At 47.5% G+C, this 71732-nt stretch overlaps 2 protein-coding genes across 2 annotated transcripts; both read left to right on the forward strand.

The window, feature by feature from the left end:
- Window positions 1-23834: 23834 nt before the first annotated feature.
- On the forward strand, window positions 23835-24782 carry LOC138436026 (keratin-associated protein 10-8-like). The gene has a single exon (XM_069581474.1). The coding sequence runs from the start codon at window positions 23873-23875 to the stop codon at window positions 24758-24760; it is 888 nt and encodes a 295-aa protein (XP_069437575.1). The 5' UTR covers window positions 23835-23872; the 3' UTR covers window positions 24761-24782.
- A 9906-nt stretch (window positions 24783-34688) lies between these two features.
- Window positions 34689-35063, forward strand: LOC138444715 (keratin-associated protein 12-2-like). The gene is made up of 2 exons (XM_069598084.1): window positions 34689-34714; window positions 34802-35063. Exons 1-2 carry the CDS (start codon window positions 34689-34691, stop codon window positions 35061-35063), a joined length of 288 nt encoding a protein of 95 aa, XP_069454185.1.
- The last annotated feature ends 36669 nt before the right edge of the window (window positions 35064-71732 follow it).

The raw sequence follows: 71732 nt of genomic DNA on the forward strand, positions 1-71732 counted from the left end.
ATTTTCTATGTATGGTATCCTGTCATCTACAAACAGTGACAGTTTTATTTCTTCTTTTCCTATTTGGATTTCTTTTTTTTCTTCTCTGTGGTGACTAGGACTTCCAATACTATATTGAATAAAAGAAATGAGAGTGGGCATTCTTGTCTTATTCCCTGATTTTAGAAGAAATGCTTCCAGTTTTTCATCATCAGGTATGATGCTAGCTGTGGGCTTGTCATATATGTCTTATTATGTTGAAGTATGTTCTCTTTCTGCCCACTTTGTTCACTTTTTTACTATAAGTAAATATTTAATTTTGTCAAAAACTTTTTCCACATTTATTAAAATGATCATATGATGTTTATTCTTTATTGTTAGCACATGGCATCACTTTGGTTGATTTCTAGATATTGACCCATCCTTGCATCTTTAGGGTAAATCTCTTCTTTAATCATGGTGTATGATTCTTTTGATGTATTGCTGAATTCAGTTTGCTATGAAGTTCTTTTTTGTTTGTTTGCTATGATTAGGGAGTAGAACTCATGTGATGGTTCCTGTATGTGAAATGAGCTTGTGTGGCTTGAATCTCTTGCTAGTGTCAAAGGCGGGAGCAGGAGCCCAGACTTTCTCATCAGGAGACCAGACGTGGGACAGAAAGAGAAGAGAGAGGCATGAGGCTTGAGAGCTGTCAGTAGTCAAATATCAAAATATAAAATGTTTAGAATCTGTTACACACACCAAACTATAGCAGCACACTGTTCCACTCTATGTACATTAGAACTGTATACTCTATGTTCTGTTTAAAAGCAAAAGCAGTGGGTGGAAAACATAGATAGTGACTGCCAACTTGACTGACAGGTGCTCTTTAAAAAATAGCAATGAAACTCAGAAGAAAATGCAAGAATATCTTCAAAGTACTGAGAACATAGCTGTCAACCTATTTTATACCTGGTAAAAATGGGCTTCCTGAGTGGCTCAGTGGTAAAGAATCTGCTTACAATGCAGGAGATGCAGAAGATGTGGGTTTGATCCCAGGGTTAGGAAGATCCCCTGGAGGAGAGCATGGCAACCCACTCCAGTATTCTTGCCTGGAGAATCCCACTGACAGAGGACCTTGGTGGGTTATAGTCCATAAGGTCGAAAAGAGTCAGATTCAACTGAACAACTGAGCCCACATGCCCAATGAGCAAACACTGAGAGAATTTACCATGAACAGATCTCGTGATTCAAATTGCCAACATCCATTGGTTCATAGAAAAAGCAAGAGAATTCCAGAAAAACATCTACTGCTTTGTCAACTACGCCAAAGCCTTTGACAGTGTGAATCACAACAAACTGTGGAAAATTCTTCAAGAGATGGGAACACCAGACCACCTGACCTGCCTCCTGAGAAATCTGTATGCAGGTCAGGAAGCAACAGTTAGAACCGGACATGAAACAATGGACTAGTTACAAATCGGGAAAGGAATACGCCAAGGATGTATATTGTCATCCTGCTTATTTAACGTATTTGCAGAGTACATCATGCAAAATGCTGGGCTGGATGAAGCACAAGCTGGAATCAAGTTTGCCATGAGAAATATCAGTAATCTCAGAGATGCAGATGACACCACCCTTATGGCAGAAAGCAAAGAACTAAAGAGCCTCTTGATGAAAGTGAAAGAGGAGAGTGAAAAAGCTGGCTTAAAACTCAAATTCAAAAAACGAAGATCATGGCATCCAGTCCTATCACCTCATGGCAAATAGATGGGGAAACAATGGAAACAGTGACAGACTTAATTTTCTTGGGCTCCAAAATCACTGCAGATGGTGACTGCAGCCATGAAATTAAAAGACACTTGCTCCTTGGGAGAAAAGCTATGACCAACCTAGACAGCATATTTAAAAAGCAGAGACATTACTTTGCCAACAAAGATCCATCTAGTCAAAGCTATGATTTTCCCAGTGGTCATGTATGGACGTGAGAGTTGGACTATAAAGAAAGCTGAGCACCAAAGAATTGAAGCTTTTGAACTGTGGTGTCAAAGAAGACTCTTGAGAGTCCCTTGGACTACAAAGAGATCAAATCGTCCCAAAGGAAATCTGTCCTGAATATTCATTGGAAGGACTGATGCTGAAGCTGAAACTCCAATCCTTTGGCCACCTGATGAGAAGAACTGACTCATTAGAAAAGACTCTGATGCTGGGAAAGACTGAAGGCAGGAAGAGAAGGGGACGACAGAGGATGAGATGGTTGGATGGCATCACCGACTCGATATGCATGAGTTTGAGCAAACTCTGGGAGTTGGTGATGGACAGGGAGGCCTGGCATGCTGCAGTCCATGGGGTCACAAAGTGTTGGACACAACTGAGTGACTGAACTGAATTGATTCCATGAAGGAAATTTAAAGTATATTCTTCAAGAAGAAGAATGGTTGGAAATGGAAGAAGTAATGGTGAACCAAGATAGTGTTAAGTGTATGGGTAAATCCCACAGAATATTTACTGTGTAAATCATTATAAATCAAGTCTGATTTGTAGAGCTCTTAGACAGAAAGATAAGACTCAATATCGTGCAATAATAACAGTTTGGGGCAGAATGATGGAATGAAAGTGTTCTGAATATTTTGTGTCATTTGAGAAAAAGTAAAGATGTTGATCAGTCTTAGAATGTGGTGGTGGATTACATACAGAAATGATGCCAATTCTTTGCCCACTTGTATCTACACCCTTTGCAAGTTGGTTTTGTTGCTCTTGCCTGTTAAGCAGTGGAGTCTTATTTCTCCACCCCTGGAATCTGGGTGCATGCTGGGACTTGCTCTGGACATTAATAGAACATGGCCTAGGCCTCCAGAGGCCTTCGGTCCTTCCACTTGCTCTCTTGGAAGTCACCCCAGCTGCCCAGAGACTGAGCACAGACTAGCCTGCTTGGTGATGACAGTACTCAGTCCAGTGCTCCAGTCAACAGTCAGCCAACCTCCAGGAGCTGAATCATCTAGCTGGCCTGTAGTGGACCCCAGACCTGCAAGGGCCCTGTAGGGAACAGTAGAACCATATGGATGATCCAGCTTAACTTGTGACCTGCAGAATCTTAAACTGAATGAACGATTGTTTTAAGGTACTAAGAACTGGAGATGGTTGTTATGTATGAATAACTAACTGATGCACTTGTATTAGAGCTTCTCAGGTGGAGCTAGTGGTGAAGAATCCGCCTGCCAATTCAGGACACTCAGGAGATGTAGTTTCAATCTCGGTCGAATAGATTCCCCGGAGGAGGAAATGGCAACCCACTCCAATATTCTTGCCTGGAGAATCCCATGGACAGAGGAGCCTGCCTGTCTATAGTCCATGGGGTCACAAAGAGTCAGACACAGCTGAAGAGACTTAGCATGCATGTATGCATTTGTGTTAAGTAAACATGTTAAAATATGTGCGGGGGGCGCTCCGCAGAAAGAGACAGGCAGTGGAACTTCCCTCAGCAAAGCCGAGGGGTCCGGAGGAGAGCTGAGCCTGCTGTCCGCCAACCCAGCCCCTCGGCAAGCGATACAATCAGATGCGACAGGGGTTCCCTCTAAGCAGTTCCACTTTATTGCTACAAACTCTTGGTTTACAATAGGCAAGCAGGGGGGTTTTGCGAGGGACTTTCTATAGTTGCACCAGTCACGTTAAAGGTCAAATCGGCACATGCCATAGTTGCACCAATCACGTTAAAGGTCAAATCGTCATGTGCCTTCATTGTAACAGGAGTCTATAGTGATCACGCACTGTCCACGTGCACGGAAATCGAAAGCCAATCAAAAACTAACATAGACCACGCCCCTATCTCTTCCGCCAGGCACCATCTTAGTTTCCGACCGCAAAGCTAACCCATTTTTAAGGTTTCCCATTTAGGGCCCCACAAATATGTTTCTGCTGACTCCTTATTAGCTGCAACAGTAAATATTTCCCTTACATGTATTTTTTCCCCAAGTTTACACGCTCCATTTCTCCAAATGCATGGTGTAGCATATGTAATTAGAAAAATCTGTATGTGTGTGGTCGGACTTACATTCAAGTCTTGGTCCTATCATGAATTGCCTGAGAAGGACATGCTAAAATTTGTGGGCTCACGGTCAAAGTACAAATGGAGGCATGGGTTGCAGGCTGGCTCCTCCACTTTCTAACCAGTTCCATCCTCCCCAAAGAGTCCTGTCCCCTAGCGGGAGGGTGCTCAGCTGCATCAACAGCCCTGAAGCTGTGAGTTGACATTTCAGGGGGAGGCTGTGTCTGTGACTTCTGGAGAATCCATTTAGCAGCTGCTTGGTAGGACAAAGCTATAAGAGAGGCCATGATTCCAAGGGTTTTTTTTTTTTTTTTAATCTAGAATCTGGGGCCCTGGAGAGATGGAGAAACTAGAACAAGATTGCAAGATTTCCATTAAGTTTATGGGTCTTTGGTGCTTGAGTCAAAGCAAGTCTAAACAAACAAGAAGGCAGTGAGGATGGAGACGGCAGACCCCCAGGAGAAGATGGAGGATGTGATCAGTAAGACTCTTTCCCAACAACTCTGGCTAACCACCTGCTCTTTGCTCAGCTTCTGGACTCCATGGCATGGTGGCTGTGGGGAAGGGCTTAGAGAAAAGCAGTGGTGCTCACAGCTGGAGCAGGGGTGAGACTGGGCGAAGGGTGACGGGGTTGGTGGGAGGTAGGGGGAGTGTCGGGCAGGAGACTTTGGGTAGCTACTGAGAGATAGGAGGGGGATTTGAATCAGTCTTTCCACATGATGTGGAATAAGTCATGCTGTGTATAGAGAACTCATAAAGGATTAAAAAAAGGATTTTCCTTCTTTTCTTTTCAGTTTTAGTCACCTGGCTGGCGTTGTCTGAATACCACACCTTACAAAGGTGAGCTGTGCAAGAGGAGCAGGAAGGTTCCAATTTGGAAACTTCACATTATCCTAAAGCCCCTGGATGCCACACAAGGATGAAGCAGTGGGTGTTTTGTAAGAGTTTGATCACGGTGGCGGAGAAACTGTATAGAAAGGGTCAAGGTCAGTGTAGGGAAGGAAACTAAAAGTTCATCAGATAGAGAACAGATTTGTGGTTACCAGTGGAGAGGAGGGAGGCAGAGGGAAGGAATGGGAGTTCGTCATTAGCAGCTTCTAACTATTATATGTTGGATGGGAAACAATAAGGTCCTGCTATATCACACAGGGAACTATATTCAATATTCTGTCTGTCTGTCTGTATGTGTAACCGTCACTTTGCTATACAGAAGAAATAAACACAACATTGTAAATCAACTATATTTCAATACAATATTTTTAATTAATAAAAAGAATTGTAAAAAGTTCATCATGATAGTCTGGGGAAGAAGAGGTGATGACTTGGATCAGGGCTGGAGCAGGATGAACGGAGAGAAGGGGAAGGATCTGAGGTCTGGAGGGAGCAACATGGGCATCTGATGGTTGCTGGGTTGCAGAAGTGAGAGACACAGGAGTCAAGGATGGTGCTGAGGTTTCACTGGAGCAGGTGGCGCCTCATTCACTACAATGACAGGGAAGAGGAAGGCGTTTCAGGGGGCCTGGAGCCCTATTCTGGACACGGGGGATCTGCCTTGATGCCCAGGAGCAGACCGGGGCCCCAGGAGAGATACTGGCCCCAGCTGTGGATACAGAGTTTTCAGCAGACACAGAAACCCCCAGTCACCAGGGAGAAGTCCACGTGTTTCCTAGTGACCACCTCCCCTGCATTCACCTTGCCCAGAGCCAGCCAAGAAAATGAGCCCAGAGCCAGCCAAGCAGCACAGGAACCTGTGCCACCCTAATTCCCCTTACGGGAGTCGAGCATGAGGTGCAGAGCCCTGCCGTTCCTCCAAGTCATCTACATCTACTGACGGAACTGGTAACAGTACTGATTGCAATCTCCTTTCCTTCAGAGAAAATGTCTACAGCATATACGTTTTAATCGCTTATGTTACCGTGGTCCTCAAAACCCTAAAAATCTGTTCACTCCTTATGGTAAAGTCACTAATTCTTCTTTTTTTTTTTGAGTGCTAAGACACATATTAATTAAATTAAAAGACGCTTGCTCCTTAGAAGCTATGACCAACCTAGACAGCATATTAAAAAGCAGAGACATTACTTTGCCAGCAAAGGTCTGTCTTCCAGTAGTCATGTATGGATGTGAGACTTGGACCACAAAAAAAGCTAAGCCCCAGAGAACTGATACTTTTGAACTGTGGTGCTGGAGAAGACTCTTAAGAGTCCCTTGGACTGCAAGGAGATCCAACCAGTCAATCCTAAAGGAAATCTGTCCTGAATATTCATTGGAAGAACTGATGCTGAAGCTGAAGCTCCAATATTTTGGCCACCTGATGTGAAGAATTGACTCATTAGAAAAGACCCTGATTCTGGGAAAGACTGAGGGCAGGAGGACAAGTGGACGACAGAGGATGGCATCGCCGACTTGATGGACGTGAGTCTGAGCAAACTCTGGGAGTTGGTGATGGACAGGGAAGCCTGGCATGCTGCAGTCCATGGGGTCGCAGTGACGGACGCAACCGAGCGACTGGACTGATTGAAAACACATCTGCTCTCCTGAGGTCCCCTTTGGGCTCCAAGTTCTTGGCCACCTTCTTGTCTAGGAACGAGGCCTGCCATGTGGTTTGCAAAATCAATGAACGGAGGCCAGTGTTACATTCATCATATCTGTTCACAAAGGGTCCCTTCAGGGGCAGGAGAAGTGGAAGCAGTTGGGGTGGGGTCTGGAGTGACTGCCAGCCACTCTGCTTTTTCCTGAGGACAAGATTCCAGATAACATGCTGGGTCTTGGCTTTCCATATCAGCACGATTCTGCCCACAAAACCCACCAAACTCAGTGATGAAACCCCAGGAGAGGGGGATGGGGGTTAAGTTTCCTTCCTTGCGTCGGGGTGGTGCTGTGCTTAGTCACTTAGTCTGTCCAACTCTGCGACCCCATGTACTGTAGTCTGCCAGGCCCCTTTGTCCGTGGGCTTCTCCCACCTGGGAAATCCACTCCAATAGCTCAGGGCCCCCTGGGTTTGCCCCCAAAGGTGCTCGGGTCTCTGGGTTCTCTTACAGTAGACCCACACGCTGTTGGGCAGTTCCCAGGCTTTGAAGACAGACGCCAGCCTTGAAGGGGATAATTGATAGAGGCCACGTGGGAGGATGTGGAAGGGGACGAGGAGTCTGGGGCATCCTCCTTCGGGGCCAGGTGGAGGGCAGCAGACGTGAGAAGGGCAGAGAGGAGGCTTCTGTGGACAGGTCAGAGGACAGGCAGGGAGGAGGCTGGCCTGTTTCTTTATCTGTGCAGTGGGCTCCTGACAGCCCTCCTGCCTCCCCGCCATACTGAGGATGACCCAGTTCCCTCTCTTCCTTCAGAGTTCCTGCCCAGTGAGTCACCCAGGTGCAACCAGACACAGAATACCTGGGAAGGACAGAATGATGGGGCCAGTGGTGCAAGTGAGCTCTGCCTCGTGGGTGAGTCAGCGGAGTTGCCGCCAGGATAGCCACCCCAGGACCATTTCCTCCACACCCTGCTTTCTCCAAGCACTGCTCAACTGTGCACCCAGTCAGGGAGCATCCCTCATCCCCCTCTGCTGAGTCATTGTCCTTGGGCGCTGGAAGCATCAGGAAACTGCCCTTGAGTCTACATCGATGCTAGGCAGGATGGACCGGAGCTGGGGCAGCCCCAAAGTGGGCGATGAACAAGGCTGGAGCAGGGCCTCCTGGTCCATCAGGAGAACACTCCAAATGTCTCTATCTCTGTCTTTGTATCCCTGCATCTCTGTCTGTCTGCACTTATAATGGTGACCTGAGGAAGCTCCACTGGAGAACCAGAACACATCCCCAAACCACCCAAACATAAAGCCGTGCTGGGCAGGTTATAGGAGGGCCAGCAGCCTGTGTGTACTTTCTGGGCAGGGAAGAGATCTGCGTGGTGCCTGCCTTTGACCCACTTGGCCTGGCACTGTGGTGACATGCCTGCCTTCCCCAAGCAGGGGACGTGCCCGGGACTTCCCCAAACCCAGGACTGCCTCTGTTTATTACTGACTTATCTTGTTCCAGGGTTTGTAGATGTCCAGTAGCATTTGAAGATACAATCAGAGCTGGAGAAGGGAACAAAGACAGGAAAAGGAGGGAGCAGGGTTGTGGTCGGACCCCAGGCCCCTCTGAGGGGCACCCATCTGCCTGTGAGGATGCACAGACCCAGTGTCCACCCGGTGACAACGGATTCTTCAGCTGAAAGCAGCATTTCCATGTGACCTCAAGTTCCTCTGGCTCAGAGGTGCTTTCCCAGCTCTCCCCATGGGGGTCCCTCATTCCCAGGTGTGGGCCAGTCTTGGGTTTGGAACCCAGATCCTCATAAAGGATGGAGGGCCCAAGAAGCCTGAGGCCAGGGAGCTGGAGGCAGCGCAGTGAGGCTCTGAGCTGGCCCCCAGAGCAGGAACCTGGGGCAGGTTAGGCCTGAGGCAGGAGGGACGGGTACCTGGTCTCAGGGCTGCTCACCACCTGGGGAGGCACAAGCTGACCTAGGCAGGAGACGGCAACACACGCATTCAGATGGGTGGATCCGGGACCAACATGGGAACATGCTGCCAAGTCATCAGCAGGCCCTTCCCAGCTCCCGCCCCTCAGAGGACCCAGGCTCATCCGAGGCAGACACAGATGAACTGTGTATCCTTCCGGGGTGCTTTATCCCGTCACTCATCTCCCATTCTGGGTTCTGTGACTCAGCTTATCGACACCTCGGCTTCCCTGCTACCTCCAGAGACTGAGGTCGAGGCGTAGCCTCACTCTGGTCAATGACCACACACCTGCAGACCACAGTCCTGGGGGGACCCTTGCCACAGGTGGGTCCTGTCTAGGGGAGCATGTGACAGTGTGGCTTGGGGACTCACGGGGTGGCCAGGATCAGTGAGAGCCCCAGTTTCCTCCAGCATGCAGGGCGGGCCATGTCACAGCCATCCATGGCTGATGCGAGTCCCCAGGGTGGTGTCAAGAGTTGCCTCTTTTTGTCGTAAGTTTTCAACAACTGGAATTCTAGTTTACACTTCAGGGATAAAAGTAGGTCAGGGAGACTGTATCCAGAATGAGGTCATGGTGAGGGGTGAGGTCGCCCCACTGTGGTCAAAGCCAGAGTGCCTGGGTTGAAAGCAGCACACAGCAGGGTCAAGCGTTGGGACCTGGGAGTCGGGGGGGGGGGTCCCAGGGGACCCCCGCCCAGCCCGGAGACCCTCATCTGCATCCAGGGAAGCTGCCACGCTGCAGACACCCCACCTCTGCCTTTTGCTCAGTCTCCTGCACCTATCTCTCAGTTCCCAGCATGGGGAATTCTCCAGTCATCCTGGATGGAATCGCATTTTGCCAAATACGCCAGCATCTGACATTGTCGGACCATGCAGCATGTGGAATCTGAATTCCCTGTGTGTTCAGTTGCTCAGTCAGGTCCGACTCTTTGTGACCCCATGGACTGAGGATGCCAGGCTTCTCTATCTCTTGGAGTTTGCTCAGACTATGTCCATTGAGTCGTTGATGCTATCTGACCATCTTATCCTCTCCCACCCCTTTTTCCTTTTGCCTGACCAGGGATCAAACCTGGACCCCTGCTTTGGAAGCTCAGAATCTTAACCACTGGACCACCAGGGACGCCCCATGTCAATTCTTTTAGACTAAACTTCTCTGAACAGTCCTTGAAGAATGAGAGTTTTAGAAGTAAGACCTATAAATTTTCAAAACACAAAGCGTACAGGGCCCAGTGGTGTGTGCAGCCCCTCCTCACAAAAAATTTACTACTTCTCATTGCACAGACCTCCCCACTGGGTGGAAATTCCAGTCTCCTCACTTAGCCACTGGGCAGGCACTGTTCATTGCCAGCCCAATATCCATTTCCCCACATCCTAACCAACAGGATCCCAATTATGCCCAGGCAGGTAACGTGACCAGCTAAAAGTACTGACCTCTTCAGACTCACTTGAAGCTACCGGTGGCCACGTAACACTTCCAGCAAACAAAGCATAGACAGAAATCTGCTGGTGCTTCTGAGAAAGCATTACCTTCTCTGACTCAGGGACCACCCTCCCTTCTCCTGTTCTTTCCTCCTCCTTGAACTACAGGAGCAATGTCTGGAGCTGCTGCAGCCGTCTTGCTATCATGAAGCAATGATCTGGGGATGAAAGACAGTATTAATGGTGGTAGAGCAGAGAGACAGAAGAACTAGAGTCCCTGCTGGTGTTGTTGAGCTTCTTGCCTAAATATGGGGCCTACCATGTGATTTCTTATAATGTGAGACATACACATTATTAAACCTGGATTAGTTGGAGGATCTGTTATCTGTAGCTAAATGTTCCTAGGATGTACCTGGGTTTATAGGGGAGGCTTTGTGATACGATCAGAATTGGTCTGGACTGAAGTCAGGAGGGCATTTTGGCCAGTCACAAGTGTACTGTTGCTCATAAAGACACAGGGGGCAAGCACATACAGGCTTCCTGGGCAAGTGTCCATGGCTGAAGCTGTATGGCCAGGTTCTGGTGTCCCAGAGTCCTGCACAGTGACTGTACACCCTAGGGTGGTAACGGAGTCCTGTGGGGTCTGCTAATGAGTCGGGCAATACTAAGGCAAAAACTCTGTTTCTTGGGAACCTCAGTTTTTGTCTTTTGATTTATTTTCTTTTGTTTTTAGCATAAATTAAATTCCTTTCTAACCTGTCCTTCTCTATGTCTGGCCAAGACTGGCAAGATTGCCAGTAAGAGGAGATGGAAAGGGTAAAGAGAGATTTCACTGGAAAACCTTTTCTGACACTGGTAAGATAACCATGTATTGTTGGAGGTATAGGTTGGGAGGTATTTCCACATCAGTTCAGTTCAATTCAGTCAAACAGTTGTGTCTGATTCTTTGCAACCCCATGGACTACAGCACACCAGGCTTCCCTGTCCATCACCAACTCCTAGAGCTTACTCAAGCTCATGTCCATCGAGCTGGTGATGCCATCCAACTGTCTCATCTTCTGTCATCCGCTTCTCCCCCTGCCTTTAATCTTTCCCAGCATTAGGGTCTTTTCCAATGAGTTGGCCCTTCGCATCAGGTGGCCAAAGTATTGGAGCTTCAGCTTCAGCATCAGTCCTTCCAATGAACACCTAGGACTGATCTCCTTTAGAATGGAGTGGTTGGATCTCCTTGCAGTCCAAGGGACTCTCAAGAGTCTTCTCCAACACCACAGTTCAAAAGCATCAATTCTTTAGCACTCAGCTTTCTTTATAGTCCAACTCTCACATCCATACATGACTACTGGAAAAACCACAGCTTTGACTAGATGGACCTTTGTTGGCAAAGTAACGTCTCTGCTTTTTAATATGTCTAGGTTTGAACTCCCTGATGTTCAAGCTGGTTTTAGAAAAGGCAGAAGAACCAGAGATCAAATTGCCAACATCCACTGGATCATGGAAAAAGCAAGAGAGTTCCAGAAAAACATCTATTTCTGCTTTATTGACTATGCCAAAGCCTTTGACTGTGTGGATCACAAGAAACTGTGGAAAATTCTGAAAGAGATGGGAGTACCAGACCACCTGACCTGCCTCTTGAGAAACCTGTGGGAAGCAACAGTTAGAACTGGATATGGAGCAACAGACTGGTTCCAAATAGGAAAAGGAGTCCGTCAAGGCTGTATATTGTCACCCTGCTTGTTTAACTTATATGCAGAGTACATCATGAGAAATGCTGGACTGGAAGATACACAAGCTGGAATCAAGATTGCCGGGAGAAATATCAATAATCTCAGATATGCAGATGACACTACCCTTATGGCAGAAAGTGAAGAGGAGCTAAAAAGCCTCTTGATGCAAGTGAAAGAGGAGAGCGAAAAAGTTGGCTTAAAGCTCAACATTCAGAAAATGAAGATCATGGCATCCGGTCCCATCACTTCATGGGAAATAGATGGGGAAACAGTGGAAACATTGTCAGACTTTATTATTTTGGGCTCCAGAATCACTGTAGATGGTGACTGCAGCCATGAAATTAAAAGACGCTTACTCCTTGGAAGAAAAGTTATGACCAACCTAGATAGCATATTCAAAAGCAGAGACATTACTTTGCCGACTAAGGTCCGTCTAGTCAAGGCTATGGTTTTTCCTGTGGTCATGTATGGATGTGAGAGTTGGACTGTGAAGAAGGCTGAGCACTGAAGAATTGATGCTTTTGAACTGTGGTGTTGGAGAAGACTCTGGAGAGTCCCTTGAACTGCAAGGAGATCCAACCAGTCCATTTTGAAGGAGATCAGCCCTGGGATTTCTTTGGAAGGAATGATGCTAAAGCTGAAACTCCAGTACTTTGGCCACCTCATGAGAAGAGTTGACTCATTGGAAAAAACTCTCATGCTGCGAGGGATTGGGGGCAGGAGGAGAAGGGGACGACATAGGACGAGATGGCTGGAAGGCATCACGGACTCGATGGATGTGAGTCTGAGTGAACTCTGGGAGATGGTGATGAACAGGAAGGCCTGGCGTGCTGCAATTCATGGGGTCGCAAAGAGTCGGACACGACTGAGCGACTGAACTGAACTGAGGTTTGTCATAGCTTTTCTTCTAGAGAGTAAGCGTCTTTTAATTTCATGGCTGCGGTTACCATCTGCAGTGATTTGGGAGCCCAAAAAATAAAGTCTTTCACTGTTTCTGTTGTTTACACATCTATTTGCCATGAAGTGATAGGACCAGATGCTATGATCTTAGTTTTCTGAATGTTGGGTTTTAAGCCAACTTTTTCACTGTCCTCTTTCACTTTTATCAAGAGGCTCTTTAGTTCTTCGGTTTCTGCCGTAAGGGTGGTGTCGTCTACATATCTGAGGTTATTGATATTTCTCCTGGCAATCTTGATTCCAGCTTGTGCTTCATCCAGCCCAGCATTTTGCATGATGTACTCTGCAAATACGTTAAATAAGTAGAATGACAGTATACATCCTTGGCGTATTCCTTTCCCGATTTGTAACTAGTCCATTGTTCCATGTCTGCTTCTAACTGTTGCTTCCTGACCTGCATACAGATTTATCAGGCAGGGAAGGTGGTCTGGTATTCCCATCTATTGAAGAATTTTCCAGTTTGTTGTGATCCACACAGTCAAAGGCTTTGGCATAGTCAAGAAAGCAGAAATAGATGTTTTCCTGGAACTCTCTTGCTTTTTCCATGATCCAGCGGATGTTGGTAATTTGATCTCTGGTTCTTCTGCCTTTTCTAAATCCAGCTTAAACATCTGGAACTTCATTGTTCACATACTGCTGCAGCCTGACTTGGAGAATTTTGAGCATTACTTTGCTAGCATGTGAAATGAGTACAATTCTGCAGTAGTTTGAACATTGACATTGCCTTTTTTGGGATTGGCATGAAAACTGACCTTTTCCAGTCCTGTGGCCACTACTGAGTTTTCCAAATTTGCTGGCATATTGAGTGCAGCACTTTAGGATTTGAAATAGCTCAACTGGAATTCTATCACCTCCACTAGCTTTATTCATAGTGATGCTTCCTAAGGCCACCTTGACTTCACATTCCACGATGTCTGGCTCTAGGTGAGTGATCACACCATCATGGTTATCTGGGTCATGAAGACTTTTTTTGTATAGTTCTTCTGTGTATTCTTGCCACCTCTTCTTAATATCTTCTGCTTCTGTTAGGTCCATACCATTTCTGTCCTTTATTGAGCCCATCTTTGCATGAAATATTCCCTTGGTATCTCTAATTTTCTTGAAGAGATCTCTAGTCTTTCCCATTCTGTTGTTTTCCCCTATTTCTCTGCATTGATCACTGAGGAAGGCTTTCTTATCTCTCCTTGCTATTCTTTGGAACTCTGCATTCAAATGAGTATATCTTTCCTTTTCTCCTTCGCCTTTCACAGCTTTTCTTTTCCCAGCTATTTGTAAGGCCTCCTCAGACAACTATTTTTCCTTTTTACATTTCTTTTTCTTGGGGTTGGTCTTGATCCCTGTCTCCTGTACAATGTCACGAACCTCTGTCCATAGTACTTCAGGCACTCTGTCTGTCAGATCCAATCCCTTGAATCTATTTGTCATGTCCATTGTGTAATCGTAAGGGATTGGATTTAGGTTATACCTGAATGGTCTAGTGATTTTCCCTGCTTTCTTCTTTCCTATTTCCACACAAGAGCGTTTTTATCAGAGAAGTGTTTTGGTTTTCTTCCTGTTTGACAAGATTGCACACCAAGTATCACTGACGTTGGCATGAACTCAGCATCCTGAACCCAAATATTTACATTCCATGTGAATTAGTCTGCTGAGTCAGCTGAGGTACCACCCTGCACACAGGAAAGGATGCGCTGCCTGATGCAAGGCTCAGGGCCCCTGAGGGCAGGCTGTGAAGCCTTGGCCCTCCATGCCAGGTGAGACTCCTGTTTTGTTCTGTTGCTCAGTTGTGTCTGACTGTTTGCAACCCGATGGACTGCAGCATGCCAGGCTTCTCTGTCCTTCACTGTCTCCCAGAGTTTGCTCAAACTCTTGTCCATTAAGCCAGTGATGCCATCCAACCATCTCATCCTCTGTTACCTTCTCCTCCTGCTTTCAATCTTTCTCAGCATCAGGATCTTTCACACTGAGTTGATTCTTCACACCAGGTGGCCAAGGTATTGGAGTTTCAGCTTCAGCATCAATCCTTCCAATGAATATTCAGGGTTGATTTCCTTTAGGATTGACTGGTTTGAACTCCAACAGATTCTCAAGAGTCTTATCTAACACCAGTGTTTGAAAGCATCAGTCCTTTGATGTTCAGCCTTCTTTGTGTTCAGCTTTCACATCTGTACATGGCTATCGGAAAAACTGTAGCTTTGAGACTCCTGAGAAATCAGTGACTCTGTTGCCTTTGCTCTGCAAATACACAGCCATGGGCCAGACCCAACCTGTCTGCATTCTGTGAGCTGACTGCACAGCAGTACACAGGTCACGAGGCAAGTGGTGAAGCATCCACTGTCTCCTTCAGGAGGAGCTGCTCCCAGCTTCCCAGAGGGCTGGTGGCGCAGAGGAATTCAAACCCCATGGGTTCTGTAAGGCAGGACTCTTGGGCTTCCGAGGAAGATGTCCTTCAGCCGGTTCCCTGCTCTGTCCTTCCCTCCCCACCCCCACCCTGGCATCCCAGATTCAGCAGTGGGGCCGTCTCATCTACCCTGGGTACTTGTCACCTATAGAATTTGTGTTTCTGTTACTTCTGCAGACAAACCTGACTGCTGTTATAGCATCTGGGGGCCAGAGATAGAGGAAAGAGTCTGGGGCTTCTGTCTCTCCAACAGCAGAAACTATGTTCCTGACCCCAGTCCAGGTCAGCCAACCAGGCTGCACACCCCAGGGAAGTCAGGGTCAGGCTGTTAATCTGTATCTCTGGCTTTAGGCATAATGCTCGCATACAGTAGGTGCTCAATGCTTGTTCAATTGAGCCATTCCTCTCCTATTTGAAATAAAGACATCATTCAGCTTTGATGAGAAGGGCATTCTTTGTTGTTGTTTTTTTTGCTTTTGAAACTCAAAAAGAGATCTGTAATGCTCTAATAATTTAAGCATCTTCATTTACCTGGAGGCTTTCAGAGAATTCATGTTGTAAGCTGTTTGATGATGTTCATACTAGGTCCATCTGGGACAAAGTACTAAACAACACACATACACACATCTTAGGCCGTCTTTTCTCAAGATCTTCCGTAGAAGATACTCCATTATTTTATGGAGTCTAAGCAGAAACGGTGGCTTCCAACTAAACTCTGCTATGCCATCATTTGGAAGATGTCTCCCCATTTCAGAGATGTTAAAACTGGCCTTGACTTTCAACAGCTAAGTCAAAGCTGTCTCTTGGTAAATGACACCTTGAACTTGAAAATATGTGGGTTGGTTTCAAATATTTTTTAATATTGATTTCTAAGATAATTCTATAGTGATGAGAGAAATGACTCTGTATGTTTCCAATACAATTAGACCACGAAATTTTTGCACCTTGTTTAATGTCCCTGGATATGTTCTAGTGTTTCTTCATTTATAGTCTATGAGAACTTGAATAGAATTTGTATCCTGCTGTTGTGTGAAAATTACTTAAATCTTAATTACTTTGAATTGGTTCATGGCGCTTTTCAGGTCTATCATATCCTTCTACTTTGCTGGCTATTCATTCTATTAATTTTTGAGAGTTTGATATTGAAATTCCAACCAAAAATCTTCAACTACTTACAAAAATAATTGTAATATATAGTGAAACTATACATAACTTTGTTCTGTATTTTCCAAGTCTCCTGTAAATGTGTTATCATATTTCATAATTTAAAAAATAAAGAAAGAAGAAAAGTCTGGCATTTAGTCAATGAAGTATAGTAGTTATTTATCTTCACTTGATGTGTGCTATGATTTATATACCTGAAATAAATTTAAAAACTGAGATGAGACAGTAATTATGAACCATGAATTATGTGTTTTGGCATAGGTAATGTGGGAATTCAGAGGGGAGAAATGCCAGCTAGTGCTGAGTCATATCAGGGAAGGATTTGAAAAGAAGATGAAGTTATCTGGGCCCCAAAGAGTGAGACTCTAGCTTCAAGGAAACTCCAGGAAGTGGCATCATGGAAAATCCTCAGAGCTTAGGTGTGGGGAGGGGGTCAGGGTGGGAGGCAAGGGAGCCAGTCAGAGCCATCATACCAGTCAGGTATGATGCTGAGGATGCTCACTTGTGCACGGAGCTCTTCACACACATCGTGTTGCAGCCCTGAAGGTGAGGCAGATTCCCCAGGAGCATGCATTATGTACTCAGGAAGTGCTCCCAGGAGAGCCTGGTAAAGGGCTGGGACCACCAGATCTGGGACTGGAAGAAGGTGAAGTCCTCGCCCGATCCCACAAGGGCATTGAGTGCACATCCCATCTTGGAGAAGGAAGCTGGGTGCTCACCTGTCCATCTGGATGGACCTGTCACGTGAGTGTATGTTCCTCGGTTCTTTGTCTTGTCACAACAAAGATTTGGAGCGATGGATATTAAAGCCCCCTCGGCGTGTCACAGCTCTCAGGTCTTGGATAGATTGTGTTATAGCTCTCAGGTCGCGAATGGACCATGTTATAGCTCTTAGACAAATCAGTGTCACAGCTCAGTGTTACAGCTCTATTTTATTTAGAAGATAGCAGGAGAATCCATCTTTGAGGTGTGAGGGCAAGTCAATCCAAAGACGCTAAGAGCGCCCCAGCGCGGGAGAGAGAGAGAGCTAGCTTTGGCTCCTCTTTGATACGTTTTTTCCCCTGGGCCTGTCCTGTGTAAACTGGGCCAGCCAGGAGTGTTGTTTGTTTTACCTGAGGTCCTCACTCCGGTCCTCCGACCTTCCTTTGTTCTATTTTCGCGGGCTTTTCCCTTCTTTGTCTTTTAGCCACCGCCACTTTAGACTCCTTTTCCCTATTCTACCTACCTAAGAGATCCAAATCCTCAGGCACTGCAGGCTAAGATGTGTGGCAGAGTAGCTCCCCCAAGCAGTCCTGCAAGGAGCTCTGCAGGTGAGGACTGCTCTGAGCAAGCCCAAGAGGTGCAGTAGTGTTGGCCCAACAGGCTTAATTACCCCCTTGTACAGATGAAGATGACCATGGTCTCTAAGGTGACACTTCTGGAAGCTAGAAACAGGCTCTCTGACTCTAAATAAAGCACTTCATGCATGGATATTCACTGGTCAATTACTTATTTTTTTCACCTTTTTTTTTTTTTTTTGCTGAAGCTACTGCTGAGAAAAGGCTTTGATTGCACAGTAAAGAAACCTGAATTAAAATGAGAAGGACAGAACCATCAGTGAGCTGTTGAATTTTTCAACTATCTTTAGGTGTCCCTTTGTTCTACATTAAAATAGACATAGATAGATAATTGATAGATAGATGATAGAGAGATAAAAAATAATACCATAAGGAGAGTATAAGACAAAAAGCTAGTTAGGGGACTTCCTGGTGGGCCAGTGTTAAGAATCTGCCTGCAATGCAAGGGACACAGATTCAATCCCTGGTCTGGGGAGATTCCACATGCCTCAGAACATCTAAGCCCATGCACCACAACTGCTGAAGCCTGAGAGCCTAGAACCCACAAGCCGAAACCACTGAGCCCAGGTGCGGCAGCTACTGATGCTGGAATGCTCCAGAGCCTGTGCTCCACAACAAGAGAACCCACAGCGAGGGGAAGCCTGTGCATCACAACCAGAGAGTGCCTTCTGCTCACCACAACTAGAAGAAGCCTGCGTGTAGCCAAAAAAAAAAAAAAAACAATTTAATGTTAGGGAAAAAATACATGTAACTTGTGAAACTCCAATACTTTGACCACCAGATGTGAAGAACTGACTCACTGGAAACCACCCTGATGCTAGGAAAGATTGAAGGCAGGAGGAGAAAGGGACGACAGAGGATGAGATAGTTGCATGGCATCAGCAACTTAACGGACATGAGTTTGAGTAAGTTCCGGGAGTTGGTGATGGACAGGGAGGCCTGGTGTGCTGCAGTCCATGGGGTAGCAAAGAGTCAGACATGACTGAGCGACTGAACTGAACTGAACTTGTACCACAGAAAATGTGCTATTTTGCTAATATTTAAGAGCTGCCAAAATCAGGGGGGAAAAGACCAACACATCAATATTTGAAGTGGGCTGGAGATAATGACATCAACTCACAGAAAATGAAATGCAAATGGGTTTGAACATACAAAAGGATTCTCAAAGTCATATTAAAAGAAAGGTAAATATTTTGAAAACCGCAAGAGATTCTATTTCTTAGCTATCAGAATGACAAAAAGCTTGATGACACACGCAGTTGGAGAAGCTGTATAAAATAGACATTCTCACACGCTACTTACAGGAGTGCAAAAATGGAACAACCCAATACAGAGGGGAACTTGATAGGCTCTACTAAAATTTCATGTTGATCAGGCAGCTGAGGAGTAAAGAGTCCGCCTGCCAATGCAGGAGACACAAGAGACATGGCTTCAATCCCTGAGTTGGGAAGATCCCCTGGAGTAGGAAATGGCGACCCACCCCAGTATTCTTGCCTGTGAAATTCGATGGACAGAGGAGCTTGCCGGGCTACAGTCCATGGGGTCACAAAGTCAGACACTATTGAGCACCACCACCCCCATCCAGTGATAAACAGTAAGCATTAAAATCTAGAATTGCATCCCAAAGATATACTGGCAAAATTAGTACATGAGACCCTGATGCCGGGAAAGATTGAGGGCAGGACGAGAAAGGGGAGACAGAGGATGAGATGACTGGATGGCAATATCGACACAACAGACATGAATTTGAGCAAATTCCAAGAGCTAGAGAAGGACAGGGAAGCCAGGCGTGCAGCAGCCCATGGGGTTGCAAACAGTAGGACACGACTAAGCGACTGAACAGTGACAATCTGTTCACTGCAGTGTTACTCAAAATAGTAAAGTACAGGAAGAAAAATAAGTGTCCATCAGCTAACTACACTGCATTCATACATGAGTGCTGTGCGGCTCTAAGGAGTGAAGGAGGTCTCAGTGCACTGCTCTCGAGTGGGCTCCAGGATATGCGGATGAAGGGAAAAGTAAGGTGCTGACCAGGGTATATATAAGGCCACCGCTTTTGTAAGAAAGGAGAATAAACAAACACAGATTTTTGGTCACATTTGAAAAAAATAATGGAAAGATAAGCCAAAACTTAATAAACTTTTAACCCATAAGGGGAATTAAAAAAACAGGTGGAGGGGACTGTGATGCAAACCAGACCTCTGTGCGTGAATCTTGCAGGGAGTTATTGGAGGTGGTTCTCAAAACACAGATTTCCACGGGGAAAGTGATATACAGCCAGTCAGATTACTGCCAGCAACCTCACTGGAGCCATCTGGAGCTGACTCGTACTAAGTGGCAAGAGTCAAGCATTAACTACTCAGGAATGTCACAAACTGGCTGTTAAACTACTGGTAAGTTGATCAAGGTGTTCTTCTGGACATGATCAAGGTGTTCCTGCCTGAGGAACACTTAGATCCGGCTCGGATCTAGGAGCCGGGAGGGGGATCAAGCTTTCTATTGGGGTGACTCCCTCCCCTTCCCATTCAACCATCTTAGATTTCTGCTATTTTAGGGGGTTGGTTTGGGGGCTGGGTATTTTGTTTTACAGATTTTGAAGAGCATACGAGTGATGGAAACTAGCTTCCCAAAAAAAGATGGTGATTTGCAGTGTTTGCCAATTTTCTTGAAAGTGCTCCCACCTCGGAAGAACCCTGCAGTCAAGAGAAAGGTGCATGAATGAATGCTCAGTCGCTCGTTGTGTCCAGCTCTGTGCAACCCCATGGACTGCAGCCCTCCGGGCTCCTCTGTCCACGGGATTCTCCAAGCAAGAACACTGGAGTGCGTTGTCATTTCCTCCTCTACGGGATCTTCCCAACCCAGGGGTTGAACCTGCATCTCCTGCATTGGCAGGCAGATTCTTTACCACTGAGCCACCTGGGAAGCCCCAAGACATGTTTATGTAGTAAGAATTATCCCAGTTTTTCCCCCACCCCCAGCATTCACCCATGCAACAACACGAGGGAAGAGAAGAACCCCAACATTTCAAGGATGGCTGAGCTCAGAGTTCAGTCCTGAACATCATTATGGGCTCTGCGTCCATAGGACAGAGGGAAGGAACATCTTTATTCAAGTCCAGGCTACATTCAGCTCAGAGAGGGTCCACCAGGCCCACAGACCAACCCAGAGGTCATTCTCACGTCTCTGGATGTATAATTGGAATGGAAGTCCCTGATGTTTAAAACAACCCCACATTCATTCCAAGCTTTGGAAGGAATTCTCATATTAAAAATGATAAGCCTCTGAAACTGCTGCTTCCCCTGTGCCCCAGGTCAGGAGAGTGCTTCAAAACCAGCACTGCAACCTGGGAGCAGAGGCAGAAATTAGTGCTGCTTTAAAGACCTGAAGGATGTGGGGGTGGTTCCCCATAACATCTCCATTCACTAGTCTACAAAAACCAGCTGGATCCTGGGAAATGACAAAGAACTACTGCAAACCCACCAATGAGTAGCTGCTACACCAATTGCAGCTGCTACAACACATGAGCTGTGTTTGCTGGAGCAGCCGAACCCAGCATTCAGTGCATGGTAAGCAGAAAAATCAGATCTCATCAGCATTTTAAAAGTCTATCAAAGGACACTGTCAAGAGAGGGAAAAGACAACCCACAAGATGAGGGGCAATATTTGCAAAAAATAATTCTGATCAAGGGCCTAGTAGTCAGAGTACATAAAGAACGCCTATAACTGGACAACAAGACAAACAACCTAATTCAAAATGGACAAAGTGCTACCATAGACATCGTCCCAAAGGAAATATACAGACAAGCACGAGAAAGGAATGACAATGTCATTGGGCGTTAGGGAAATGCAAGTTAAACACAAGGAGATGCCACTTCACGTCCACTAGGGTGGCTATAATTTAAAATAAACAAATAAATGAATAGAAAATAAGTCCCATGTAAAGAAATTGGGATCCTTGTACATTGCCAGTAGAAATGTAAAATGGCACAGCTGCTATGGAAAATAGTCTAGCGGTTCCTGAAAAGTGTGCCATATAACCCATCAAATCTACTTCTAGGTATACACCCAAAGACTTATTAATAAAAAGAGATATTCAAACAAAAGCTTGTACACAAATATTCATCACACCTTGTTCACTCTAAGAAAATTGTATTGTTGTTGCTCAGTCACTCAGTCCTGTCTGACTTTTTGCAACCCCATGGACTGCAGCACCCCAGCGTTCCCTTGTCCATCACCATCTCCTGGAGCCTGCTCAAACTCAAGTCCATTAAGTCAACAATGTCATCCAACCCTCTTATCCTCTGTAGCCCCCTTCTCCTCCTGCCCTCAATCTTTCCTAGCATCAGGGTCTTTTGCAAAGAGTTAGCTCTTCATATCAGGTGGCCCAAGTATTGGAGCTTCAGCTTCAGTCCTTCCAATGTATATTCAGGGTTGATTTCCTTTAGGATTGACTAGTTTGATCTCCTTTCAGTCCAAGAGACTCTCAAGAGTCTTCTCCAACACCATATTTCAAAAGCATCAATTCTTTGGCACTCAGCCTTCTTTATGGCCCAACTCTCATATCCATACATGACTATACAGACCTTTATGAGCAAAGTGAAGTCTCTGCTGTTTAATATATTGTCTAGGTTTGTCACTCCAGCACTCTGCCCCGGAAAATCCCATGGATGGAGGAGCCTGGTGGGCTACAGTCCATGGGGTCGCGAAGAGTTGGACACGAATGAGCGACTTCACTTCACTAGCTTTGTCATAGCTTCCCTTGCAAGGAGCAAGCATTTTTTAACCAAGAGGTATAAATGGCCCAAATGTTCATCGACTTATGGGTAAATAAAATGTTGTCTCTTTCTATGAGGAATGTTATCCTGTCATAAAAAAGGATCAAGCACACATGTATGCCACATGTATGCCAACTTGGAGTCAGACACAAAAGGCCACCTATTGTGTGATTCCTTTTACATGAAATGAGCAGAACAGCCAAAGCCATAGAGACAGAAAGCAGAGCGGTGCTTGACAGGGACTGGGGAGGGTCTACCCAATACTACAAGATTTCCTTTTGGGAATGTCCCAGGACTAGATAGTGGTCATAGTTGTACAGTGTTGTGACTGTACTAAATGTCCCTGAATCAAACACTTTAAAATGGTTAATTTTATATTATTTGTTACATGTAATAAAAAAAAACGTACCTGTTAAGGATTTCTAACAGGGAGGCCCCTAGAGCTTCCCTGGTGATCCAGTGGTTAACAATCCACTTGCCAATGCAAAGAACATAAATTTAATTCCTGGCCTGGGACTAGCCCACGTGCCACAACTACCAAAGCCCATATGTCCTAAAGCCAGTGCTCCTCAATAAGATAAGCCATTGCCAAGAGCAGCCTGCCCACTGCAACAAAGAGTAAGCCCCGTTTGCCACAACCAGGGAAAGCCTACATGCAGCAACAAAGACCCAGCTCAGCGAAAAGTTAACTAATTTTTAAAGAAGAGTGAGGACCTCAGACTGTGCAGCACTTGGTGTTACCAGTGTTGTAAATCTTGGCTGATCTTGCAGGTGGGATATTTGTGTTTTAATTTAGAAACTTTAATTATCAGTGATATCCAGTAGCTTTTCAAATGTTGATTGGAAATTTGAATGAGCTGTGTGCTTGTGTTTGATTCTATTGTATCATATCCTGCTTTAGTTGTAAAGACTTTCAAATTTTACATTGCAAATATTTACTAGCAGTTCAATATCTTCACTTTATATGCCAAAAATATTTCTTTTGGGTTCTGATTGAAGTTACATCAGGGATGGATTGATCCAGAAAGAGTGGTAATTCAGTCTATAGCTCTGAGTTTCTTGCTTACACCTCTCGGGTCCCAGTGGATATATGTTGTGTGTGTTCTTTGATCAAGTTTTCTATTTTGCTCGCAACTTATCTTCTTAGTAATGCTCTTAGGTATAGTTTGGGCTGCGGTAAAGCTAGGCATCTTTCCCTATGTATTCTCACACTGTCGAGGCTGGCGTGAAGTGGGAGCGGCTGCAGTGGCTGGGAACTTGTCTCACGCTCAGCCCCTCCCTCCGTGAACGTGACTTAAGAACCCTGACAGGCATTCAGCAGAAACTTGCGTCTTGCATCCTCCACAAGTTTTCTGGAGCCAAACAAAGAACAGATGGGAAAACAGACTCTTGCAACGTACTCACATGTTTAATGAGTAAAAGCTAATTGTAGAAAACACAGCAGCCCTAATGAGGGTCAGCTCCAAACAGCAACAAGGAAGGGAGAGCGTGGGAGCCTCCAACCAGGGCCACGCGCATACCCAGGGCGGGTATAAAAGCAGACATTCCCCAGCACTTCACTCACACACTCACACACACTTACACCTCCTCCAGCCGTACCACCTCCACCATGGCCTTCTCTAACCTGTCTGCTTGCTCCAGCGACCTGAGCTACAGCAGCCGGATCTGCCTGCCTGGATCCTGTGACTCCTGCACCGGCTCCTCCTGGCAGGTGGATGACTGTCCAGAGAGCTGCTGCGAGCCCCCCTGCTGTGCCCCCAGCTGCTGCACCTCAGCCCCCCGCCTGACCCTCCTCTGCGCCCCAGTGAGTTGTGAGTCCAGCCCCTGCTGCCAGCCAGCCTGCAGCAGCTCCTGCCCAGCCTCGTGTGGCCAGCAGTCCAGCTGCCAGTCCTCCTGCTGCACCTCCTCCCGCTGCCAGCAGGCCTGCTGTGAACCTGTCTGCTGTGAGCCTGTCTGCTGCAGGCCCGTCTGCTGCAGGCCTGTCTGCTGTACACCTGTCTGCTGCACACCTGTCTGCTGCAGGCCTGTCTGCTGTGAGGCCTCCCCCTGCTCAACCTCCTCATGTTGCCAGCAGTCCAGCTGCCAGCCCTCCTGCTGCACCTCCTCCTGCTGCCTGCAGGCCTGCTGTGAGCCCGTCTGCTGCAGGCCTGTCTGCTGCACACCTGTTTGCTGCAGGCCCGTGTGCTGTGAGACCTCCCCCTGCTCAGCCCCCTCATCCTGCTGCAGACCCTCCTCTTCCGTGTCCCTCCTCTGCCGTCCTGTGTGCCGCCCCACCTGCTGTGTGCCCGCCTCCTCTTGCAAGCCCAGCTTCTGCCGCCCGGCCTCCTCTGTGTCCCTCCTCTGCCGCCCTGCGTGCCGCCTCGCCTGCTGTGTGCCCACCTCCTCCTGCCATCCAAGCTGCTGCCGCCCGGCCTCCTCTGTGTCCCTGCTCTGCCGGCCTGCATGCTCCCGCTTGGCCTGCGGCATCCCCACCTCAGCCCCGGAGCTCTGCTGCTGACCGGCCAATCACCCGCCCTCCACAAGCTGCTGTCTCTCTCCCAAGCTCCAGGAGCCCCTCTGCTGGCGCCAGGACCTCCCCTCTCCCAAAGTTGGACACGCAGCTGCTGCCCAGAGAGGATTCGAACTTGGCAGGCATCTCAGAAAGCCCTTGACAGGGTGGACTGTGGGGCCCCAGGAGCCTCCTCTGCAGGACAGGCTGCTTGAATCCCATATGACAAACATCAGCTGCTCTAATGAATAAAGCATTTGTGTCAGGAAATATGGACCCATGTCTGTTTTGGCCTCCTCCCTTGGGCCCCCTCAGCCCCTCCAAATATGGCCTGTAGGTGCTCTGCTGGCAGAAGCCAGGCAGTAAAGACACATTCTCCCATCCGAGTTCAAAGCAGCTGAGAAACAACAGGATCTGAAAGCTGGTGCCATTCACACATTCTATGTCCCTTCGTACCCCAGGCTCACTCTCCCTGCAGTGGACGGCCCTTCAAGGCTGGCATGGAGGCGGGTGTGGGTGCAGAAGGCTCAGATCCTGAGTGGGCCCTGGGTTCCTCCCCCTGCCCATGCAGGTTGAGGGTGACTTGGGGAGCAGCAGAAACCCTCCTGGGTCTGGATCGGAGAGTCCAGGGTAAGTGCTGTTGGAGAGACGTGCCAACACTGAGGAGGAGATTCTGGGGGCTCCAAGGGGGTGCAGTGTCAATTTAGACATCACTCATTCTACTCAAGGTTTCAAAGCCTAACCGAGGAGGGACAGAACAAAAGAGACGCCTTGTGAACAAACCCTCAGGACAGTAGGGGAGAAAGAGCCTGCAGTCTTAGTGGACATTAGCAATAGAGGAAGTGGGCACCAGTCAGCACCAGTCAACTACTTATCCCCCACCAGAAACAGACTGATGAGGCCCATAGGAGCACGAGAACAGTGGAGGCTGGGGCAAGAGGGACCAGGAACTGAAGGCATCTCCCCAGGGGATACTATCCCCACCCCAGCTCAGTTCCATCCAGGAAAGAGGGAATGGAGCAAAACCCTAAGAGGACCGGTAAACAGGTGTCCTGCCTCAACTCGTAAATCTCTTTCCTGAGTTTACTCAAGACAAGTACCATTTTTCTCCTTTGCCTTTAGCTTCTTTTCTTTTCTCACCTATTTGTAAAGTCTCCTCAGATAACCATTTTTGCCTTTTTGCATTTCTTTTGGTTGGGGATGGTCTTAATCACTGTCAAGTGATCAAAGGCAAAGGAGAAAAGGAAAGATATACCCATTTGTATGCAGAGTTCCAAAGAATAAAAGGAGAGATAAGAAAGCCTTCCTCAGTGATCAGTGCAAAGAAAAAGAGGAAAACAATAGAATGAGAAAGACCAGAGGTCTCTTCAAGAAAATTAGAGATACTAAGGGAATATTTCATGCAAAGATGGGCTCAATAAAGGACAGAAATGGTATGGACCTAACAGAAGCAGGAGATATTAAGAAGAGGTGGCAAGAATACACAGATGGACTATGCAAAAAAGGTCTTCAAGACCCAGATAACCACGATGGTGTGATCACTCACCTAGAGCCAGACATCCTGGAATGTGAAGTCAAGTGGGCCTTAGGAAGCATCACTATGAATAAAGCTAGTGGAGGTGATGGAATTCCAGCTGAGCTATTTCAAATCCTAAAGTGCTGCACTCAATATGCCAGCAAATTTGGAAAACTCAGCAGTGGCCACAGGACTGGAAAAGGTCAGTTTTCATGCCAATCCCCAAAACAGCAATGTCAAAGAATGGTCAAACTACCACACAGTTGTACTCATTTCACATGCTAGCAAAATAATGCTCAAAATTCTCCAAGCCAAGCTTCAACAATACGTGAACTGTGAACTTCCAGATGTTCAAACTAGATTTAGAAAAGGCAGAGGAACCAGAGTTCAAATTGCCAACATCCATTGGATCATCAAAAAAGCAAGAGAGTTCCAGAAAAACATCTACTTCTGTTTATTGACTATGCCAAAGCCTTTGACTGTGTAGTCTGCAACAAACTCTGGAAAATTCTTAAAGAGATGGGAATACCAGACCATCTGACCTGCCTCCTGAGGAATCTGTATGCAGGTCAGGAAGCAACAGTTAGAACTGGACATGGAACAACAGACTGGTTCCAAACAGGGAAAGGAGTGTCAAGGCTGTATATTGTCACCCTGCTTATTTAACTTACATGCAGAGTACATCATGCAAAATGACGGGCTGGATGAAGCACAAGCTGGAATCAAGATTGCCAGGAGAAATATCAATAACCTCAGATATGCAGATGACACCACTCTTATGGCAGAAAGTGAAGAACGAAAGAGCCTCTTGATGAAAGTGAAAGAGGAGAGTGAAAAAGCTGGCCTAAAGCTCAACATTCAGAAAACGAAGACCATGGCATCTGGTCCCATCACTTCATGGGAAATAGATGGGGAAACAGGGGAAACAGTGTCAGACTTTATGTTTTTGGGCTCCGAAATCACTGAAGATGGTGATTGCAGCCATGAAATTAAAAGTCGCTTACTCCTTGGAAGGAAAGTTATGACTAAGCTAGATAACATATTAAAAAACAGAGACATTAGTTTGCCAACAAAGGTCCATCCAGTCAAGGCTATGGTTTTTCCAGTGGTCATGTATGGATGTGAGAGTTGGACAGTGACAAGAGCTGAGCCCCGAAGAATTGATGCTTTTGAACTGTGGTGTTGGAGAAGACTCTTGAGTGTCCCTTGGACTTCAAGGAGATCCAACCAGTCCATCCTAAAGGAAATCAGTCCTGAATATTCATTGGAAGGACTGATGCTGAAGCTGAAACTCCAATACTTTGGCGACCTGGTGCAAAGAACTGACTCATTGGAAAAGACTATTGCTGGGAAAGATTGAAGGTGGGAGGAGAAGGGGACAACAGAGGAGAAGGGGACAACAGAGGATAAGATGGTTGAATGTCATCACTGACTCAATAAACATGAGGTTGAGTAAGCTCCAGGAGTTGGTGATGGACAGAGAAGCCTGGTGTGCTGCAGTCCATGGGGTCGCAGAGTCAGACACAACCGAGCAACTGAACTGAACTAAACTGTACCCTTTACCTGTTCATTTCAATTTTAATAAAATAGAACCATCTCCATAGATAAGTGGGCAAAGGCCTTGGTGGACTCTTCATTGCACAGAGAGTTAAGAAGACATAGAGAAGGTTTTACTTCACCTCAACCCAAGAAAAGTGAGCTGCAGCTACACTGACACACTTGGAAAGCAGAATCTACAACCCACACCAAAGCCAGAGTCGTCCGTCGAGATGAGCAGGGCATCTGTGGGGTTCCTGACCGGATAGCGGTGTCGCCATGAACAGCGCAACACAGGCACACATGAAGACCGCATGTGCTAAGCATGACATGACATGACATGACACTAAGCGCCAAAGCAGGCCACTGCTGGTGCCGTGTGTCCCCATGGGTCAGGCCGCAGCGCTGACCTGGGAGGAGAGAGTTGGTGAAAGACGTTTATGGAGTTCACCTTAGTAACAAAGTGACAATTCTAAATGCTCCGAGATTATTCAGGTCTCAGGTGAGCCTCTCTATCACTGTGACGCCCTGATCATCCATGTGACTAAGACAGGGACCATCGCAACCCCAAAGGCATCCTGTGAACCAGAGCAACCTGGGAAGACTTCCTCTCCCACCTGGTGGGCAGCACAGTGGTGCCCTCCTGGGGGTGGTAGGGAGGGCAGCAGAAAGGTGGGACGTGACATCAAATGCCTGGCTTGGGGAAGATAAACAGGCCTGGCGGGAGGTTTGGCTTGAATGGAAGGATACTGAGGCAGTGCCAGGCAGTGGGTGCTCTTAGAGTCCCCTCTTCACATCTTCACAGTCATGTGACATCATAGTGATGGGAGTTTCTGGGTCTGTGCCTTCTGACAGGAAGGATGCCCTGATGGCACTCCTTTTAAGACTCTTCCTTGGTTCCCAAGTGGTTGTCCCTGGAATGCTGGTGTCTCAATGGCTTCCTTCTCTGGGGAGCCCCCACCCCTCCCTAGAATGGCCCCAGTGCACTTTCTCTTCCAGGGCCCACATTCACACCACAGGGGCTGAGTTGCCACTTCCTGGGGCAGCTCTCTGGCTCCAGGGCCAGGCTTCCCCTTCCAGGAATATCACGGGCACCCCACATTTGGGCCTGCACATTCTTCCTATAACTGCCAGGATTCCAGACGGGACGGGATCTTTGTGTACAGTGAGTTCATCAAGTGTCCAGTAGGCAGAATTCTCAAATCTTTCCCAGCATCAGGGTCTTTTCCAATGAGTCAGTTCTTCACATCAGGTGGCCAAATTATTGGAGCTTCAGCACCAGTCCTTCCAATGAATATTCAGGGTTAATTTCCTTTAGGATTGACTGGTTTGATTGTATTGTTCAAGGGACTCTCAAGAGTCTACTCCAGCCCCGCAATTTGAAAGTATTAGCTCTTCGGTGCTCAGACTTCTTTATGGTCCAACTCTCACATCTGTACATAACTACTGGAAAGACCGTAGCTTTGACTATATGGACCTTTGTCAGCAAAGTGATGTCTCTGCTTTTTAATATACTAAGATTGTCATAGCTTTTCTTCCAAGGAGTAAGTTGTGATCTAGTTAAAATGAGGCCAACGGGGTGCGCTTTAATCCAGAGACACACAACTGTGCCCGCATGAACAAAGGAACTCTGGACACACAGGTATCGCAGAGGGAAGATGCTGTGAAGATGACGGCAGAGGTCAGGGTGATGCCTGTGCAAGTCAAGGAACCACAGAGATGTCAGGAACCAGGAGAGAGGATGGATTTTCCCTCATCACCCTGAGAAGGGACCAGCCTGCCCACGCCTTGATTTCTGAGTCTGGCCTCCAGTCCATGAGACCACACATGGTTTTGAACACGGTACCCAGTCTGGGTGCCCTACAGCCACAGGAATCTTCTCCAGACCCTCCCCTGCTCCAGCCCCAGCAGAGGGTGGAGAGGCCAAGAGGGTGCCTGTGCTACAGGCGTCCAGGCATGTGGGGGCCAAGGTCAAGAGCTGCCCCTGGAGAGAGCTGTGCCATGTCCCCCCACCCTCCTGAGGAGGAGGGATGGGCAGGTACGTCCTCTGCAGGCAAGTGAGGGGCTCTCAGGGGGTCACCAGGAGTGTGACAGAGTCCTCCAGGGAGGCGCACCCCTTCCTGGGGCTACGACACTGGACTTTACTGTGGCTGCCCTAACAAGTAACCAGGAGCATACGGCTGAAAGAGCACCAAGGTGTCACCTCTCAGCTGTGGAGGTGGGCTCAGGAGCGAGTCTCACTGGCCACGGTCACAGATGGACTGTCTGACCCAACCCAGGGCCTCGGAGCAGAAACTCTTTCTTATCTCCCTCAGCTTCCTTATCTTCCTTCAGCCACCATATCCTCAGCCCGTGGCCTGGCATCTTGCTTTCCTCTCCCCGTGGCCTCCCTTTCAGTGACCACATCTCCTGTCCCCTCTCCCAAGTCCACCCGTATGACTCAGAACCACCTCCCATTACAAGGCCCTTAATTTATTCTCATCCACAAAGTTGCTGTGCTGTCCATGTAAGGGGATTTATCACAGGTTGTGGGGTCAGATGTGGGCATCTCTGGGGAACGTCCATGGACCTCACAAAGGGAGGGACAGGGGCCATACTTGTCAGAGAAGCATCTGGTTTCCATTTAGACTGGCAGGGGCTGGAAGACTGGGGGATACATATCAGTTGCTGAGCAGAAAACCTTTTTACCTAGAAGGGGTCAGTTCAGGCAGTTAGTGACTCCCCTCAATCTACAGAGCACAATTGCACTCATCTCACACGCTAGTAAAGTAATGCTCAAAATTCTCCAAGCCAGGCTTCAACAATATGTGAACTGTGAATTCCCAGATGTTTAATCTGGATTTAGAAAAGGCAGAGAAACAAGAGATCAAATTGCCAACATCCGCTGGATCATGGAAAAAGCAAGAGAGTTCCAGAAAAACATCTATTTCTTCTGTATTGACTATGCCAAAGACTTCGACTGTGTGGATCACAACAAACTCTGGAAAATTCTTCAAGAGATGGGAATACCAGACCACCTGACTTGCCTCCTGAGGAATCTGTATGCAGGTCAAGAAGCAACAGTTAGAACTGGACATGGAACAATAGATTGGTTCCAAATAGGGAAAGGAGTATGTCAAGGCTGTATATTGTCACCTTGTTTATTTAACTTATATGCAGAGTACATCATGAGAAACGCTGGGCTGGATGAAGTACAAGCTGGAATCAAGATTGCCGTGAGAAATATTGATAACCTCAGATATGCAGATGACATCACCCTCAAGGCAGAAGGTGAAGAAGAAGAGCCGCTTGATGAAAGTGAAAGAGGAGAGTAAAAAAGTTGGCTTGAGGCTCAACATTCAGAAAACCAAGATCATAGCATCTGGTCCCATCACTTCATGGCAAATAGATGGGGAGACAGTGTAAACAGTGGCTGACTATTTTGTGGGGCTCCAAAATCACTGCAGATGGTGACTGTAGCCATGAAATTAAAAGATGCTTACTCATTAGAAGAAACGTTATGACCAACCTAGACAGCATATTAAAAAGCAGAGACATTACTTTGCCAACAAAGGTCCATCTAGTCAAAGCTATGGTTTTTCCAGTAGTCATGTATGGATGTGAGAGTTGGACTATAAAGAAAGTGCCGAAGAATTGATGCTTTTGAACTGTGGTGTTGGAGAAGACTCTTGAGGGCCCCTTGGACTGCAAGGAGTTCCAACCAGTCCATCCTAAAGGAAATCAATCCTGAATATTCATTGGAAGGGCTGATCTGAAGGTGAAACTCCAATACTTTGGCCACCTGATGTGAAGAACTGACTCCTTGAAGGCAGGAGGAGAAGGAGACAGCAGAGGATGAGATGGCTGGATGGCATCACTGACTCAATGGACATGAGTCTGAGTAACCTCCAGGAGTTGGCAATTGACAGGTAGCCCTGGTGTGCTGCAGTCCATGGGGTTGCAAAGAGTCGGACACAACTGAGCGACACTGAACTGAACTGAACACAGAGCAGAGTGAGGACTGACCTCATAAGTTCAGGGGACAGTGTGGTGCCTATGGCTGAGCACTGGGAGCTTGACCCTCAGCCAAGAAATCACCTTTCCGTGCTCGGTCACCAGCATGGCCATCTGTGACCTGGCCTTCTCTGCAGAAGGACTTTGAGGATCTTGGGGAACCACTCCCAGAGGAAGCATTTTAGGGAAAGATACTACAGGAGAGACATCATATGCTCGGTGAGCACTGCACTCTGGTGTTTATTAGGCCTGTGATACTGGAGGCCTCAGAACCTGGACCAACCAGTGTGGGCACCATGGGGATGACCTGGGCAGGGGCTAGGGGACACTGATGGGTGAGCCCCTCAGCCTAGCTGGTTGGGACCAGGCGGCCTTGCTACAACACGGTCTAGTCGGGTCTGGGAGGTGTGAAGACGGCAATGTCTGGGCTGCCTCGTGGGAGGTCAGAGGGCCCACTGCTTCTGACCCTGTACATGAAGCAGGGGTTTTACAGGTCATGGGCTCAGAAGCAGGAAGGGATGCTTCAGGGGACGGGTCTGCAGACCAGGGAAGGGTAGGAGGGCTGGCAGAACCTGGAAGGCTGGCAGGAGGGGATCACATACACGATGCGCTTGTAGCACACGGGGACATACAGGACAGGCTTGCAGCTCAGAGGCACACAGCAAGATGCCTGGCAGGGGCTGGGCACACAGCAGGCTGGCCGGCATAGCAGAGCCACGCGGGAGGCACCACAGGGGTTTCAGCAGCCCAGGGCAGGGCAACAGAGAGCAGGGCAGGCCGGCTGGCAGGAAGTGGGCACACAGCAAATCTCCTGGCAGGAACTGGGCACACAGCAAGTCGGCTGGCAGCTCGCAGGGCAGCTAGTGTCACACATGGTGGTGTGAGGCTGGCAGGGGTCGGGACAGAGGACAGGGCTGGTCTGGAGGCTCCCTCCCCAGGGTGCCTTTTATACCCAGGCTGTGGTGTCCTGGCAACGAGGGACTGGGTATCTTCCTCGTGGCCGCCTGTTGTTTTTCCTCCTCCTCCCCCCAAGGGTCTCTTCCTGGAGCCTCCAGCTGCTGTGACTCAGTTCAGGAAGCTCCCTCAGCTGGAGGCTGATGGTGACCCAGTGGCCCTGGGATTTCTGGAATTGGAGCCTGGGTCGGATGGGAAAGGGCCGTCAGGCCAGGACTGGGCCCCCACATGGTGATTTTCAAGGTCTTCCCCCAATTTAACTACCCTGTCCTCTGTCCACATAAGCACAGTCACACTCACTGCACCTCGTCCAGAAGGTTCTTCCTCGGGGTGGGCTCCTCACTGGGGGCTGTGGCCATGTTATTGCCATAATCATAACAACCGGGTTCCAGTTCATGCCAGGGCTGAGCTAAGCATTTTACATGGACTGTCTCAGAACCAATCAGTCATCAACCCTGCCACCATTCAAGGGGCCAGCAACACAGATATCCAGTCAGAAAGAGCTGGAAGGTCCTGCAATGCATGCAGGTTCCACCCCTGCGAATGGAGAGGCATTGAAGCTCCTCAGTCTCACCCTGCAATCTGTGGTTTTTACATTGTGCCCAGTGGAGTGGGACTTAGGGGCAGTGTATGATTCTTGGATCTGTAAATTGGAATTTTCCTAATCACAATTGGGGAATTTTATCCCTTATTTCTTCAAAATATCCTTAGGCTTCAGTGTCATTCTTTTCTCCTTTTGGGGTTGAAATTACTTGCATGTTAGCTTTTCTGATATGGTCTCAAAGACCCTCTTCATTTTTCTTAACTCTTTGTCCCTCTTCTTCAGATTGGGACATGTCTTAGGACTGACATGTCTTCAAGTTCACCGACTCCTTCTTCTTCCAGAACCCAGGTTGTGCTGTCTGGTCCTCGGGCTCTGTAATCTGAATCTGTCCCCCTACACTGGCTCCCTGGCACCCCACACTGTGGGATTTCCCACTGCTCCTGGAACATGCCCATTTCTGCAGCAGATTCTTTACCCACCCCCAAACTTGCTGCCTCTGCCTGGAGCACCCACTACCCCTGACCCTTTGCTGTACCCACTGCCAGCTCAGCATCACCAGAGTCCCACAGACCACCAACCAGCACCCACTTCTCTGCTGAACTCACTTTCCGTTCTGGGTTTCAGCCCCCTCTGGAGTGATTTCATGCATTGATTTTTCATTCACTCATTTATCCATTGACCTGAACGGCTCATGAGCCTGGATGTCTCTATTGCCAGCACGCAGAATAACCTGCTGCCTCAGCAAATCAGTTCTTGCATGATTACAATAAGACAGAAGCTGACAAATTTTCTGTAAAGGGCAGATAGTAAGCATCTCAGGCTTTGCAGCTACCTGGTCTCACTCACGACGACGCAACATTATAGGGAAAAGTGGCCGTAGACACATTAAATACATGAGCGTGTCTATGCCCCAGAACACTTCATTCACATGCAGGCAGCAGGACAGACTTGCCCCACAGATTGCAGTTTGCAGACTCCTGTTTCAAAGTGCAAATAAAAGCTCAAAATACACCATGGCCTCAAAGTCTTCATTGACGGCATGAGATAAAAAGGAGTAAAAGGATACAATACTCTGAGTTGATTCTGAGGTGCCCCGTGCACAGTGATGACCTGGAGAAACAATGTGAACCCCATGGAAAGGCAAACTAGAACATCCTGTTTACAGAAGGAGGAACTGACCTCAAAGGCAAACGAATTTATAGAGGAAAATAGCATAGGAAAGCGTGTCCCAGGGTAATAAGATGTTGGGGAATCACTGTAGCAACAATCACAAGGAAGTCAACAGTTGTGTTTTTGTTGCTGGGACGCCCACAGCCTGGGTATAAAAGCTGCCGAGGGAGGCAGACTGCAGACATCCCAGCTCTCCTCCAGACACCAGCCAACCCCACACCACCATGTGCCACACCAGCTGCTCCTCAGGCTTCCAGGCTGCCTGCGTGCCCAGCTCCTGCCAGCCATCCTGCAGCACGTCCAGTCCCTGCCACACGTCCTATTTCACGTCCAGCCTCTGCCAACCAATCTGCAGCACGTCCAGCCCCTGCCAGGCGACCTGCGTGCCCGTGAGTTACAGGCCAGCCATATGTCTGCCAGTGACCTACAAGCCCACCCTGTGTGTGACTCCTTCCTGCCAGTCCTCTGTGTGCCTGCCCGTGAGCTACAGGCCGGCTGTGCTGGTGGCCCCCTCCTGTCAGTCCTCCGGGTGCTACCAGCCCTCCCGCCCCACCCTGGTCTATAGACCCATCTCCTGTAGCACCCCTTCCTGCTTGTGATCACGAGCCTCCTCCCAGCTGCTCCCAGTGCAGACGGGGTCACTCCTGCACCCCTCCCAACATGAGTCCTCGGTGGGCCTCCAGGTTCTGCATGCGACAGATGAGAAGCATGATCGACCAACCTCTGAACCCAGGCAAGAACGTGGCAGGATGATCTGGACCCTTCTGTGGACTGGTGCATTCCCCCTACCCACTGCCAGGAAGCTCTGGTTCCCAGGGTCCTTCTCTGTCTCCTGAAGGAAACCACACCCCATGTGAGCCAAATAAACCATGCTATCTCAATGAAGCCTGTCCTGTTTTATCTCCACATATTCTGAAGTTTTCTTCTTGGAGGTGAATACCAACCTTAAGTACAGAGGACCCTCCTCAAAGAGCCCTTTTGATGGCTCAGCTGAAGGTGGAGGGTCCTTGGTGGGTGGTGGGTGGGGGAGGGTGTGTCCCCACCCATGGCTGCCACTCAAGACTCACATTGTGGATGGGGGTGGACTTCCCCTTTCTCTGAGGGAGGTAGGGTGGAAAACAGGTCTGGATTCAGGTCTTAGCTGGGGCCTAAACGATGACCAACAGGGAGGCCAGAGAGACTCACACAAACACACTGCACACAAAAAGGGGAATAAGGCCGTCCCAGCGGGAAAAGGCAGATCTGAGAAAGTCTCACCCCTCAGCCCCAGACACACAGGGCCTTCCAAGGCTGACCCTGGACCCAAACCAGAGAGCCCTCCACCTTCCTGGCTCCAGCCTGGCCAGCACAGCTCCCTGAGAAGCATCAGTCTTCACCAGGGATAGGCAGACAGGTGTAGAGGTCACTTCTGTGTGACAGGAATGCAGGGGAAGCTGAAAATGTAAAACAGAGCAAAAACACTGTCTCCACAGCCCTTCTCCTAAACACAAGGTGCTGACAGCTCCCTACAGGAATCTGAAGTCACTGGTACCCTGAGGTCCTCAGGAATAACAAAACCCAGACCAAGGTCAAGGCAGTGTGATACAAACCACCGCCCAAACACTGATGACCTGAGAGAAGCAGAGCCAAGGCATACCCATTGCCAGAAGGAAACACTGCTTCTGTCCATTTAAAACCTAGACAGCGTATTAACAATCAGAGACGTCACTTTGCCAACAAAGGTCTGTCTAGTCATAGCTATGGTTTTTCCAGTAGTCAGGTACAGATGTGAGAGTTGGGCCATAAAAAGGCTGAGCACCAAAGAATCGATGCTTTTGAACTGTGGTGTTGAAAAAGACTCTTGAGAGTGCTTTGGATAGCAAGGAGATCAAATCAGTCAATCCTAAAAGAAATCAACCCTGAATATTCATTGGAAGGACTGATGCTGAAGCTGAAGCTCCAATACTTTGGCCACCTGATATGAAGAGCCGACTCATTGAAAGAGACTGTGATGCTGGGAAAGATTGAGGGCAGGAAGAGAAGGGAGCTACAGAGGATGAGATGGTTGGATGTCATCATCAACTCAATGGACATGAACTTGAGCAAACTCCAGAAGACAGTGAAGGACGGGAAAGTCTGGGGTGCTGCAGTCCATAGGGTCACAAAGAGTCAGACATGACTTAAGAGCTGAACATCAGCAACAACAAATTAACACATGCTATCTGGTATTCAAAGGCTTCCCTGCTGGCTCAGCAGTAGAGAACCTGCCCACCCGTGCAGGAGACTTCAGTTCGATCACTGGGTCAGAAAGATCCCCTAAAGAAGAAAATAGCTGCCCATCCCAGTATTCTTGCCTGGGAAATCCCATGGACAGAGGAATCTGGTGGGCTACAGTCCATGATATCCCAGAGAATCAGACTTGTCTGAGCAATGGAGCATGCATACATCTGATATTCAACAAAACTTGGAAGACATTCAAAAAAGCAGGGGAAAAATATGAATTCATTGTCAACAGATAAAGCAATCAACACAACTAGACTCAAAGTGACCCAGATATTGGAGCCATCAGACTGAAAGCTTAAAATAACTATGAGCAGTGAAATAAATCAGAGAAAGAAATTCTGTATAATCACTTATATGTGGAATCTAAGAGTAAAAAAATCTCATAGATGCAAAGAGATTGGTGGTTTCCAGAGGTGGGAAGAGGTGTAGGCAAAATGGGTTAAGGGGATCAAAAGGTATAAAGTTCTTCTTATACAACAATAAGTCCTCGGGATGCAATGTACAGCATGTTATAAGAGAAAAAAACATTTATTTTTAATTATTTGCTTGTATTTAGAGAAATAAAACAGAATTATGAAAATATGTAACCAGCCAGGAACCTATGGGGCATTCCCAGAACAAGACACACACCCACCATGTGTGCACATGCCTTTTGTTTGTAGAAAAACTTCAAAGTATAAATTTAATCAGAGCATAACTTTGTCAAAGTATAAAGAAGTGAGAAAATGGAGAAACAAAGGAAAGCAGTCAAGTAAGACAAAATAATAATAGTTTAGCCAATAAACAAAGTCAAGGACCTTTAGTTCCTCCTAAGGGCTATAGATAATATTCTGAGCCATGTCCTTTGAGCTGTTTTGCTGATTCTGAAACCCCCAGTAGGTGGGAAAAGTTAACTGTGTGCTTCCCACAAGCATGGAGACCCCAGATCAGTTAGATCCAGAAGGCTGATGATGTTGACTCCTGATTACCTCACCACCACCATTTCTCAGAAGGTCATCCATGAGCTGATCACACCCCCAACAACCCTCTTCCCTCACCTTGTTTTTAAAAATATATTTTCCTCAAAGCTTTTGGGGGAATTGGGATCTTTTAAGCACTAGCTACCTGGACTGCTTGCTTGGCACCTGCCATAAACGCTGGACTTTCCTTCACCACAACCTGGTGTTGGTAGACTGGTCTTGCTGTACACAGGGTGAGCAGACCTGAGTTAGGTTCAGTAACAAACAGAGTGAATGTCTTTCAAAATAGAGAAAGGAACAGGCTTTGGGAAAACAAATAGCACTTCTAGAAACAAAAGATCAAGTAGTAGAAATTAAAAACTCATTCAAACAGAATATTAGACACCGTTGAAGAGAGAATTAGAAAAATTAGAAGACAGTTGAAGTCACCTGTCATCCCTTTCTGGGAGTTGCCTCAGTTGAAGATGATTTTCTTGACCAAGGTCAGACCCCCTTCTCAGGACAACTCACATCTAAAGCTTTTATTTTTATTACTTACTTATTTGGCTGCACCAGGTCTTAGCTGCAACATGCAGAATCTTTAGTTGAGGCATGCGGAATCTAATTCCCTGACCAGGGATTGAATCTGGGCCCCCTGCATTGGGAGAATGAAGTTTTAGCCACTGGACCACAAGGGAAGTCCCAAAGCTCACATCTAATTCCTGATCCAGGGCAATAAAGGCCTGTTCTGGGTCTGCAACACAGGACGGCACTGAAAGACCCTCCCAGCTGGAGAGCTGCCTCTGGAGTCATTGACTGCATCATAGGCTAACTTTTCCTGAGTCCAGTCCTCTCCCTCTCCCTCAACAACTGTTGATCCCAAGAGAGCTCCCTAGGAAACCTAGGATCTGGGCACCTCCATCTGCAGCAAAAGACCTGGAAGCAATGGCATCCTTGTAGCCTTATTGTTCAGTGGCTCAGTCATGTCTGACTCTTTGTGACCCCATGGACTGCAGCACACCAGTCTTCCCTTTCTTTCATCAACTCCCAGAAGTTGCTCAAACTCATGTCCATTGAGTCAGTGATGACATCCAACTATCTCACCCTCTGTTGTCCCCTTCTACTCCCACCTTCAATCTTTCCCAGCATCAGGGTCTTTTTGAAAGAGTCGACTCTTCACATCAGGCGGTGAAAGTATTGGAGCTTCAGCTTCAGCATCACTCCTTCCAATGAATATTCAGGACTGATTTCCTTTAGGATGGACTGGTTAGATCTCTTTGCAGTCCAAGGGACTCTCAAGAGTCTTCTCCAACACCACAGTTCAAAAGCATCAGTTCTTCGGTGCTCAGCCTTCTTTATGGTCCAGCTCTCACATCTGTACATGACTAATGGAAAACCCATAGCTTTGACTAGACAGACCTTTGTTGGCAAAGTAATATCTCTGCTTTTTAATATGCTGTGGAGGTTTGTCATAGCTTTTCTTCCAAGGAGCAGGTGTCTTTTAATTACATGGGTGCAGTCACTATCTGCTCTGATTTTGGAGCCCAAGAAAATAAAGCCTGTCACTGTTTCCATTTTTTCCCATCTATTTGCCATGAAGTGATGTGACCAGATGCCATGATTTTCATTTTTTGAATGTTGAGTTTTAAGCCAACTTTTTCACCCTCCTCTTTCACTTTCATCAAGAGACTCTTTAGTTCTTCACTTTCTGCCATAAGGTTTGTGTCATCTGCATATCTGAGGTTATTGATATTTCTCCCAGCAATCTTGATTCTAACTTGTGCTTCATCCAGCCCAACATTTCTCATGATGGACTCTGCATGTAAGTTAAATAAGCAGGGTGACAATATACAGCCTTGACGTACTCTTTTCCCTATTTGGAACCAGTCTGTTGTTCCATGTCCAGTTCTAACTGTTGCTTCTTGACCTGCATACAGATTCCTCAGGAGGCATGTCAGGTGGTCTAGTATTCCCATCTCTTGAAGAATTTTCCACAGTTTGTTGTGATCCACACAGTCAAAGACTTTAGAGTAACCAGTTAAGCAGAAGTAGATGTGTTTTTTTTTAATTCTCTTGCTTTTTCAATGATCCAACAGATGTCGGCAATTTGATCTCTGGTTTCTCTGCCTTTTCTGAATCCAGCTTGAACATCTGGGATGTGATTGCTAAGTCTCATTTCCCACTGAAAAAAAACAGGTGCTGCCTGGATCAGTGGTTGGGTGCTGGGGTTGGGGGAAAGCTCAGTGAGTCTGGGACACCTTGAGCCCCAAAGCAAGGAAGCTATCAAAGACTCTTGAGACTATATGAAAGGGACACAGGAGCCAACCTGAAGGGGCTCACACTGATGCCTGCTGAAGAAAGAGTAGCTTCATTCTGCTAAAGAATAGCTCCTGTATAGAGTGAAACACACCAATTATATAAAAATCCAGAAAAATGCATAAGATACACTGAATTTTATGTGTATAGATATATGTGTATGCTGTATGCTTAATCACTCAATCGTGTCCAACTCTTTATGACCCTTTGGACTGTAGCCCACAAGGCTCCTCTGTCCATGGGATTTTTCAGGCAAGAATACTGGAGTGTGTTGCCATGCCCTCCTCCAGGGGATCTTTCCAAACAAGGGATTGAACTTGTCTCCTGCATTGCAGGTGGATTCTTTACCTGCTGAGCCATCAGGGAAGCCCATATGGATATCTCTTCAGTTCAGTTCAGTTCAGTCTCTCAGTCGTGTCCAACTTTTTGCAACCCCATTGTACCTGTCCATCACCAACTCTGGGAGCTTGCTCAAACTCATGTCCATCAAGTTAGTGATGCCATCCAAGCATCTCATCCTTGTTGTCCCCTTCTCCTCCTGCCTTCAATCTTTCCTGGCATCAGAGTCTTTTCCAGTGAGTCAGTTCTCCACACCAGGTGGCCAAAGTATAGATATATACACGTATAAATATACACAAGAACATATATATATATATATATATATATATATATATATATATACACATTTATAAGCATGTGTGTGTATAGTTAGAGATCTGTAGAAGTTACTAGGAAACCAAAAAATAATTCTGGAAATTGATTAAAAGGACAGAATAAATCATATATCTGGGCTTCTCTGTAAAAAGAGCATTTTGGGGTAACAAAACAGGCATCGAAGGACAGTCCTTTATAGAAGAATTCCAGGTTAAAAATGTAGATGAGTTGATAAGCTTAGCCAGTCGCCACCTTCCAATGCCCGGTGATGTAACAGATCTAAGACCAGACTTTCAGTGGTAACTGAAACTGAGCTGAAAGGCTGATGGGAACAGGTTGACAACAGTCCCCAGGGATGAGCCCTGACATCTCCCCACCATGATGCACTTGGGAGCACACAACTCCTGTGAAGTGTTCTCACCACAGGAGTTGAAGCTGCATTTTAGCCTTTCCACAGGTCTCCCATTTTACAAGAAATATAGGGGATGGAGGATTATTTTAAAGAACAATGCAGAAAACTCTCCAGGACAATAACTGAGTTTCTTTAGTGATTGCATGCTATAAGAACTGCTACAAACCAGAAGGGACTTTTAAAACATGTCTTTATTTTTCTTGTGCTGGGTCTTCACTGTTGCACACAGGCCTTCTCTAATTCTGGGCGGCAGAGGCTACTCTCTAATCGCAATGCGCAGGCTTCTCATTGTGGCGGCTTCTCTTGTCGCAGAGCTGTGAGGGGTTCAGCAGTTGCAACTCTTGGGCTCCAAACTGTGGGCTCAGTAGTTGTTGCCCCATGTCATGTGGAATCTTCCTGGATCAGGGATCGAACATGTGTACTCTGCTTAGGAAGGTGGATTCTTTACCATTGGACCACCAGGGAAGTCCCAAAAGGGTCTTAAGGGCAGCATCACCCTTGTGCCTTATGCAAGCCTTGTTTGGATTCTGATCTGACAAATAAATACTTTAAATGTCTTGTTTTAGACAATCGGAGTAAACTATAGGTATTAGTTAGCCACCACCTTTTATAGCTCAGTATTTCACACTTGTATGATTGCTCATAGTATATACATTGTTGCTGTTGTTCAGTCCCTAAGTTGTGTCCGACTCTTTGCAACCCCGGGGACTGCAGCACTCTGAGCTTCCCTGTCCTTCACTGTTTCCTGGAGTTTGCTCAAATTCATCTCCATTGAGTCGCTGATGCTGTCCAACCATTTCATCCTCTGCTGCCCTCTTTTTCTTCTGCCCTCAATATCTCCTAGCATCACTGTCTTTTCCAATGAGTTGGCTCTTTGCATCAGGTGGCCCAAGAATTGGAGCTTCAGCTTCAGCATCAGTCCTTCCAGTGACTATTCAGGGTTGATTCCCTTTAATATTGACTGGTTAGTATAATAGTGTCAACTGGAAAAAATGCACAACCTGAAAGTTGAGAATTATGCTTTATTCAATGGACATTCTGCAAACTTCAAGCCCAGGACCCAGCATCTCAGATCACTCTGACTACTCCAAAGAGGCCAGGCAGGGAGCCAGGATATGTAGGAGCTTTGCGACAAAGACCAGGTGGTTGGAACATCAAAAGATGACTGCTGATTAAAGAAAACCAGATGTCTCAGGTTAAGCAATTTAGCACTTTTCTATGTATGGGAGGATACAGGAGTCTGGGCTCCGTGAAATCATTCCTTTGATGGGAAACCTCAGCTATCTGAGGCCAGTATCCTGCTTTTCTCCATCTGAATCCCCTCAGCATCTGCAGTTGGGAGAGGGGGTGCTGCAGTGGCTGAGGGCTTGGCAGTGGGCAGACCATTTGTCTCCATCCTGAGTCCCCTCAGGGCTCACTGTCGGGGCAGCTGTAATGAGATGATTTGACGGCTGTAACTTCCTTTGTTTACTGATATGGAAGGCAACATTTTTCATTCACAACAGACACATGTCTATCCATACACACATAGATCTTTTTCTTATTATGTATTTTTAATTGAAGGATAATTATAATATTGTGTTGATTTCTGCCATACATCAACATGAATCAACCATAGGTATACATATGTCCCCTCCTTCTTGAGTCTCCCTCCCACCTCCCACACCATCCCACCCCTCTAAGTTGTCACGGAGCCCTGGTTTGAGTTCCCTGAGTCATACAGCAAACTCCCACTGGCTATCTATTTACTGGCTATCTATGTTAATGTATATGTTTCCATGCTATTCTCTCCATTAGTCCCATCCTGTCCTTCCTACCCCTGACCCTATGTCTGTAAGTCTGTTCTCTATGTCTGTGTCTTCATTGTGTGCCAAGTCACTTCAGTCGTGTCTCACTCTTTGTGACCCTATGGACTGTGTAGCCTGCCAAGCTCCTCTATCCATGGGATTCTCCAGGCAAGAATATGAGAGTAGGTTACCATTTCCTCCTCCAGGGGATCTTCCCAACCCAGGGATTGAACCCGTGTCTCTTACATCTCCTGCCTGGGTAGGTGGGTTCTTTACCACTAGTACCACCTGGGAAGTCCTAGGCGTCTCCATTCTGCTGCTGCTAAGTCTCTTCAGTCGTGTCCGACTCTGTGTGACCCCATAGACAGAAGCCCACCGGGCTCCCCCATCCCCGGGATTCTCCAGGCAAGAACACTGGAGTGGGTTGCCATTTCCTTCTCCAATGCATGGACGTGAAAAGTGAAAAAAGTGAAGTCGCTCAATCGTGTCCGACTCTTAGCGACCCCATGAACTGCAGCCTACCAGGCTTCTCCATCCATGGGATTTTCCAGGCAAGAGTACTGGAGTGGGGTGCCATTGCCTTCTCCAGGCGTCTCCATTGCTGCCCTGCAAATAGGCTCATCAGTACCATCTTTCTAGATTCCATATATATGTGTTAATACACGATATTTGTTTTTCTATTTCTGACTTGTTTCAGAGTGTATAATAGGATCTAAGTTCATCCACCTCATTAGCACTGACTCAAATGTGTTCATTTTTATGACTGAGTAACATTCCATTTTGGTATATGTACCACAGTTTCTATATCCATTCATTTGTCGATGGACATCTGTGTTGCTTCCATGTCCTAACCACTGTAAAAAATGCTGCAGTGAATATTGGGGTACATGTGTCCTTTTGAATTTTGGTCTTCTCAGGATATATGCTCAGTAGTGGGACTGTTGGGTAGACACATAGGGTTTTTCAATGTACTTAAAATTAATCTGCTCCCCTTGGTAAAATATTAAGGGCTCCTTTCCCATGTTGACAAACATAGATATATCTTGTTCTTAATGCTTGAGTCGTATTTCATTACGCAAGACATGCAGAGAAACAACATTCCTCTCCCTGGTGACTCAGAAGGTAAAGAATCCGCCTGCAATGCAGGATACCCAGGTTTGATCCCTTGTTTGAGAAGATTCCCTGGAGAAGGAAATGGCAAGCCACCCCAGTATTCTTACCTGGAGCATCCCATGGAGAGAGGAGCCAGGAAGGCTACAGTCCATGGGGTCAAAAAGAATTGGACATGACTGAACTGTGGTGTCGGAGAAGACTCTTGAGAGTCCCTTGGACTACAAGGTGATCCAACCAGTCCCTTCTAAAGGAGATCAGTCCTGGGTGTTGATTGGAGGGACTGATGCTAAAGCTGAAACTCCAATACTTTGGCCACCTCATGCGAAGAGTTGACTCATTGGAAAAGACCCTGATGCTGGGAGGGATTGGGGGCAGGAGGAGAAGGGGACGACAGAGGATGAGATGGCTGGATGGCGTCACTGACTCGATGGACTTGAGTCTGAGTGAACTCCAGGAGTTGGTGATGGACAGGGAGGCCTGGCATTCTGCGATTCATGGGGTCGCAAAGAGTCGGACACGACTGAGCGACTGAACTGAACTGAGCTGAGTGACAAACATTTTCACTTTCACTTTTGTTAACCATTTTCATCTGGCCTCCTTTTCTGCTGTTGTTATTGGTACAGTGTGGTCACAAACACCCTCATGTATATTTCTGTGCAAGCATGTCTGTTGGGCTGTTTCCTAGGCAAAAATATCCACTTTTTAAAGAAAGGTGAAATGGCCTGGAATGACCCCAGCCCCAGGCTGCAGTCACTACATACATAGCAGAGCTGGATGGAATCCAAATCCTGGTCTGTCTGTCCAAAAGCTGATCACATCTTCTGCCTCCTGCCCTGCCTCCGGCTCTGGGGACTCTTTCAGATGGTGTGGTGAACTGACTGTGAAAGCCTCAAGAAGGGGTTTCAGTGGCAGCCCACCAGGCTGACGGTCACTGCAAATGTCTAAAACTTGCAATCAGTGAATCTGGGGATCAAGAGCCACCCCCCCTAACCCCCCAGGGTTGAGTGACATTTCTCAATCAGAATCCAGTAAACCAAAGGAGCCCATGGCTGCCCACACGGGTCATCCTGGCAGTAACCAGGGGATGGCAGAGGATGAGACTGCGGATGTGGTGGGATTCCTCTAGGGCTTACACTTGGTAACACACACCTGCCGCACCCAGGGACTTCAAGGTCTCTTCCATTGAATTGAGGACTTTGGATGAAAAAGGACAATGATGCCTCTTGAGTGGGTGGCCCCAAGAGAGGCTCCCCTGTCTTGTCCCCTTCCAGGGGGCAATGGGGCCGACCTGGAATCAGAAGGCTTCTTTTCTGGTATCTCTCCCAACCTGTTTTATCCATCTCTGCAAAAGAGGCATTGCCTAGCAACCAGAGAGGTGCAATGACGTCCTTGGACTATTCCATTCCACTCCTTTAACACTTAACTCTGGTTGATTATTAGCACCTGCAGTGGGAAGGTGGCAACCAGCTTTAAAGATAAACAAATTCTGTCAAGTCACCAGAGGGCAGAAAGGGCACGTCTAGCCTGACTTTGGGAAGATGTCTGGCCAGTATGAGATTTTTCAGTTCTCAGAAAGAATCTTTCTAAACCTGCAAGATTCCCTGGGCAAGAAGACAATAGACGCTAAGAAAACTCTTTGAAATATGAGCCCTTCCATTTGCTTTCTAATCTGCAAAGCTGTGAGGCAAATTTGATCTTTGCTTGCCCGCCTCTCTTGACACTCATAGCCTTTACATGTTGTAAGTAAATTGAGCAACTGGAAAATAATATGGTGTAGGTAACTGTGAGATACCATTAATGGGCTTTCTGTGTCTTTCTCTATAAGAATGTGTTAATAATTTACATTTTAACTCAGAGTCACTGTTGACACAGTGGTAGAGAGACTTTTCAAAGAGTCATTTCTATCACCAGGTAAATAACCCTAGATAAGCTTTGCTTACCCCAAGAATTGGATCTTGGAAACTTTAAGGTATGCCTTTGGGAAAGTCCATTTGGCTGAGGTCCTACCATAGCAGACTGGCACCAAAAAAAATAAAAAATCCACCCACACGCTCACACAGAGAAGATATCTGGCACTTTTGCATAATGCAAGTTTCTAGGCTTGTGGACAAAGAATGTCCCCTACCCTTCTGGTAAACGGAGGATGCTGTGGCTATCAAGCCAGCAGCCACTGCAGCCATCCTGCCTGTGCCTCCCGAGGGGACTCAGGATGGAGAAAAGCAGGATGCTGGCCCTAGAATAAGTGCTTGTGCGTGCTGAGTCTCTGAGTCACGTCCGACTCTGCAACCCCATGGACTGTAGCCCGCCAGGCTGGCAAGAACACTAGAGTGGATTGCCATTTCCTCCTCCAGGGGATTGTCCCAACCCAGGGATCAAATCTGGGGCTCCTTTGGCTCCTGCACTGGCAGGCGGATTCTTTACCACTGAGCCACCTGGGAAGCCCAATGATTGTTAAGGGGCACATCAAAGGAGTGGTTTCAGTGAGCCCAGACTCTCACATCTTCCCATACAGAGAAAAGCACTAAGATCATGAACCTGAGATGTCTGGTTTTCTTTAATTAATCTTTTGATATTCCAACTATATAGCTCTTTTTTAAAAAAAGATTTTTTTTCTTTGATGTGGACCATTTTTTTTTAGTCTTTATTGAATTCGTTACAATATTGTTTCTGTTTTATGTTCTGGTTTTTTGGCCCCCAGCTATCTTAGTTTCCAGACTAGGAATTGAACTTGCACCCCGTGCACCGGAAGGCAAATTCTTAATCACTGGACAGGCAGGGATGTCCGCCAACTATATAGGAGTTCATTGCAAAAACTCCTATGTATCCCGGCTCCTCCTTGACCTCTTTGGAACAGTCTCTCAGAGCGATCTGAGTGGCCGCCTCTTGAGGTAAGCCCTCGGTATGTCCCCCAATAAAATATAATTCTCAACTTTTAGGTTGTGCTTTTTCAGTCGACAGACTCAATGAAGGGCAAGAGCCGTGCTTGCCCAGTGCTCAGGACAAGGCTCGAGCATTTCTTCAGCCTTGCAAGTCACAGTTCCTATTAAAAGGAGGGAAAAGAGCTTACTCCACATTGTTGCTTCCTGGAGTGAGAACCACGGTTGAGATTTTGGGGTGTTTTTTAAGAAATCCTTTTTCTGTATTTTGTGTGTATGTGTGCTGCTGGGTATAGCAGGAATCGTTTGCTTTTTATAAAGATGTGGTTATATTGGTGGTAGAACTTTGTTTCCTGCTTCTTTCTCTCTTGTCTTGTTTGTGATGTAGCTCTATTAGCAAAACAAATCGCTATGGTGGCCATCAGCCTCCCGTTTGTGGTCCTTGATGCTGCGTACACAATACTTTGCTATTTATAATAATCTGCTATATGGGAGCACGTGTACAGTCGTTTCGTTGTCTGACTCTTCTGCGACCCCATGGACTGTATCCACTAGGCTGCTCGGTCCACGGAATTTTCCAGCCAAGAATACTGGAGTGGGTAGCCATTTCCTTCTCCAGGGGACCTTCCTGCCCCTGGGATTGAAGCTACGCCTCCTGCATCTCCTGCGTTGGCAGGTGGATTCTTTACCACTGAGCCACTCGAGAAGCCTGTATGGGGAAAGGGGGACCTTAAAAAATAAGGAGTCAAAATTTAGATTCGGAAGACACTGGACCGCCGTGGAAGTCCCCTCAAAGGGGACTTTTATCTCCCACTTTCAGGAGGAAAAGGGAATTCAGAGGGCCTTTCTTCAATCAGCTTCTTGCACCTTCAGCTACATTTGACACTTAGGTCAACAGGGCAGTTCTAGGGTGACCTGTTCTGTCCCCACCAACAGCGGAGAGTCTTTACAAACTTCCTCCTGGTTAATTGAGATGCTCTGTCTCACAGAGGTCACCCCTGTGCTGGACAAGGGCTTGCCTGGCATGTGAAAAGCCTAGCTACCTCCCCTTTGCTCCACCCAGAGTCCTGTGAATGCTTCTGCAAATAAGAGAAGATAACCCTCCCTGGGACATGTCCAGCCAGGCGGCCAGACGAGGGGGGCTGGGTGTGGTCTCCCCAGTGGCTATACCCAGCTTGGTCACGCACTGGCAGCCCAGTCATGGGCCTGGCATCTCTCTGTTAGCTGATCTGATGACTGCCAAGCCCTCAAAGCCTGTACTAAACAGCTGAATGTGAAAGAAAGAACATCCTGGTTTCCACCCCAGCTCAGCCACTAGTCACTCACTAAGGTGTCCTGGGAAATTCCCACTGTTTCTGGGGTGAGTTCCTGCAGCTCTGAGATGAAGAGAGCTAAGCCGTCTCAGTGAGTCTCAAACTCCTCCACTGAGCTCCGCCCACCCCTCAGCACCTCCTGGGGTATCCTTGGTCCTGTGTTGCCTCCTCAAAGTTCACAGTGTCTTCGGAGACTTCTGTTTTATCTTCGAGCCATGAAATATTGTCATTCTGTTACATGGTTGCTTTAAAATAAAAATAAAACCTCAGCCCCATAGATTGCCCCTCTCAGATGTCTGGTCTGACCACCTGATGTTGGGGTACATCTCTGGCCAGCTGGACTATGCCTCAAGGTGGTCCCAGCCCTCTATCCCCCTGCTCACAGAGAGGAGGGGAGGGTCGAGGACTCCCCAGACTTTCCACTTCCATCCCCATGCCAGGCTGATGACTCCCCGCTGAGTTCAAGTCCCAGCTTCATCACCATGGATGTGTGGTGGTTGTTTGTTGTTCAGTCTCCAAGCCATATTTGCCTCATTGAGACCCAAGAACTGCAGCATGCCAGGCTTCCCCGTCCTCCACTATCCCCCAGAGTGTGCTCAAATTCTCCTCTACCTTCAAATTTGTGTCCATTGAGTCCGTAATGCCATCCAACCATCTCATCCTCTGTTACCCCCTTCTCCCCCTGCTCTCCCTATTTCTCAGCATTAGGGTCTCTTCCAATGGGTTGACTCTTCTCATCGGGTGGCCAAAGTATTGGAGCTTCAGCTTCAGCATCAGTCCTTCCAGTGAGGATTCAGGGTTGATTTCCTTTAGGACCAGCTGTGTGACCATAGGCAAGTCACTCAGCCTCTCTGTGCCTCCCTTTGCCAGCACAGAACGTGGAGGTGACAATACCATCGGCAAGGCTGTGGTGAAGGACACTCAGCATGTGGAAATTGCTTCATGTGACAAGTGTCTCAGCCCCTTTCATCTCAAAATCCTCTTCCTTCCAACCCACTCCCCTCTCATCACCTTACCTCTACCTTCAAGCTCAGGTAAATTTCTCTTCCATCTTATTTAACCTTTCCCCGACTTCCCCTTACCTGTGTCTCCCTCTTTTTTATGTTGTTCTAATTGTGACCCGAAGATGACCTCAGGGGCTGGGGCTTGGTATCAAAAGCCTTAAGGTCACGTGCCCTTGACTATTCGTCTTCCGGTGCTGGAATTCATCCTCCTTTAAGCCTGCATCCAGCATGGGTGCGTCAGTGATGCAGATGGTGGCCTCCTTGATGGTGAGTTGCTCAGGAATCCACTTAGTAAGCTCGCAGGGGCTGTGTGTGTTAGCAGACAGAGGTGGCCACGCTGTGCCCTGTCGGGACTACGAGGTCACTCAAGATGCATTCACAGCTCAGAGGCGAACATAAAACAGCATCTTCTAATATTCCAGCACTGAAAATCTTTATTGAACAATTTTAAATATTGCACAAAAGTCTCCAGACCAAAAGCCTAAAGCTGTTCCGCTTGCAGTATGGCAGGGGGAGTGTGAGCGCCAGCCCTTCCAGTGCCCCCGCCCTCCACCGTGGCCCACCTTGGTGTCCCAGCCCCCTTGGTCCGAGCCTGCAAGCATCACTGTGGAGACTGTGTGGTGGGGCTTGGGTGTGCCTGCTGTGCTATCAAATGAGCAAAACAGGACCCAAATCTTACAGTAGATCTTAGGTTTTGAGATCGTGCACACTGACAGCCTCAGTTCATTCAGCAGGTCATAAGCAACAGAGGGCTTCCCTGGTGGTCCAGCGGTTAAGAATCCACCTGTCAATGCAGGGGACACGAGTTCAATTCCTGGTCCAGGAAGATCCCACATGTCGTGGAGCAGCTAGCCCGTGTGCCACAGCTGCTGAAGCCCATGTGCTCCAGACCCATCAGCCACAAGAGAAGCCACTCCCGCAGTAAGCCCTCACTCTGCAACCGGAGAATAGCCCCCACCACCATAGAAAACCCACACAGCAAAAAGACCCAGTTCAGCCAAATATAAATAACTAAATAAAATTGTTTTTTAAAAAAACAAACAACAGACATTCATTTCTCCCAGCTCTGGGGGGTGTAGGGGGGTCAGTGAGAGTCCTCTTCCAGGCTTCACCCTTCTCCCTGCATCCTCACCCGGGGAGGGGACACAATTCTCTCTAGTCTCTTTGACAAGGGCACTGATCCCATTTACGTGGGCTCCACCCCAGGGTTCTCATTTCCTCGCAAAGACCCCAATCCCCCCACTTCCGCCCTGACATCACGTTGGGCCTTAGGAGCTCAGGATTTTAATTTTGAGGGAACACACAACTAAGGCCTAGCACTGACCTGGGCTTCCCTGGTGACTCAACCGGTAAAGAATCCACCTGGAGTGCAGGAGACCCAGCTTCGATCCCTGGGTTGGGAAGATTCCCCTGGAGGAGGGCATGGCATCCCACTCCAGTATTCTTGCCTGGAGAATCCCATGAGAGGAGCCTGGCAGGCTGTAGTCCAGAGGGTCACAAAGAGTGGGATATGACTGAATGACTAAGCACAGCACTTACCTGCAAAAACCACTGAAAGGGCACCAATCTGTTACAGATGATTTTCTCTGGATGGTGAGATTACAAGAGTTTTAAAGCTTTCTTTTTCCTTGGAATTTTGAAAAAAACTTTAGCATAAAAACATGACTTTTATATTAAGGACGAGAGTGAATAAAAGTCTCTCTGGCAGCAGTAGGAGCTGAAATCAATGGCCTTAGTGGAGGGCAGAGGGTGGGGGAGGCAGGACAATGCTGCAGAGCCAGGGACCCAGACCTGGGCCTGAGACTGGACACTATGAACCCCATCTCAGGGCCCCCGGGAGCCAGTGGGGGTTAGGCAGGGAGGATGCACCATCCCATGTGGAGGACACTTGGGGTCTCTTAGAGTAATGGGACAGACAGAAGAGATGGAGCAGTGGATGGGCCCCCAGGGTGCACGGCCAGCTTGCCTTCTGTGTGAAGGCAAGAGCAGCCCTGGTGGGGTGATCACAGTGCCCAGCCCACTCTGCATCCCCCTTTAAGGAGCCAGCAAAGCAAAGCAGATGCAGCATTGACGATCCAGGTTAAAACGCTGCCGGAGGCACCGTCCTTGGGAGTGGCTGCAGCTGCCTCTCCTTCCAGGCTTCCACAGAAAGGTGCAGAGATGGGAAAGAGGAAGAATCCAGAAGCAGGTGGGCGGGCCAGGGTCTGGATTGTGGAGGTGAAGCTGGCTGAGCCGTGCGGGAGAAAGGTGGGACCCTCCTCCCTCTGAGTGGAGGGAGACAGTGGAGACAGGGACGAGGTGGGCTTGGGATGGGAGTAAAGTCGCCGAGGACAGCCCTGAAGGTGGTGTAAATGGGGAGGGGAAGGGTTGGTGGTTGGAGTGATATGGGGAGGGGAGGGAGCAGCAAAGAGATGGGAACAGGTGCTGTGATTAAAGAGGAGCAGAACCCTTCCATCACAGGCCCTGATAGGGTGAATTGTGTCCCCCAAAGATACACTTGAGTCCTACCCCCAGTACCGAAGAAAGTGATCTGATTTGGAAGTGATGGTCTTTGCAGACATAGTCAAGTTCAGATGAGATCAGGCTGCTTTAGGGTGGGCCCTGAGTGGTGACAGGTGTCCCTAGGCAAAGCTGGAGACACACAGAGCCTGGAGGAAGAGGCTGTGTGAAGACAGAGGCAGAGACTGCAGTCATGCAGCCACAAGCAAGGGCTGCCAGCAGCTACCAGAGTCTGGGAGAGACAGGGAAGCTTCTCCCTGGGAACCCCAAGAAAGCAGGGCCCCGAGGACACCTTGGGTTCAACTTCCAGTTGCCAGACTGAGGGCACAGGAGTCTGCTGTTTAAGCCCCCAGGTTGTGATACGTTGGTGCAGCAGCCCCAGGAAGCCCACAATGCCCACCTGGTTCCTGATGGGCACACAACGAGCTAGAACCACCTGGACCCTCAGATAAGCCTTGCTGCAGAGTGCCTGCACCTACCACACACACACACACACACACACACACACACACACACACGCACACACATTCCCAGAGATGGGCATCTGGCAGAGGCATCCGAGCAAAGCAAGACCAACAGGCAAGGTTGAGGGAGGCGGGGTGAGGTCAGGAGACTGAGCCCTTGCAGACAGCCGTCTGACCTCCGATAGCATGCCAGTTCGGTGGAGGATGATGAGAAGCCATCCCCTCCATATGCATCATAGAGATGCACGTGCTCGGGGCAGGGTGTGTCCACATAAGTCTCCAGCCACCCTGCCCCCTGGGTAGCTAAGACCCCCTCCTCTTGCCCACCTCCCCACACCCAGGATGAGCCCCAGGGGCCTGAGGGGACAGAGAGGTCCTGGTTGGAGTGTCGCTGTGCCCTTCCTAGGACAGAGGCCAGCGACCTTTCCTGGGCACGTGAACACCTCTGCTGAAGGAAGTGAAGAAGGCGCTGTGTGCAGAGGTTGCCGTGCTGGGGAAGGGAGGCACAGGGGACCTTGAGCTACTGCCCGGGTCCCAGCCCGTGAGGCCAGCCTGGGCTGGGCAGTCATCCTAGAGGAACCAGGTGCTCCTCACAGAGCAGAAGGGCCAGGGCTGTCCTGGAGACTGGGGTGTCCTCCATAGCAGATATTAAATGAATTCAACAAGGAGGCCATTAGACGGATATGGCTCTAAGGCAGTGACAGCTGTGTAAACAAACCAAAATCCAAGCCTGCAAATACCTCACGGTTCTGAAATCAAACCCTCATGACAACCACTCCTAACAGCCACGGAGGCCTGCCTCCCCGAGTGTAAGTTTCCACCTCCACAGCCCGTGTGGCACTACCTCATTCCCACTGACTTTTGCTCAGATATACTCTTAAAATGTTCACGATGCCTCTGTTTAATTTCTCATGAGGAGACAAGCCCAGCCTGCTGGTGGAGCAGGCACTCGCCCCAGGGAGGGGAGCAGGTAGCCACAGGCCCCTGGAAGGGATCCAGGTTCTTCCATTCAATATGCAAATGAGTAAAACGAGGCCAAGAATAATAAAAGGTACAGCATCATTAGTTGAGAGCCAGGCTCTGGGCGGGCACGCTGTATCGTTTAACCCTCATAGCCCTGTGGAGTTGTTCCTATGGGCCCACTTTGCAGATGAAGCAACTGAGCCAACACAGGGCTGAGGATCCTCCCCAAATTCTTGAGGCTGCAGAGGCAGAGTCAGGCTGGAATCCGAGCTGACACTAGAGGTTGCCTGTTGCCTCCATTTCCCAATCCTCTCCTCTTGCTCCCTCGCCCCCCACCCCACCCCCCCGCCCCCACCCCTCTACCCAGTCCCGAGCAAGGACTCTAACCACAAGGTCCTGATGTCTTTCCCTGGTGGGGAGCCAGGCTGTGGTCAGGCCCAGGCTTTCCCCCAGGACAGGAGAGCAGAGGCCCTCAGGCCAGGCCCTGAGCAGGCGCTGCATCAAGGTCGCCGTGCCATGGGAGAGGCCAGCTCCCGAAGAGGTCCCCCGGGCTTTTGGCTGACCTGGGCACTGTGGCCCCGGCACTTCAGCTAAGAGCCCAGGGACACTGGAAGTCTCAGGCACACACGGCACCGGCAGGAGTTAAAAGTGGCTGAGGTCGTCCTCATGCTCAGGCCTGATACGAGATACCAAGATACCGGAGAAGACACCACCAGCTCCAGGCATTGTTCTTCGGATGCTTTTGATTCAGGATTTCTCACTGTCTCAAGTTAAGGAAGTTTGAGGCGCTGCATTCTTGAGGTTTCACAACTCTTCCCTGGAGGGGGGCTGGGCTCTCCTCACTCCCCGTTCCCTGGGGAACCTCTCTTGTTTTTGCACACGAAACAAGGTGTGCTGATGCTGTGCTCACCTCACTGTGTGCGGGTTTCTCCCTAATTGTGTACCCCCAAAAGCCATGTCCCTCCCTAGCACCTGGGTGCACATTTGGAAATGTTTTTGCATGCACGCTCAGTCCCTTCAGTCATGTCCAACTCTGCGATCCCATGGACTGCAGCCCACCAGTCTCCTCTGCCTCTGCGCTTCTCTAGGCAAGAATACTGGAGTGGGTTGCTATCCCCTCCTCCCTCCTCCAGGGGATCTTCCTGACCCAGGGATCGAACCCGCGTCTCCCCATGTCTCTTGCATTACAGGCAGATTCATTACCTCTGAGCCACCAGGGAAGGCCAGGTATAACCAAACTGAGATGAGTTCAGACTGGAGTCGGGTCCCACAGCCCCTCCTGACCAGGCCTTTCTCGTCTGACCCTGGGCTGTTCCCCACTGCTCCAGTCCACCCCACCTGGCCCTGACTGTAGTCCTGACTGTGATCACTGAGCAGCTCGGCCCAGACCCCCTTATCACCCCACCTGCTGCTACTCCTGTACAAGGGGAAGCCCTGTCCAGACAAAATAATGCTATTCTGCAACTCATGCCCACCCACCCCCGTTAGCCTGCTCTCAAAGTCTGGAAATGCCCATTCATACATTGCCTCCTCCAGGAAGCCTTCTGGAAAACCTCCGTGTTCTGAAGGAGCCCTCAGGCTGGCATTTCCCACACTGTGGGGTTGATCACTGTCCATACGTGTGTCCTCCACTGGACAGTAGCCTCCCTGCAGGCAGGGACTCTGGCCATACTCATGGAGCCCCTGATTAGCACGGGGCTGGTGCTGACAGGGACACCGTAAAAGTCAGGGGAACAGACAGAGAAGGGATTCCACACGGGCAAGGGGTTAATTCACTTCCACTGTCCACGAGCTTCCCATCTGGGGCCCCGAGGCAGCGTCCTCTCCTCGGTCCCAGAGTTCCTGTGCTGTCATTAAGGATGGAGATGGCAAGGACAACCAACGCGCATCCCTGCAGCCAGGTTCTGACACAGAGGCCTGAGGGAAGCAGGCCGGCACCAAGCAGTGCACGGAAGGGGCGAGTCAGGAGGCAAGTGGGTCAGGATCGCTGTCTGGGAACAGGCATGTGGGGGACACACAGAGCGGAGGTGGCGGGGCGCCAGTGGGCCCCGGCGGGGCGTCTCTCCATGCTGTTCTCTGGGCTCCAGTCTCGGGACCCCTCCCCACGGCCGGTTCTTGACAACGTCACCACACGGCGTCCCAAGAATCTAATGTCTCCGTGCAGTGGCTCTAAGCTACCCTCTCTGGCTTGTAAGCGTGGTAAAGTTTCTGTCCTAATTACAACACCAGCAGTACAGGGATCGCAGACAGCTGTGAGGGATCCAGGGCTCCCCTGGAAGCTCAGCCTGCAATGCGGGAGACCCCGGTTCAGTTCCTGCGTCAGGAAGTTCCCACAGAGACGGGATAGGCCACCCATTCCAGAATTCTTGGGCTTCCTTGGTGGCTCAGACAGTAAAGAATCTGCCTGCAATGCAGGAGACGGGCGTTCAATCCCTGGGTTGGGAAGATCCCCTGGAAGGGAATGGCAACCCACTCCAGTATTCTTGCCTGGAGAATCCCATGGACAGAAGAGCCTGGCGGGTTACAGTCCACGGGATCACAGAGTTGACACAACTGAGCGACTTTCATGTTCACATCCGTGTTCACGTGAAGGATCCAAATTCCCCCAAATTGCTTCTTCGACTTGAGGGGAGTTGAGTGAGGACAGAGTCCCTGACCTGCCTCAAGGGGGCACTTTGGCAGGGCCGAAGGGGAGGGCATGTGTCTGTGCTTCCAGCCCTCATGGGAGCTGCTGGCTTCCACCTGCAGGTCCTCCAACACACGGAGCCCTGCACCCGCCAGCCACCCCCAGGTAGAAATTCTCTCAGCTGGTGACTCTAGTCACTGTTCTGCTCTCAAAGGTTAGAAATGAATGGATAAAGAAGATGTGGTATGTGTATGCAATGGAATATTACTCAACCACATTTCATTTGTAGAAATGTGGATGGACCTAGAGCCTGTCATAGAATCAGAAAGAGAAAAATAAACATCGTATATTAACGCATGTATGTGGAATCTAGGAAAATGGTACTGATGAACTTATCTCCAGGGCAGGAATGGAGACAGAGACAGAAAACAGACACGTGGACATAGGGAGGCAGGGAGGGGATGATTTGGGAGATGGGGGTTCATATATACACATACACACACACTGCCATGTGGCTTCCCGGTGGCGCTAGTGGTAAAGAACCTGCCTGTTGATGCTGGAGATGTGAGAGACGTGGTTCGACCCCTGGGTCAGGAAGAGCCTCAGGAGAAGGAAATGGTAACGTATTCCAGTTACTCTTGCCTGGGAAATCCCGTGGACAAAGGAGCCCGGCAGTCTGTAGGGTCTTACAGAGTCAGACGTGGCTGAAGCGACTTAGCAAGCACGCATGGACCATGTGTAAAATAGTTGATGGGAAGCTGCTGTCTAGCACAGAGAGCTCAGCTCAGCACTCTGTGATGACCTGGAGGGGCAGAGTTTTGGGGTGAGGGTGGGAGGGAGGTCCAAGAGGGAGGAAACACATATACATATGACTGCTTCACTTTGTCATGCAGCAGAAACTAACACAACATTGTAGAGGAACTATACCTCAATTTTTAAAAAACAAAAGCTTAGACATGTTGGCTTTTTCCTTCTCCTTTACTATCTTTTAAGAAAATTGTGTGTGCATATGTGTATATAAATATATGTATGCATGTTGCTATGGGTTGCATTGTGTCCCCTCAAAATTTTTATATTCCAGCCCTGCCCCTAGTACCTCGCCATGTGACCTTATTAGGAAATAGGGTCACTGCAGATGTTATTAGTTAAGATGAGGTCATACTGGAGTGGGGTGGGCCCTCTAACCCGATATGACCAGTGTCCTTTTAAGAAGGAGAAATTTGTACACAGACAGGCACACAGATGCTATGTGAAGATGAAGGCAGAGATCAGGGTGATGCTCCTTACAAGCCAAGGAGCAACAGAGACAGTTAACAAAACCCCCAAAACTTGGGGAAAGGCCTCAGAAAGAACTAACCTTCCCGAAACCTCCATCTCCAATTCTGGCCTCCAGAATGAATCATGAGAGAACAGACTTTTGTTGTTTAAGCCACTCAGTTCGTGGCACTTTTTTACAGCAGCCCTAGGAAATTGATTGTTGCTGTTTAGTTGCTTAGATGTGTCCAGCTCTTTGCAACCACATGGACTGTAGCCAGCCAGACTCCTCTGACCAGGGGATTTCTCAGGCAAGAATCCTGGAGTGTGTTGCCATTTCCTCCACCAGGGGATCTTCCCAATCCAGGGATCGAGCTCTCATCTCTGTATTGAAGGTGGATTCTTTACCACTGAGTCACCTGGGAAGCCCAAGAAACTAAAGATGCCTATTGAGCAAATACAGAAAATACAAAAATCATAAAGAAGAAAATAACAACCCTAGTTCTCAGAGATATTAATAGCACACATTTTAGTGGGCATCCTTCCATTTTTTTTTGCCCCATGTGAGTAGGTATAAAGTTGAATTCACACTCTGTACTTTTCCTTTAAAATATGACTGTTTTCCTACATTATTAGTTGTACCTTGAAATGGTTATGTACATCACCAAATAGCTAAGAAATTTTATTTCATTATTTCTAATTGTTTGTAATTTAAAATAAATAGAAATGAACATCCTTGTGTGTAAATCATTTCCTGCATTTCTGAGCATTTTGATGAAACTTACCCAAGCTGCAGAGAAGGCCTCCATTGTTTTAACTCAACTGGGTAAGTTCACCCTCTTCCCTGGTGGCTCAGAGGTTAAAGCATCTGCCTGCAATGCAGGAGACCTGGGCTCGATCCCTGGGTCGGGAAGATCCCCTGGAGAAGGAAATGGCAACCCACTCCAGTATTCTTGCCTGGAGAATCCCATGGACAGAGGAGCCTGGTGGGCTACAGTCCATGGGGTCACAAAGAGTTGGACACGACTGAGCGACTTCACTTCGCCCTCTCAGCCCAGGGATCAGAGTGACCTTGTTTTCAGGTCATGCATATGAGATGGGTTCAGAAATGAAACTGCAGCCTGTCTCCTGCCTTTGAGGCATGAGCGATATCTACCTTCACAGGAGCTGAGGGAGCATGAGGCTCTTGGCTCCTCTAGAAGGCATTCGGGAAACCAGCTGGCTTTTCTCTTGGATGGTGTGATGTGATGCTTGGAACCACCACAGCCTTTTTGTCACCATGAGGGAAACCCCTTAGGGTAGAGCCAAGAGACAGAGGGCAAGCAGGTACTCAATGATATCCATTCCCAGACTTTCCAGAAATGACAGCCAAGGATCTTGTTTTACAGCCAGATTGAGCCAACGCTTGTGTTATAGAGAGCTTTGATGAATGCAACCTCTGACAGCTGCCACAAGTGAGCAGAAAAGCTAATAAAAGCACACTGGCCCATCTGTTCATACTTGGCCCTTCGCACCCACTTTGTCAATAGTTGTCTCACCGTCATGCGGAACTTGAACTTGGTGATATTAATAAAATCACTGGGTAGACACACTTGAACATTAGTTCACCAGCCCAGGTGACAGACTCAGGTTATCATGGGTGTCTACTGAGACCCATTCATGTGGAGGGACCATGGGTTAGTCTGGGTTGCAGAAACCTGGGCAAGTACCAGGAAATAATCTAGAATAAGGCTGTGTAAACAGAAAAACATACAAATGTGGGGCAGTCCAGTCTATTCTGTTTTTCTAGAATGTAGGTGTTCACTGCTATAGTGGATTGAACATTGTCTTGCCCAGAATTCATGTCCATCCAGGACTTTAAAATGCGACCTCATTTGGAAATAAGATCTTTGCAGATGCATAAGAATTGGTTAAGAACCTGGAGATGAGTTAACCATGGATTATCCTGATGGGCCTTGAATCCAGTGCCTGCTGTCCAGGTTAGAAGAGGAATAATCCATGGGAATGGACAGGAATAGGAAGATGCGGGAGAGACCAGAGTAAGGTGTGTACAATCCAAGGGCTGCTGACCACCAGTAGGAAGCTGGGAGGATGACCTGGATCAGACTCTCCTTTGGAGAGAAGGGACCAACCCTGCCCACACACTGATTTCGGAATTCTGGCCTTCAGAGGGTGAGGGGAATAAACTGTTGTTTCAGTCACAGAGTTTGTGGTCCCTTGTTCTGGCAGCCCTAGGAACCTGGCACCTGGGAATTCTAACTCTAAATCAACCCCCATTTCCACTGCCACCCCAGTAAATAACCCCTGTGATCATGAAGCGTTGGCGGGTAGTATGTCTCAAGAACAGGTCCAGCCTCACTCACCCTGTGTCCCATGGCACCTAGCTTCCCTTAAGATAGGAACAGGCGCTCTGAGAGAAAAATGCCAGGTTTCATGTATAACAGAGAAGAGCTAAAATCGGACCCCATGTTGGATCTGTTTATTTCACTTTACCTTTTTCTTTTCATTGCTTTACTATTATAAGCATACACTCCTTGGAAGAAAAGTTATGAGCAACCTAGATAGCATATTCAAAAGCACAGACATTACTTTGCCGACTAAGGTCCATCTACTCAAGGCTATGGTTTTTCCAGTAGTCATGTATGGATGTGAAAGTTGGACTGTGAAGAAGGCTGAGCGCTGAAGAATTGGTGTTTTTGAACTGTGTGGTGTTGGAGAAGACTCTTGAGAGTCCTTTGGACTGCAAGGAGATCCAACCAGTCCATTCTGAAGGAGATCAATCCTGGGATTTCTTTGGAAGGAATGATGCTAAAGCTGAAACTCCAATACTTTGGCCACCTCATGCGAAGAGTTGACTCATTGAAGAAGACTTTGATGCTGGGAGGGATTGGAGGCAGGAGGAGAAGGGGACGACAGAGGATGAGATGGCTGGATGACATCACTGACTCGATGGACGTGAGTCTGAGTGAATTCCGGGAGTTGGTGATGGACAGGGAGGCCTGGCGTGCTGCGATTCATGGGGTCACAAAGAGTCGGACACAACTGAGTGACTGAACTGAACTGAACTGAACTGATGGTCTGTCTCGGAGAACCCCTGTTCCTCTGCCTGAATGTTTAACTAAACATTTATTTAGCTCACAGAGAGACAATCTGACCCAGCCCAGAAAAGAAGAAAGTAACATATCCCCTCGGCAAGACTGGTCATTCCAAGAAATGTTTGCCAGACTGATGTTTCTTTTTTTTACTTCCTCACTGCCCTCCTCCCTCAACCCTGCATCTGTTCTATAAAAGAACCTGGCATCAGACTCTGATAAGATGGTTATTTTGAGAAATTAATCTGCCATCTTCTTAGTTTGCGGGCTTTCCAAATAAAGTCATATTTCTTGCCTCAACATCTCATCCCTCGGGTTTATTGGCTTGTCCTGTGGCAAGCAGAGCAAGCCTGGATTTGGTAATACGTGGAGCTGGGGCCACCTCATGTTGCTCTAAAGCTCCGTGTTGTAGGGACATTCATATTACCGTGTTATCAGCTTGGAGATGCTCTGGAGGAAATAAACAACTTGGAGAATTTTTCCAGGCAGAGTTTCTGTCCATAGAATCTTTTCTTTCATCAAACACTTACAAAGACTTCAAAGAGCCAGGACACACAATGGGCCTTGAGGCCATCCTGCACTGTGATACAGTGTCTTCCTGGTGAGAGAGGGAACACCAGAATGCCTGACAGATCTGAGTTAAATTCATGCACCAAGGAGAGTCACATTTCTTTCTTCAGCACAGAGGTTAGCTGATGCAGTGGCGTGGGAGGTAGATTTGGGGAGAGGGACGTTTCTACCCAGAACACCAGTTCCTCCAGGCCAAGTGGCTGTTACCAGGTCCAAAAGGGAAAACATGGCTCAGCCCCAAGCCATAGATCCAGGGCTGCCTGAGATTCAGCTGATCTGATGTAAAATGCTGAGTCCATATAGCAGGAACACAGTGCAGAGCAAAGAAAGCGAAATGTCTCATCCATGACATTTTATATCATTACATAATGAAATATTACTATTTTAGATATATAGAGTTAAAATACACTGGTGAAATTAATTTTAATATTACATTTTAATTTTTGAAATGTTTTGAAGTGCCTCCCGCTTGCATCTAGAGCTACATTCCCCACCAGACAGAGCAGTGGGAGGGTTCTGGATGTTCTGACCTGCCTCATTGTGGTAGGAGGGGCTTCACCTTGGCCCCTCCCAGGCTTCCCAGGAAGAAAGATTGCAGCTTGCCGGCACTGGGCGGTTGCAATATAGTTCCCAGGGGTTTCTGGAGCTCACACTTGGGGTACAGGGTCTAGATGGGGCCTCATGAGGAGAGGCAGCTCACGAATATCTTTGGTTACGATGGCTCACAGCTGGGGAGCCTTCACTCCGGCCTAGAAACAGAATCCCCATGTTTCTTGTCTTCCCACTTACTGTCCACTGACTCCACCTTCTGGAAGGTGGCCTTCATGGGCCACACATCTTTTGCTGGATGACCTTGTGGACAAACGTGTGCTCAGGTCATTAATTCCCAGCCAGTAGAAGCAGGTCTGCATGCTGGGCTCGATGGGTAGAAGGTGGTGGAGTCCTTGGCGAGTTCCTGGAGGATGCAGGTGGGATCCCGGCTTCTAGGATCTCGTCTGGCCCAGCACAGTGCTGAGCGCATGGTTGGTGGTTTCAAACATCTGTGGACACTGTGAATGAAGACTGTTGCTGCCAGGTCAGTAAACAAAGGATGCCAAACCATCACTTTACAGTCACCCTGAAGGTGCCCCCCAGGAGATTCAGGATGAGAAAAGACAGGACCCCGGCCCCCCATAGAGCAGGTGCTCATCAAAGGAATGACTGCAGTGAGCCCAGACTCCTGCCTCTTCCCATGCATAGGAAAGTGTTAAATTCATTCACTTGAGATGAAATCTGGTTTCCTTTCATTAATCTTTTGATCTTCCGACTACCTATTCTTTGTTACAAAACTCCTATGTATCCTGGCTCCTCCCTGACCTCCTCAGAACAGCCCCTCAGAGAGATTGGAGATGCTGTGTCCCGGGCTTAAATGCACAGAAAGTCCCCCAACTGAAATTCATTAATAATTCTCAACTTTAGTTTGTGCGTTTATTTTTCAGTTGACAACCGAAAGCATGGGTTCGCTGCTTCTCTGCCACTTCCGCTCATAGTTTGTGCAGCTTACTCACCTCCCCAAAAGTGGTGGTGTGGAAGAACTCTCTCTGATTACAGTCTCACCTTCCTTTATGAGTAAAGGACATTCCTTCAGCTGTCCGGGATTGGGGTTGGAGGCAGACCAGTCGCAAGAAGGATAGGGGAGATCTGGTCAGCAGGGGGCAGTGTGGCACCCAGGGCCCTGCTTCTAAGGAAAGGATTGCTCGGCAGTGAGTGTTGATCCCTCATTTGGTTCGACTCTTTGCAACCCCAAGAACCCTCTGTCCATGGGATTCTCCAGGCAAGAATACTGGCGTGGGTTGCCATGCCCTCCTCCAGGGCATCTTCCCGACCCAGGGACTAAACCCGCGTCTCTTATGTCCCCTGCATTGGCAGGTGGGTTCTTTACCATGAGCGCCACCTGGGAAGCCAAAAAATACATAAGCAAATGTAAATAAAAGTACAAAGACAGATCTCAGGGGAGTTTCTGAGAGGTCCTGGCAGCAACCTGCCCTGGCAGAGGAAAGGAGCAGTCCTTGGCATCTCCCCACGGGCCAGCTTCTGCCCACGTGGAATGACGCTTAGGACTTCAGTCCTTGAAGGGGCGCACACACATGACTTATTCATTAAGCTATCATTTCATATAAGCTGTCATTTATTGCACATACATGAATTGTCCCCCTAAAGCGTGAACCTTGCTCTGGGTATTTTCTCATTGGTCCTGGCTGTTGCGTGAGCCTCCGCCAGCAGAGGCATGTCTGGACCCTATGCAGAAGGGGCTTGGGGGGCTCCGTGTGAGGCGGGAGGTGCCACAGTCCATGGGCCAGAGAGGGATGCCCTGGGGCAGCGTGTCACCAGGTGTCGGCCCCTCGGGGGCAGGCAGGCAGTGGGCAGCTGGGGCTTCACCACGTGTGTGCTCCGCATGGACCTGTAGGTTCTCTGCACCAAGAGCTCCTTGCCTCAGACCGGAGACAAGCGTCTCTGTGAGTGCTGTTTGCCGGAACCTGGCTGAACCTGAGCTGGACAGACATCTGGGTCCAGAGCTGCAGTGTCCAGACGAGGGCGCTCTCTCCCTTGCTTTGAAGGGAGCTTCCACCTTCTATGCCTTGTGGAGTAAGGGAGTGGGGACGTGGCCCTCCGCCCGGGGCACCCGGCCTCAAATTCCACAGGCCCAGAAGCACAGGACACTGCAAGGTGGGCAGGAGAAATCCCGAAGCCCTCCGCTCACTCTGTCGCAAACACACGCTCTGTGTTTGGAGAGATGGGGTGGAGGGTCCCTATCATTGTCTTGACACTGAAACTTTTAAAGAGGCAAGAAATATAAAATTTATATTTTTTTTAAAGCAAAATTTGTTGTTGTTCAGTCGCTAATTCATGTCCGATTCTTTGAGACCCCATGGACTGCAACACGCCAGGCTCCCTGTCCTTCACTATCTCCCAGAGTTTGCTCAAATTCATGTCCACTGAGTCAGTGATGCTATCCGACCATCTCATCCTCTGCTGCCCCCTTCTCCTTTTGCCTTCAAACTTAACCAGCATCAGGGTCTTTTCCAACAATTTAGCAAAACTGGTCCCTGCTGAGTGCCTCAAATTCTGTTGCTGGGGTCTGACCCAACCTTCCTGGGGTTTCTGAGGGTGACCAAGCCTGAGCAAAGCAAGGACTATAGACTGAGTTCTCCAGGGACTCTGCATGGGGCAGGGCACGGCGGCGGCGGGGGATGGGGGGAGTCTTTTTTACTGACGTGCACCTCCTTGCCCACACACATTCTAGCCCCCAGCCCCAGTCTCCTGGGCCATCCATCGGGGGGAAGGCTCTGCCTCGTGGAGGGCATCCGTGCAGTGGGTTCAGAACGCATCCTCCTGGTAAGAAAGGCAGAGCCGCCCAGATTCCTCTCCTGCCCCTCTCTGCCAAGACGCCCAGGAATGAAAGTTTGCCGACAGCAACTTTAGCCTCAGGACTTGAACGGAGCTTTGATCTGGATCCTGGAGCCTCGAGTGTGGGAAGCTTGCAGCTCCTTGGGTCTGGGAACAAGCCCGGACAGCTCCACTCCAAGCCTCACCTCTGCCTGGCGCCCTCCCCTGCTCACTCCCCTGCCGAGCTCCACGAAGGGGCCACCCTGGAGGAAGTTCCCAGGAGGAGATCCAGACCTCTGCGTGCAAGCTGCCTTGTACCTCTGGTCTCCATGCTCCACGATACGGTGGACATTTTCATGAGTTTACAGGGTGGAAGCCTCTCCTTTTACCTCTCAGGTCACTTATTTAAACCAGCCCGTGTCTCCTAGTCATTTATTCACTCACTGGGCTTCTCTGATGGCTCAAACAGTAAAGAATATGCCTGCAATGCAGGAGACCTGGGTCCCATCCCTGGGTTGGGAAGATCCCCTGGAGAAGGGAAAGACAATCCACTCCAGAATTCTTGCCTGGAGAACCCCATGGACAAAGAAGCCTGGTGGGCTGTGGTCCGTGGGATTGCAAGAGTCAGACATGACTGAGCAACTAACCCTTTCATTTTACTTTCACTTCATCTCACAAATGTGTCCTGCGTCCCTCCTTCACCCCACTGCTGAGCTTCAGTCTGGGATGGAGGATTTATCCTTCTGAGGCTCTGGCTCAATGGATACTCCGAGCCTGATCCAGAAAACACATGGGAAATGAGGGCCGGAAGAGTGAGAACTTCTGGCCTCTGTAGTTGACAGATGGGAAAGACAAAGCATCCTTAAGAATGTCATTTTTAAAAACAATTTTGCTTGTTTATTTTCGACTGTGCTGAGTTTGCACTGTTGCACGGGTTTTGCTCTAGTTGCTGCGAGTGGGGGCTACTCTGTAGCTGCAGTCTGCACGCTTCTCAAAGCGGTGGCTTCTCTTGCTGCGGAGTAGACTGCGCACCCAGGCTTCAGTAGTTTCAGCACGTAGGCTCAGTAGCTGCAGCTGCCGGGCTCTAGAACAGTCTCAGTAGCTATGGCGCAAGGGCTTCATTGCTTCAAGGCAGGTGGGATCTTCCCAGATCAGGGATCGAACCCATGTCTTCTGCACTGGCAGGAGGATTCCTTACCACTGAGCCACTGGGAAGTCCAGGAGGACAATGTTTTAAGATTTATTTTTTAGAGCAGTTTTAGGTTTACAATAAAACTGAGTCTCACCCAGAGTGCATCATTCCCATTAGGGTTCACTCTCAGTGTTTTATGTCCTGTGGATTTGGACAAATGCATAATGACTTGTGTACATCATTATGAAGCTTCCCAGGTGACTTGGGGATAAAGAACCCTCCTGCCAATGCAGGAGACACCAGTTTGATCCCGGGGTAGGGAAGATCCCCTGGAGGAGGAAATGGCAACCTGCTCCAGTGTTCCTGCCTGGGGAGTCCCATGGACAGAGGAGCCTGGCGGGCTACAGTCCATGGGGTCACTAAGAGTCGGACATTGCTGAGCGACTGAGCGCAAGCACGATGCGTCACTGTAATATCACAGAGGATTTTCACTGCCCCAAGTCCTCTGTGCTCTACCCACTCTCTGACAACCACTGATTTTTTTGTAATTATCTCCATAGTTTTGCCTTCTCCAGCACATCATACAGTTGAAATTACACTGTCCTTTCAGGTTGGCTTCCTTCACTTAGTAGTCACACGCCCTTTGGGCTGAGGAACACTTGTTCACACAGTTCCATAGCTGATCTTATTCTAGCCCTGGACGATGTTCCACCATCCAGATATGCCTCTGTTCATTTGTTCACTTACTGAAGGACATCTTGACTGCTTCCAACTTTCGGCAATTATGAATAAAGCTGCTATAACCATCTATGTGTACGTTTTTATGGGGACATAAGTTTTCAACTCTTTTGGGTAAATCTTAACACCAAGGAGCACAATTGCTGGGTCGTATGATAAGTCTGTTTAGTTTTGTAAGAAACCTACACACTATTTTCCAAAGTGACTGCACCATTTTGCACTCTCTTCAGCAATGAATGAGAGTTCCTGTTGCTCCACAACCTCACCAGCATTTGGTAAAGTCCGTGTTCAGGATTTTGGCCATCTTAAGCTAAGTCACTTCAGTCATGTCCAACTCTGTGCAACCCCATAGACGGCAGCCCACCAGGGTCCCCCGTCCCTGGGATTTTCCAGGCAAGAACACTGGAGTGGGTTGCCATTTCCTTCTCCATGAAAATATTCCATAAATGAATTTCAGTAACTCTTAAACATTCCACAAAATTTCCTAAGAACCTGTGAGAGTATAACCATCTTAATATGTTGTATTTCATCATTGTTGTTGCGTTTCTCTGATGACATACAATGTGGAGGGAAATGGGAATTTGATTAGCAAACCAATTGAGTCTGTGAAAGTCATCAAAAAAGTTATCCCTTCATTGAATACATTTTTGCGGAAAGTCAAGTATTACTCTTGTTGTTCGGTTGCTAAGTCATGTCCAACTCTTTTGAAACCCCATGGACTTTAGCCCGCCAGGCTCCTCTGTCCATGGGATTTTACAGGCAAAGGCACTGGAGTGGGTGCCAGTTCCTTCTCCAGGGGATCTTCCCGACCGGGGATGGAACCCACATTTTCTACTTTGGCAAGTGGATTCTTTACCACTGAGCCACTAGGAAAGCCCCAAGCACTACTCTAGGTTATATTTAAATCATATGTGCACATATGTGAAATAAATAGCCTATTTGACACGCACAAAGTGTATTTTTATAAATGCAAAAATATAAAAGGTCCTACTGTATAGCACAGGGAACTATATTCAGTGCTTTGCAATGGCCTATAGGGGAAAAGAATTTGAAAAAGAAAAAAAAATATATATATAAGTATGACTGAATCACTTTGCTATACACTGAAACTAAAACAACATTATAAATCCACTATACTTCAATTTTTTAAAAAATGAAAAACAACCAGAAAAAAATGGGAATGTAAAAAAAAGAGGAAATCTTAAAAAGAAAATCAAGAATAATCTTGTTTTGTAGTAACTATAAATGGAATCTAACCTTTAAAAATTATGAATCACTATATTATATAGTTGTATATATTAGAAATTATACTTCAATAAAACCCTAAAATCTCATGACCCAGAGATAATCACTGTAAATTTTCATAAACTATTTCCCAGTGAAGGAATGAAAATATTTTAAAAATCTTAAGCATATATTCTATTCTTCAAACATCAAATTTTTATATCTAAAAGTAAAAACAAGAAAAGAAGGTTGTACCACTGCACAAAAAGATCAGAACAGAACTTTGCATTACCCATTTTTCAGTGTGCTTTCAAAAAACTTGGGCCTGGGTATTCCAGAAAATGTTAAGTAAACAAATATTGCAGTCTGAATAGTGCTACACTAAAAAGCAGAAGTAAATATTTATAGAAAGCTTTAAATTCAAAGATATTTCTATGGGAAGATTGGGCTTCCCTGGTGGCTCAGATGGTAAAGCGTCTGCCTGCAATGCGGGAGACCCGGGTTCGATTCCTGGGTCGGGAAGATCCCCTGGAGAAGGATATGGCAATCCACTCCAGCTCTCTTGCCTGGAAAATCCCATGGATGGAGGAGCCTGATAGGCTACAGTTCATGGGGTCGCAAAGAGTCGGACACAACTGAGCGACTTCACTCACTCACTCATGTAGCCATACGAATATGACAGAGTCCAGCAATCCCTGTTGGGCGTCATCCCTTGTATGTAGTCAGCCAACCTTTGCTACTGGTATTTAATGTCTTTTTCTTTCTTTTTTTTTTTTTTTATTTTTTTTTATTTTTATTTTTTAAATTTTAAAATCTTTAATTCTTACATGCATTCCCAAACATGAACCCCCCTCCCACCTCCCTCCCCATAACATCTTTCTGGGTCATCCCCATGCACCAGCCCCAAGCATGCTGCATCCTGCGTCAGACATAGACTGGCGATTCAATTCACATGATAGTATACATGTTAGAATGTCATTCTCCCAAATCATCCCACCCTCTCCCTCTCCCTCTGAGTCCAAAAGTCCGTTATACACATCTGTGTCTCTTTCCCTGTCTTGCATACAGGGTCGTCATTGCCATCTTCCTAAATTCCATATATATGTGTTAGTATACTGTATTGGTGTTTTTCTTTCTGGCTTACTTCACTCTGTATAATCGGCTCCAGTTTCATCCATCTCATCAGAACTGATTCAAATGAATTCTTTTTAACGGCTGAGTAATACTCCATTGTGTATATGTACCACAGCTTTCTTATCCATTCATCTGCTGATGGACATCTAGGTTGTTTCCATGTCCTGGCTATTATAAACAGTGCTGCGATGAACATTGGGGTACATGTGTCTCTTTCAATTCTGGTTTCCTCGGTGTGTATGCCCAGAAGTGGGATTGCTGGGTCATAAGGTAGTTCTATTTGCAATTTTTTAAGGAATCTCCACACTGTTCTCCATAGTGGCTGTACTAGTTTGCATTCCCACCAACAGTGTAGGAGGGTTCCCTTTTCTCCACACCCTCTCCAGCATTTATTGCTTGCAGATTTTTGGGTTGCAGCCATTCTGACTGGTGTGAAGTGGTACCTCATTGTGGTTTTGATTTGCATTTCTCTAATAATGAGTGATGTTGAGCATCTTTTCATGTGTTTGTTAGCCATCCGTATGTCTTCTTTGGAGAAATGTCTATTTAGTTCTTTGGCCCATTTTTTGATTGGGTCGTTTATTTTTCTGGAGTTGAGCTGCATAAGTTGCTTGTATATTTTTGAGATTAGTTGTTTGTCAGTTGCTTCATTTGCTATTATTTTCTCCCATTCAGAAGGCTGTCTTTTCACCTTGCTTATATTTTCCTTTGTTGTGCAGAAGCTTTTAATTTTAATTAGATCCCATTTGTTTATTTTTGCTTTTATTTCCAGCATTCTGGGAGGTGGATCATAGAGGATCCTGCTGTGATTTATGTCTGAGAGTGTTTTGCCTATGTTCTCCTCTAGGAGTTTTATAGTTTCTGATCTTACATTTAGATCTTTAATCCATTTTGAGTTTATTTTTGTGTGCGGTGTTAGAAAGTGATCTAGTTTCATTCTTTTACAAGTGGTTGACCAGTTTTCCCAGCACCACTTGTTAAAGAGATTGTCTTTACTCCATTGTATATTCTTGCCTCCTTTGTCAAAGATAAGGTGTCCATATGTGTGTGGATTTATCTCTGGGCTTTCTATTTTGTTCCATTGATCTATATGTCTGTCTTTGTGCCAGTACCATACTGTCTTGATGACTGTGGCTTTGTAGTAGAGCCTGAAGTCAGGCAAGTTGATTCCTCCAGTTCCATTCTTCTTTCTCAAGATTGCTTTGGCTATTCGAGGTTTTTTGTATTTCCATACAAATCTTGAAATTATTTGTTCTAGTTCTGTGAAAAATGTGGCTGGTAGCTTGATAGGGATTGCATTGAATTTGTAAATTGCTTTGGGTAGTATACTCATTTTCACTATATTGATTCTTCCAATCCATGAACATGGTATATTTCTCCATCTATTAGTGTCCTCTTTGATTTCTTTCATCAGTGTTTTATAGTTTTCTATATATAGGTCTTTAGTTTCTTTAGGTAGATATATTCCTAAAAAAGGTAGATATATTCCTAAAAAGAAAACTACAGGCCAATATCTCTGATGAACATAGATGCAAAAATCCTCAACAAAATTCTAGCAATCAGAATCCAACAACACATTAAAAAGATCATACACCATGACCAAGTGGGCTTTATCCCAGGGATGCAAGGATTCTTCAATATCCGCAAATCAATCAATGTAATTCACCACATTAACAAATTGAAAAATAAAAACCATATGATTATCTCAATAGATGCAGAGAAGGCCTTTGACAAAATTCAACATCCATTTATGATAAAAACTCTCCAGAAAGCAGGAATAGAAGGAACATATCTCAACATAATAAAAGCTATCTATGACAAACCCACAGCAAACATTATCCTCAATGGTGAAAAATTGAAAGCATTTCCCCTAAAGTCAGGAACAAGACAAGGGTGTCCACTTTCACCGCTACTATTCAACATAGTTCTGGAAGTTTTGGCCACAGCAATCAGAGCAGAAAAAGAAATAAAAGGAATCCAAATTGGAAAAGAAGAAGTAAAACTCTCACTGTTTGCAGATGACATGATCCTCTACATGGAAAACCCTAAAGACTCCACCAGAAAATTACTAGAGCTAATCAATGACTATAGTAAAGTTGCAGGATATAAAATCAACACACAGAAATCCCTTGCATTCCTATACACGAATAATGAGAAAGTAGAAAAAGAAATTAAGGAAACAATTCCATTCACCATTGCAACGAAAAGAATAAAATACTTAGGAATATATCTACCTAAAGAAATTTAATGTCTTTTTCTTACTGAGCCCAATAGAACAGATTTATCTCAGAGTTGATAGCAATAAGAAATTTTCTCCTGTGAGAAAATGTGGGACAATGGAAAAGAAAGAATTCAAGGGAATAATTTAGCTGTGAAATTATATATAAAATCCTGAAAGAGATAAAGACATCATAGAAAGTCAGGAATAGTACCAGCATATAACAAAATTTTTTTGGTAAATTTAAAGCAAATATTTAGGGGAACATCCCTGGTGGTCCAGTGGTTAAGAATCCACCTTCTAATGATTGAGACTTGGGTTCAATCCTTGGTTGGCGAAGTAAGATCCCACATGCTATAACCAGAGTCCATGAGCCATAACTAGAGAAAGCCCATGCACCACGATGAAGACCCAGACAGCCAAAAATAGAAATAAATAATAAAACAAATGTTTATTACTTTATTTAAATACGTAGTTTTCCAGCTCCGATTTCATGAGTTATAAAATGAAAAAAGACAGGTAAAGGATGCTCTATGGAGCATCAGTGAGACAGAAGTGTGCCACATGGTAAGCGTGCAGGGGACAGAATGGAGAGCAGGCTGACCTCTCCTATCAGATGATGCTAGGATGGCCCAATAGCCTTGGAACCAGGTAATGAACCATATTTGGGAGAGTTGGGGCTTCCCTAGTGGCTCAGATGGTAAAGAATCTGCCTGCAATGCAGGAGACCTGGCTTCGATCCCTGGGTTGGGAAGATCCCCTAGAGGAGGGCATGGCAACCCACTCCAGTAATCTTGCCTGGAGAATCCCAAGGACAGAGGAGCCTGGAGGGCTACAGTCCATGGGGTCGCAAAGAGTCAGACACGACTGAGCAACTAACACTTTCACTTTCCGAATGTGATCTATAAATGTGAGGTCTGACATTGTCCTCGGTTTTGCTGATTGGTGGCCTGATCAGGGCTGGATGGACTGAAGTTTGGGCTGAGCGTGGTCATTGTCTCTGAAGCCTGTGGTCCAGGAAAAAAGATAGTAACCAAGGTAACAGCATCAGGAACTGCAACCTGAGAGCCCACCTGGAAAGGACAAGTGGGAAGTGCCGAGACCAGGAAAGCCCTCCTGCACAGAACAGAGACCCTGAGTGGGGAGGAGTCTGGCTTGTTCCAGTCCCTGAGGGACCCTACATGTAGTCAGAGGAATGAAACCTTCTCCCAAAGATCTCCATGTCCTAGTGTGTGTCACCATGAACATGGTACAGTACACGTCAAAGGGAATTCAGGCAGCAGGCAGAGCTGACATTGCTAAACCACTGACCT

This window comes from Ovis canadensis, chromosome 1 (assembly GCF_042477335.2).
Source record: "Ovis canadensis isolate MfBH-ARS-UI-01 breed Bighorn chromosome 1, ARS-UI_OviCan_v2, whole genome shotgun sequence".
NCBI lineage: Eukaryota > Metazoa > Chordata > Mammalia > Artiodactyla > Bovidae > Ovis > Ovis canadensis.

Bases quoted from the DNA above. Each gene is read 5' to 3' on its own strand.
- LOC138436026 (XM_069581474.1), top strand. From the start codon at position 23,873: ATGGCCTTCTCTAACCTGTCTGCTTGCTCCAGCGACCTGAGCTACAGC.
- LOC138444715 (XM_069598084.1), top strand. From the start codon at position 34,689: ATGTGCCACACCAGCTGCTCCTCAGG. The intron at 34,715-34,801 runs CTTCCAGGCTGC...CACGTCCAGCCT, and splicing joins CACACCAGCTGCTCCTCAGG to CTGCCAACCAATCTGCAGCA.